Genomic DNA, 71,582 nt, shown 5'->3' on the forward strand with positions numbered 1-71,582 from the left:
GGCATGGATATACCACTGCTTATTTAACCATTCACTCCTTGAGGAACATTTTGGTTATTTCCAGATTTTTGGCTATTACATCTAAAGCTGCCATGAACAATTGTGTGTAAGATTTTGCGTGGACATATATTTTCCTCCCTCTGGGATAAATGCCAGGAGTACGATGCCGAGTCATATGGTAATTGCATACTTAACTTTTTAAGAAAGTGCCAAACCGTTTGCCAGAGTTAATCATTTATTTTAAAAAATAGCATGAATATATGCCATGCACATGCATAGGAAAACATAAAAATGCAAGAATTACCGAAAAATCTAAAATCTCCTTGTGCACTGCCCAGTCCCAGACTTCCTCCTCCTAGATCTTTAGTCAGGTGTACATCCCATTATTCCTACATTATTATTCCAAAACTCACCTTTGGAATTTTACACAAAGGTGTATTCCAAAACACACCTTTGTTGTGGGCATCTTTCTATGGAGCAGCTATAAATGTTTGTCACTCATTTTTAACTGATGAGTAGGTATACGGTAGTTTATGTAAGCATTCCTCATATTTAAAGACTGGTTATTTCCAATTTTCACCATCATTAAGAAATGATGAAACAAGTCTCTCTGAGATGCTTCTGTGTTTACATTTGTGTGTCTCAAAAACAGCTAGGGGTGAAATTGTGACACATTTCTGATATTTATGGACACTTCCAAATTGCCTTCCTACAGAATATACCAATCAATACTCCTGCCAACAATGTATGTTTCTTCACACCCACATCCACACTGGATATCAACTTTATTAATTTTTATTAATTTTATTGATTTCTCAGAGTGCAGAATATTTTATTGTTACTTGTATTTCCCTGATTAACAATGAGGCTGGGGCGCCTGGGTGGCTCAGCTGGTTAAGCATCTCTTCATTTCAGCTCAGGTCATGATCTCATGATTCATGAGTTCAAACCCCACATCAGGCTCTGCTCTGACAGTGCGGAGCCTGCTTGAGATATTCTCTCTCCCACTCTCTCTGTTCCTCCTCTGCTCACTCTCTCTCTCAGCAAAACAAAACAAAACAATGAGGTTGCACATTTCCTCTTCATGATTTAACCATTTTATTTAGTTATTTTTATTTTTATTATTTATTTATATATTTTAAAATTTACATCCAAGTTAGCATATGGTGCAACAATAATTTACCCAATAACCCATCCCCCTCCCACAACCCCTCCAGTAACCCTCTGTTTGTCCTCCATATTTAAGAGTCTCTTCTGTTTTGTCCCCCTCCCTGTTTTTATATTATTTTTGCTTCCCTTCCCTTGTGTTCATCTGTCCTGTGTCTTAAAGTCCTCATATGAGTGAAGTCATATGATATTTGTCTTTCTCTGACTAATTTCACTTAGCATAATACCCTCCAGTTCCATCCATGTAGTTGCAAATGGCAAGATTACCGAGTAATTGGTTACCGAGTAATACTCCATAATACTCCATATATATATATATATATATATATATATATATATATATATACCACATCTTCTTTATCCATTCATCCATCGATGGACATTTGGGCTCTTTCCATACTTTGACTATTGTTGATAGTTCTGCTATAAACATTGGGGTGCATGTGCCCCTTTGAAACAGCGCACCTGTATCCCGTGGATAAATACCTAGTAGTGCAATTGCTGAGTCATAGGGTAGTTCTATTTTTAGTTTTTGAGGAACCTCCATACTGTTTTCCAGAGTGGCTGCACCCGTTTGCATTCCCACCAACAATGCAAAAGAGATCCTCTTTCTCCGCATCCTCGCCAACATCTGTTGTTGCCTGAGTTGTTAATGTTACCATTCTGACAGGTATGAGGTGGTATCTTATTGTGGTTTTGATTTGTATTTCCCTGATGATGAGTGATATAGAGCATTTTTTCATGTGTCAGTTGGCGATCTGGATGTCTTCTTTGGAGAAGTGTCTATTCATGGTTTTTGCCCACTTCTTCACTGGATTATTTGTTTTTTGGATGTTGAGTTTGATAAGTTCTTTATACATTTTGGATACTACCCCTTTATCTGATATGTCGTTTGCAAATATCTTCTCCCATTCCATCAGTTTCCTTTTAGTTTTGCTGATTGTTTCCTTCTCTGTGCAGAAGGTTTTTATTTTGATGAGGTCCCAAAGGTTCACTTTTATTTTTGTTACCTTTGCCTCTGGAGACATGTTGAATAAGAAGTTTCTGCGGCCAAGATCAAAGAGGTTTTTGCCTGATTTCTCCTCGAGGATTTTGATGGCTTCCTGCCTTACATCTAGGTCTTTCATCCATTTTGAGTCTATTTTTGTGTATGGTGTAAGGAAGTGGTTCAGGTTCATTCTTCTGCATGTCGCTGTCCAGTTTTCCCAGCACCATTTTCTGAAGAAACTGTCTTTATTCCATTGGATATTCTTTCCTGCTTTGTCAAAGATTAGTTGGCCATACGTTTGTCCATTTCTGGGTTCTCTATTCTGTTCTGTTGATCTGAGTGTCTGTTTTTGTGCCATAATTAACCATTTTAATGTTACTTCTGTGAATATTTGTATTCTTAGACCATTATTTTTTCTCTTTTACTGTCTTTTCCATATTGGACTTTTAAAAAGTAGGCTTCACATCCAATGTGGAGCCCAACGTGGGGCCTGAACTCACAACCCTGAGATCAAGACCTGAGTTGAGATCAAGACTCAGACGTTTAACTGACTAAGCCACTCAGGTCCCCCTCTTATCAATTTTTAGTAGCTTTTTATTTCTTTTGGGTATTAGCCCTTTGGAAATTTTATATACATTGCAAATATTTCCCCAGATCTGTCACTCATGTAGTGAAATTTTTTTGGTGTGTGTGTGTGTGTCTGTGTGTGTACACATGTGCATGTGTATGTATGTGTATTACACAGCTAGCCTCAACTAGTTTAGCCTTGTTTTGCATAGTCACATTGATTAATCTTTCATTTTATTTCTCTTAGATTTTATTCTTGCCTAAGTAGCCCTCCTTATTTCAAATTATGGAAAAACTCCTTTATATCTTCTCTAATGTTTCTGGTCTGCAAACTACTGGAAAGAATACCAAGTTTTTCAGCTGGCACATTGTATCTGGAATTTTGGATTAGAGCACCCGTCTCCACAAATTGGACCTGATCCAACACTGTTTCATCTTCTTGGGCCTAGCATCATTACAATTCATTCCTAAATTAATCCCTAGATTTCTGCTGATATGTTACAAAATCTTGAAATTCTTTTCATGTGTAAGCTCTTTCCCAGACAAATTTCTTACTTTTCCCCTTGAGACATGCTGTAATCTACTCTAGGCATATCTGGGTACAACATGAGGAAGTAGGGGGTATTGTCTTAGGAGTCCTATCATCCCCTTTTAAGGTAAGATGAGGTCATGAAAAGTCTTCAAGCAAGGGAAAGTATGTTGTTTTTGTTTTTGTTTTCCAAAAAGGGAGAAAGGGGATGCTTCTTTTGGCCAAGGAGGTTCAGAGGTTTTGGGGGTTACAGATATTCAGATTCATTTGAATCTATAACTATAACTATAGGTGGTTATAGTTTCCATCTTATTTCTCAGGAGTCAACTCTTTCCCACCCATTCTGTAATTTATATTTAAGAGGCATGGCTAGGCTGAGAATTCAATCTAGGATGTAACTCTTAACCCACAGGCTCAAATTTTGAGTTTGCTTGTCCGTGGTATCAGCCTTGCCTCTACAAAACTCAAGAATGTCTTTTAGGGCCATTATAAGGAGCTCCCAATTTCTCTGACAATGCCTCAACTTGATATTTGAAAGCCTAAGGTTCTTATTTTCTTTTTGTAATTTCTCCAGTGGAGTCAGAATCAATCAACTCTACTCCAGAAATTCTGTGGTTATAGCTTCCACTGCAGTGATCAAATTCAACAGTCCCTTGACCTCCCAAAGTCTTGTTTTAAATAGGTACTTCATTTCAGGTAGTTGCAGCTTAAGTTTAAGGAACTGTTTTGCAACTGTCATAAGTAGATACTATCAGTATCCCACTTTTTTCTGACAACAGTGCCATCAATGCATTTAATCCCAAACATATCATTTAACAAATTGCAGATTTTCCTATCTGGGCATCTATGTCCTGGGTGTGGTCTACTCATGGTCCCAAGTAGAATATTAATTTGTGTTTAATCAGCAAAACAGAAACCGCTGCAGGTATTTCAAAGAGAAGGAATTTAATACAGGCACTCGTTTACAAAATTGTTGAACAAATGGGAGAAAGGTATGCTAGAGAGAGAAAAGGGTGTTGATGTAAGACCAGCAAACAGTGATTGCTTCTGGCTGGGGCCTGAGATCCTGTTCTTGCTGGAAGTCAGTGAGGCACTTCTGCTGCTGCTGCTGCTGCTGCTGCTGCTGTTGCCGTTAAAACTGCACCTGTGCCATCGAGAAGTGATCAGGAGCCTCATTCCTTTGGTTGAGGTCGCCAGCAGCTCTTACTGCAGCTGCCCAAGATTCCTTCATGGTACAGGGGAAAATGGCTTCTCTCTTGCTCTTATCTTCCTATCTGGCCAATGCTACCCATTGGGAGAGGCTTATAAGAAGCCAGGTGGCACAGGGCCAGGAACATGTCATGTGTTAGTGTCAACTCTTGATGTGACAGGAGAATTTAGAAGGACACGTGTGTGCTCTTTCTCAGGACAATACTGGGAGATGTGCTTCTTCAAAACGAGGGAGAAAACCAAGGATCAGGAAGACTTCGGATCTAGCAGACAGAGGTACACAAAACAGAGGCACTGGACATGCTCAGGAGGTGGGGAAAGGAGAGCCCAGGGCAACAGCTGTGCAGTAGGGCTCAATGGCAGCCAGACTCATTGGACCAGGGGAACTGAAGGCTCCAGGTGGGAATGCTCTCTGGAAAAAGGAGCTGTGTTTGAAAGCACTGAGATATTTATAGTTTTATCAAAGAGTTGGGGGGGGGGAGGAAATTAATGGTGAATATATAGAAAACAGCAACAAAAACCAAGGCTCAACAGGAACAAAATGCTGTGAAAAGAGTGGAAGAGTGATCATAGTACCCTATGTGGCTCAGCTGTTAGTAATAGTTACACAGCCCAAATTATGCAAATGTTAACTATTTATTGAATAAAAATGTGATAACACAGAGTTTGAAGAGAAAAACTGTGTGTTGGATTGAGGACAGAGATGAAGAGAGCTAAATCTTCATATTTTATACCAGAAAGTCAATAGGTAATGTAGTATTTATTAAAAAAAAAATTTTTTTTACTTTATTTTTGAGAGAGTGAGTGAGCAAGAGAGAGCAGGGGAGGGGCAGAGAGAGAAAGGGAGACACAGAATCCGAAGCAGACTCCAGGCTCTGAGCTGTTAGCACAGAGCCCAATGCAGGGCTCAAACTCATGAACCACGAGATCATGACCTGAGCAGAAGTCAGATGCTTAACTGACTGAGCGACCCAGGCACCCCAGTAATGTAATATTTAAAGTTAAAAAGGCAAGAGATATCAATATAAAGCAGGTTATTTAGATATATAAATATAAATCACAAGAGAAAGAAACAGCTGAAATAGTTGAAAATTATTCTGGAGGCATTGGTAGAGGTGGAATGGGGCAAGGAACTTTTGTTTTCATTATAGGTCTTGAAGTATGTAGCTTCTAAATATTAATTTACTATATTACCATGGTAAAATATTAATATAATTTTTTTAAACCACAAATTTAGAGAAATTTTTATCAGGGTGAGACATTACCACATCGGTTTAGTAGGCCAAATTCAACACTGCTCCCTATCAAACTCTTCTCCAGATTTTTTTGTGGAAAGCACACATTTGTATTCAACTCGTCTAAATGGAGAAGACTTACTGATTACTCATGTTGTATTTCTGATTCTTTATTTTAGTTTCCTTTAAAAATCTAACCCAGATAATAATGTATTTTAAAATTTTGTCACCCATGTCACTTGAAAGGCCAATTTAAATTTCTTGGCATACATTCTGGACAACTTGATATTACTTTACATGTATCATTTCTTTAAGAAAACAGGCTCTCTGCTCTACTTAATAGTTTTTCAGATCTTCTCTGTTCTGTTTCCCTGGCCCACGATTCTCCTATGTGTTTTGGTGTGATATCATTGTGGAGAAAAGAATAAAATGCAATAAGATAAAGACAATTCCAGCACACCAATAGGATTGTCCTAGGAATGCTGGGAATGGAATGAGCTGGTGGGGCTTGATAGGATTTGGTCCCCTGGGTAGATTTTAATAAGTAGGACAACAAACTCTATTTGGCTATAGATTTAGGTTCGTAGGGTTCAAAAGGAGGTAAGGTTGAATTATATGGGTGTTGTGGTGGATGGAGAAATCTCTGGTCTGGACTTGTATCATCACAGCAAGGCCATAGCAAGAGTGGTCTCTCTTCTTAGTTTAGCGGATTGTCTACTTTCTTGACTTGGAGGTAAATCATCTTTTCTTTATTTTTTCTTGGTCTGCAGTAATAAAGAAAATGGAGAGGAGATAAAGAAATAATAAGGAAGCTATAAACCAAAATAAAGTGGGTAGTAAATGAATGGGACAAAAAATTGATGTAAGTTTTGTCCAGGATTAGTTTTGCAGTGTGTTCTGAGTGGTGATTCCTGAAAAGAAAATTGACAGAGCTTGGTGAACAACTAATGTGGTGGGGTGGTTCCAAAAATGCTCTTCTGGGACTGGCCTATGTTCACTTTTCTATGTAATGGAGGATGTGGGTGATGACTTATTTAATCTTACATTGGTAAAAAATGATTACTGCAAAATCTAGACAGCTATCATTTCTTGCAAATACAATTTTAGAAACTTTTTACCAAAGCTCATTTATTTTTCAACAGTTGCACAAGTGAAAAATCAACTAGAAATTTGTTCGAATTGCACATTTTCTCAGTCATCTTATCTTCATGAATACCAGGATGTTGCTGACACTCATTGTAGAGATGCTGGTTTCTTCGTTCTGCTGCTCCCAGACGTGCCCTTTGACAGTAAGGCTGAGATCTGCAGTGGGGCGACCCCTGGGTCCCCCAGCTCCTTGCGGGATTTGCCCTGCTCGGGGATGCCTAGTCTTGCCTCAGCTTCTGGGCCAGTCTGAGACAGGGAGGGTAGCAGAAGCTCACCCGAATCCCCTGGCAGTGTTGGAGTTCCCTCGGACCCCAGGCGTTGGGGCCCAAGGAAGTCAGCTGCACTCCCGGGGTCTCTGTGCCAACAACAGTAATGGCAAAAGCAGCGGCAACAACAACAGAAACAACAGTACCATCAGGAGCGGGAACACCAGCAACAACAACAGCAACACTAGCAACAACAGCAGTGACAACAGTGACAACGGCAACAACAGGAACAACAGCAACAGCAAAAGCAACAGCAGTAACAATAGCAACAGCAGCAATAGGAACCACCACGGTAGCAACAGGAACCACAGCAGCAATAATAGCAACAACAGCAACAACAGGAAGCACAGCAGCAACAACAGCAGCCATGACAGCAGCATCAGTAGCAGCCGTGGCAACGACAGGAACGACAGCGGCAACAATGGCAGCAATGATAGTAACAATGGCAGCAACGGCAACAGTAGGAACAACAACAATAATAGGAGCCACAGCAGCAACAATAGTAACAACAGCAACAACAGCAGCAAGAGTAACTATGGCAACAGCAGTAATAATAATGGCAAGAACAGCAGGAACAGCAGCAACGATAGTAACAATGGCAACAACAGGAACCACAGCAGCAACAATAGTAACAGTAGTAACAATGGCAACAACAGCAGCCGTGACAGCAGCATCAGTAGTAGCAGTGGCAACAACAGGAACCACAGCAGCAATAATAGTAACAACAGCAACAACCACAGCGGCAACAATAGTGGCCACAACAATAATAGGAACCACAGCAACAACGATAGTAGCCGCAGGAACCACTGCAGCAACAGTAATAATGGCAACAGCAGCAGCGATGATAGTAACAATGGCAACAACAGGAACAACAGCAGCAACAATATTAACAGCAACGGCAACAACAACAGTCGTAGTAACAATGGCAACAACAGCAGCAGCAACAGTAGTAACAAAAACAATAACAGGAACCACAGCAGCAACAACAGCAACAGTAGTAACAATGGCAACGACAGCCATGACAGCAGCATCAGTAGTAGCAGTGGCAACAACAGGAACAATGGCAGCAACAATATTAACAGCAACAGCAACAACAAGAGCAATAATGGTAACAACAGCAACAACAGCAGCAGCAAGAGTAACTATGGCAACAGCAGTAGTAATAACGTCAAGAACAGCAAGAACGGCAGCAACGATAGTAACAATGGCAACGACCACCGAAGCAACAGTAGTAGCAACAACAACAATAGGAACCACAGTGACAACAGCAGCAACAGCAACCACAGCAGCACCAACAGCAACAGTGGTAATAATGGCAACAACAGCAGCATTGACAGCAGCATCAATAGTAACAGCGGCAACAACAGGAACCACAGCAGCAACAATATTAACAACAATGGCAGCAATAACAGTAACAACGACAGCAACCGCAGCAGCAGCAGTAGTAACAACAACAATAACAGGAACCACAGCAGCAACAATAGCAACAACAATGAAAACCACAACATCAGCAATAGTAACAACGGCAACAACAGCAGCAGCAAGAGTAACGATGGCAATGACAGTAGTAATAATGGCAAGAACAGCAACAGCAGCAGCAACGATAGTAACAACGGCGACAACCACAGCAGCAACAATAGTAGCAACAACAATAATAGGAACCACAGCAACAACAATAGTAACCGCAGGAACCACTGTAGCAACAGTAATAATGGCAACAGCCGCAGCAATGATAGTAACAATGGCAACAACAGGAACCACAGCAGCAACAATATTAACAGCAACGGCAACAACAACAATCATAGTAACAATGGCAACAACAGCAGCAGCAACAGTAGTAACAACAACAATAACAGGAACCACAGCAGCACCAACAGCAACAGTGGTAATAATGGCAACAATAGCAGCATTGACAGCAGCATCAATAGTAACAGCGGCAACAACAGGAATCACAGCAGCAACAATGTTAACAACAATGGCAGCAATAACAGTAACAACGACAGCAACCGCAGCAGCAGCAGTAGTAACAACAACAATAACAGGAACCACAGCAGCAACAATAGTAACAATGAAAACCTCAGCATCAGCAATATAAACAACAGCAACAACAGCAGCAAGAGTAACCACGGCAGCAGCAACAGTAACAATGGCAAGAACAGCAACAGCAGCAGCAATGACAGTAACGGTGGCGACAACAGGAACCACAGCAGCAACAGCGGCAGCAACAATACTAACAACAACAATAGGAACCACAGCAGCAACAATAGTAACGAGAACAGCAACCATAGCGGCAGCAATAGTAACCACAGCAACAAGAGCCACAACAGTAACCATAGCAACAACAACAGCAACAGCAGTAACAATGGCAACAAAGACAACAACAGCAGCAGCAACAGCAGCCACAAGAGTAACCACGGCAACAACAACAGCAACAACAGTGACCACGGCAACAACAGCAGGTACAGCAGCGGCGGCGGCACAGCTATGCCGACTGAATGGTGAGGAGCCCCAGCCCGCTCTGGACCCTCACTGCGTTCTTCCGCTTGTGAGCCCGGCCGTCTGGGACCTGGGCGCCAGGACTAGCCTGGCTTTGTCACTTACTGGCCTCATGGACGAATCCTTCCATCTGTCTTGCCTTCATTTTTTTCAGTTGTCCAATGGGGCTAATAATAATAATAATACCTGTTCCATAGGGTTGGTGCCAGGATTAAATGAGGCAACACACGGGAAGGGCTTGGAAAGTACTAGCTAAAAGCTCTGAGTAAACGTTAGCCACTGTTACCCAATTTTACAGGAAAGGAAACAAGGGTCAGGGATGAAATAAGGTGTACGTTAGGAAATCCCTAGGGCCGTCTTTGTAACCAGGATGGGCTCAGGGCCCTCGGGAGCCCAGTGACTCGATGGGGGTGGAGGGAGTCCCGCCCTACCCTGTTTGTGCGCCTCTCCCGCAGTGTCTGGGACACCGGACCTGGGTCAGCTCTCCTGACGGAGGCAGCCTGCCTGCCCCCCCGGGCCAGCGTGGGGTGCCCCTGCTCCCGGCCATCTACGCGTCCTGTGGGCTGCCCCTGCTTGTCTTTCCCCACAGGGGGGGCCCTTTGCCCGGCCCTGCCTCGGCGTCCACGTCCTCACTCCCTTGTGCAGCCCTCAAGCCTCACACAGGTCTGCCTTCCTTCTTCGAAAGGTGAGCCAGAGGATGTAATACAGACAGCAGAAAAGCGCAAACCTTCGCAGACGTATTTGTGGGTCACGTGAAGAGAAGGCGTGTAAAGCAACAGCAGGAATGGTCTCCGCGATCCCCCTTTAGCCTGACGACCCAGCCTGACGAAAACGAAAGCCTCCTGCGAGGGGATGTGGAGGTGTACGTCCCTGGGCTGAACTTCCCTGTCTCAACACCGTTCCGAATAGATTTTAAAATTTGATCCCCAGTCAGTGATCTAGGTACATATTTACCTATTTTACAGAAGAGCCATGAAAACTTCTGTGAACAATATCGGTGGTTATTGGGCATCCACAAAGGGCCAGGCTCTTTACATGCATATAGCTCGTCACAAAAATCCAATGAGTAGAAACTGTTGTCCCCATTTACAGATGAAGACACTGAGGCTTAGAAGAGTTAAGGCCACACGACAGGAAATGTCAAGACCTCGCCTATCAGACTCCACAGGCCCTGTCCTCCCCCACCACATATCCTTCCCACCTCTGGAGCTGGCTGGGAGAGCCTGGAGAAACCACAGTCGGAGATGCTCTAGAAGGAACTCAGCATGGGTCCCACAGCTATTTGGCGGGCACCCGCTCTGTGTGTGTGCCAGGTACCGTGCTAAGCTCTAGGGCTGTGGCAGTAAATGGGGTACGATCTGTCTTCAAGATGACAGACGTCTTCAAGGGGACAGTCGTGTGCATGGGAAGCTTCACTGAGACGGGGGTACAGAGGGGACAGTTGCTCTAGATCAAGGACCTCGACTCAAATGTCTGCATGTACCAGGCAGAAGATACAAATGTACCGGGCACAAGACAGTCGGGCCTGGTGGCACCGCGGCCTACACCAGCAGGCGTGCCCTTCAAAATGCCGAGCTGTCTCTCAGCTCCGACGAATCACCGACAAGAGGAAATGCCTGCTCTGTGTTACCAAATCCTTTGAATTTGTTTTCTTTAACAGATCCTGGGAATCCAGTTAATGTGGAATTTCCCACTTAAAAAATACCCACGTGGGCCAAGCAAAGCGCTCGAGACCCTAGTGTCCTGTTGGCTGCCAGTGTGTGACCTCTGCTGAATTCAAAGGCCTCTTCTAATGCTGGCCTTCAAGCTCGGGGGAAAGCCTCCGACCACGGTGATTTCTTCTGCAGCAACATCTGCATAAGTACTGAACGTGTTAAAAGGGAACATCGTGCAGAATGGATAATATTCTGTTCAGTCCTCGGCATCAGCGGGCCAAAACTGTACTACAAATAAAATGCGTAAGAGCATCTAAGCACACTGCATAAACAAACCTGTGGGGAGTGTGTCCTATGTTTATCTTTATTAGATTTTCTTGGGTTTTTTTTTTTAAGTTTATTTATTTTTCTTGAGAGAGATAGAGAGCGAGTAGAGGAGGGGCAGAGAGAGAGAGAGGGAGGCAGAAGCCCAAGCAGGCTCTGTGCTGTGGGCACAGAACCCAAGGTGGGGCTTGAACTCACGAACCGTGAGATCGTGACCTGAGCCAAAATCAAGAGTCAGATGCTTAACCAATGGAGCCACCCAGGCGCCCCTCTTTATTAGATTTTCTTAAGTTTACTTTTTGAATAGGTTCATATAGTTCAAAATTCAGAAAGTACAAAAAGGTATGCGTTGAAAATCCCTCCCGGGGCTCCTGGGTGGCTCGGTTGGTTAAGTGCTCAATTCTTGATTTCAGCTCAGGTCATGATCTTGTGGTTCATGAGTTCGAGCCCCGTGTCAGGCTGTGTTGACCGTGTAGAGCCTGCTTGGGATTCTCTCTCTCCCCTCTCTGTTCCTACCCTCTGCTCACACTCTCTCTCTCTCTCTGTCTCTCAGAATGGGTACATACAAACTTAAAAAAAAAAAGAAAATCTCTCCCACCTACGTTCTCCACCCACCAATTCCACAGATGGCCAATGTTACAGCTTTTCCATCTTCTTTCAGAGATATAGTAAGTACACATATATATGTATATGTATATAGATATTTAACACGGATATGTATTTATTCATTCTTTTTTTTAAATGTGTATTTATTTTTGAAAGAGAGAGAGACAGAGCACGAGAGGGGGAGAGGCAGAGAGAGAGGGAGACACAGAATCCTAAGCAGGTTCTGGGTGCTGAGCTGTCAGCACAGAGCCCGACGTGGGACTCGAACTCATGAACCGTGAGATCATGACCTGAGCCAAAGTCGGACACTTAACCCACTGAGCCGCCTGGGTGCCCCTCTTTGTTCATTCTTTTTACAGAAATGGTAGAATATTTACTTTCTATATTTCCCTTTTTAAAATTAATAATATATCTTAGAGAACTTTCCTTATCAGTGCATGTAAAGCTGCCTCATTCTTTTTATTTTTATTTTTTAATTTTTTTTTTAATTTTTTAATCTTTATTTATTTTTGAGAGAGAGAGAGAGGGAGGGAGAGAGAGAAGCAGAGCTCCAGCGGGGGTGGAACGGAGAGAGAGGGAGACACAGAATCCGAAGCAGGCTCCAGGCTCCGAGGTGTCAGCACAGAGCCTGACGCGGGGCTCGAACTCACGAGCTGTGAGTTCATGACCTGAGCGGAAGTCAGACACCTGAACGACTGAGCCATCCAGGTGCCCCTGCCTCGTTCTTTTTAATGGCTGCAGAGTATTTTATCGAATGACCTACCATAATTTATATAATCAGTGGGCATTTAGGCTGTTTCCCATCTTTTCTTACATAAAACACGGTCTTAAATAGTAATCCTGTGCCCCCCTAATCTTGTACACGTATGCTCCTAGAAGGGTGGAAATTTCCGGGTAAAAAGAAATGCACAATTTTGATACTATTGCCATCACAGAGAGTTCAGGTTTCTACTCCCACTGACAACACAGGGCGCCGTTTCCCCACGGTCCTTCCCCACATGATACATTAACGAGCAGTTTAATCTTCGACAACCTCAGCTGTGAGTCGTGTGGGGTTCCTTTATACCTGTCTTCCTATGGGAGATCTGAGCATATTTTCATACCTTTAAGAGCTGTTTTTCTTTTCTTTTCCCTGAACTACCTATTCAAGTCCTTAGCCCATTTTTTCCTTTTGGGTCGTTCCTCTAATGGATTTGTCAGAGCCCTTTATATAGTGGGAAAACCAGCCCCTTGTCGAGGAGTAAATATTTTCTCCACATTTGTTATTATTAGTTTTTAGACGATGTTGGTTTTTCAGTGCAGAATTCTTTATTCAGAAAGGCACACTTACTGATCTTCTTTTCAAAAGAATCTGGATTTTTTGCCCTACTTACACAGACCTTCCCCATTCTGAAAGTATCAGGGTATCTCCCAGCGTGTGTTCATTATTTTACTGTTTCTTTGTGTTTTGTTTTGTTTTGCTTTGCTTTGTTTTGTTTTTACTCTTCAGTCTTTGATTTCGTGTGACTCGATCTCAACGTACGGCATGAGCTACAGATTCAACCTCCTCTTTTTTTCCACCTGGCCTCAGAACTGGCCCAGACACGCACGCACAGAGGAATTTCAGCTCCTTCCTTACCTCTGCATGTTCTCGGCTTCATCTATAGTCTCAGGCAAAGCCTTCCCTTTGGTCTCCGGAAGCAGCAACACCAGTACCCCAGCAACCAAGCCAATCACAGCTGAAGGTCAAACAGATGCAAATCACATTAAGAACTAAAATGCGCAGGTTGGTTGTTTTTGCTGTTGGCCCGGAGCCTGACGTGGGGCTCGATCCCACGAACCGTGAGATCATGACCTGAGCTGAAATCGAGAGTCAGATGCTCAACCAACTAAACTCCCCAGGGGCCCCAAACATTCAAGTTTTATAATTAGAACTCCACTAATTTCTTCAAAAAAACGTTGGTGTGTGATTTTCTATAGTTACGGGTTTCTTTGCTCTCTCTGACTGTCCTATAAATATTTTGCTGATTCCAAACTCCGTTGGATTGCAATTCCTTATAGGGAGATGAAATACTTAACATTTTGAGTCAAGGTTATTCTAGGCTAGAGAACATTGCCACGATATTAAGATACATGGGAGTTAGAAAATAACTCTGAAAAAAAAATCAACTCCGAGGAAAGGAAGAACATAACCCTGCCAACATAAAGCACTTAGTAATGAAAATGAGTCAGAAACTTGGACCACTGTGAGCAAACAGAGGTAATGAATCATGTGTTACTGCATCGCAGTATGAAAAAGTATGGCCAGGCCTATGCTTTAATTTTAATTTGGGGGTTGATAGAGTCTTTTTGTTGTTCCTTTTTCCCTTGTCTCCAGCTCTAATTTTTTGCACACGCTAGGGGGTAATCGTAAACATTAGGGTGTTTATGCTTCCTTAAATCCCCGCTAACATTTTGGGATTCTAAGGTCACATTTTATGCTTTGCTACGGTAGAATGCAGGAAGTAGGTGGGGGTTCTTCGCTGGTTTGGAGTTTCAAAAGAAGGGCACACTGGACTCCGTTTTGACATCTTTGCAAAATGGCAGGAGTAGAGGCCACCACGGTTCAGGACGCCAGCTGTAGCTCCGGGTCCCTGGGCTCCACTTCGGAGCCTCCACTCACTGGTCTCAGAGCCCTGGGAAGTTCTGTTCTGAACCTCAGCCATGAAGTGGGGTGACATCTCCACATCACATGCTTGTTGTGTGACTCAAGTGGCTTCCTGCCTGTTAAGTGGCCGTGCCCGCCACAGCGTATGAACGAGGTAGCTCTCCCCTCGGAGTCTCACCAAACCACGAACGATTCACTTGGTTGTGACTTGGGCAAACAATAAACATATTCCGCGGGCTTTGATCCTCTGAAGTAAGTGAATTATGTAGAGAATATAATAGATGGCTCAAATTGTCATCCCTTTAGCATTTTATATTTGCAAAGATAGGCCTAATGAACCAGATTATTGCTTTTCTTTTTTTTTAAGTTTTTTATTTATTTTTGAGAGGGGGGAATGAGAGAGAGAGGGAGTGAGAGAAAATCCCAAGCAGGCTCTAAACTGCCAGCACAGAGCCCGGTGTGGGGATCGAACTCACAAACCATGAGCTCATGACCTGAGCTGAAATCAAGAGTTGTGTGCTTAACCGACTGAGCCACCCAGGCGCCCCTGAACCGGGTTATTTCTTAAATCAGTTTTTTTTTTTTTCAGTGCTCTTCCAATTGGGGTTTTCTCAGCTTTGGATGTGTTGATTTTCAGGCTTCTGGAGAACCGCTTCAGGCGATTTCAAGACCACAATTGGCGCACCATTATTGTGTGCAAAAGAAACGCAAAGGAATAAAAATGTCAAAGTGTTAGTTTCGCTTCCCAATAAAAATGGGAGTTGTCTTCGAGTTTACTTGAAATGGTGAAATGCAGCTAAAATCCTTTATCTTTTCAAGGGGAAGGTGAATCCTGAGGGAGGGTTAACAGAGGCTCCTCTAGGTCTGGACCTTACGTTGCTCTGGTAAATGAAGTCTCTGTTCTTGACCCACAAATGTCTCGCTGACCCATAATCACTCACTGCCCACCTAAGGGAGGGGCCGAGATTGAGGCGGTTCCACCTTCCTCCCTGGAAGGAAGGAGTCCACAGGGGCTTGTGGGACTCCTCCAAGTTGGAAAGTAGGCTCCGTGCGGATCCCTCAACCGGTGTGGGGAGAGGAAGGCGCCTGGGCCATGTAGGCCCCATAGGTAAGTGGCACCAGCCACTCTGTGGCCAAATCATGCGTATCTCAGGGTAAAGAGCTCGTGTTCTCGCAACTTTGGCCATCTTGCTGTTATTACGTTGCAACATAGAAGACTTCTTTGGGTCTATTCCCCAAAGAACTCTTTGGGGGAGTTCTTTTGGCGGCGTGGAGCATTTGCTGGCAGATGCACAGCAGTGGAAAACCCCCCTCTCCCCTTCCCGAATCCCTTGAGAAGAGGAAGGAGCGGAGATGTTTGTGTGCGACAATGCGCAGCATTAGGGGAAAAGCCATTTGGGTGTTCGTCCAATGTGCAGAGGGGCTTGTCCTCCCTCCCTCCAGTTAAGTGAGTGTTGGAGGCCCAGGGGGGAAAATGTTACATTTTTTGTCAGATTAAAAGTGGTTCCCAATGGATCTAAAAGAAGATGAAAATGAATGCATTGAGGCCTCCTGGCTAACGTGAGAAGGTGAATGCTGTGTGCGTGAATCTGGACACCTCTCTGCGTGGTGCCCAGGAGAGGGTCGGTCTCACAGTCCCCAGCTGCGGGGAAGGGCAATGGCCATGAGTGAATGGAAGTGCCCAGGATTCCCAGACCCTTTGATAGCCTGCAGACCTTCAACACTGGCCTCTGGGTGCGAATTGCTGATAATTAGATTTGTCTCTGTCACTTTCCAGGCTGCAGGCTGGTCGGGGAGGGGAGGGCTCAGCACTGGTGCATTCCTTCAGTGTTGGAAGGAAGCACTGAGCCAATCCTCCTTAACTCTAACTGCCCAAGGAATCCGAGGAAGGGGTGCCTGACACCAGCACACGGGTACTGTTAAGCCAACGCATTTCCTTAATGGTGGTCTTTGCTTCCCCTGGATTTTGAAAACGCTCTTTGCAAAACCATAACTGCCTTTCTTTGAAGTAATGTAGCGAAGAGTTGTGTATTTTCTCACGTCTGGCCACAGAGGAGGCAGAGTGAGCTCTTTGACAAAGAGACCCAAGGAGGGGCGGACATCGGTGAGGAGAGTTAGGGGTTTTCTTCAGGCAAATGTCTTTCCAACTTACTCCCTCTTGAACTTTGTACCACAAAGGCCGTGACTCCTAGTGGGCTCCCATGCCTGGGTCTTAGTAGCTACTAATAGTATCACCAATACTAGTCTTACTAACGCTAAGAGTAGTTCTAATTACTAGCTGTATTTAGTAGTTGCTGGTAGGCATGATACCTATTTTGAGATAGAAAAATGGCGGATGCTAGGAAAATAGGGTTTCATTCAAAGATATGTCTGAGGATCTCTTACCAAAAACCACCAGTGGGAGCTCATGCCAGACGCCGGTGAGCCGGTAGACCAGGAATGGTGTGATAATGCCACCGATGTCGCACATGGAGGAGCAGACAAGGACCCCGAGATTCCTGAAATGCAGGAAACGGTTTGAACTTTTAGCTTCTCGCCGGATGGTAGTTATCCCCCACCACCTCCACATAAATACTTCCCTACATCACTAAAATGTCTGCGAACTGGAAAAAAAAAAAAGGTTCACATTATTTTCAACACACACAAATGGTGTGATACACAGTTCCATCCCTATTCTGTTGTGCTTATTTCGTGTTAGCTTTTTTGAAGATTTTTAATGGGGGGGGGGCGGTGATTTTACTCTTATCACCTGTCTTCTCTATGCTGTTCTGTGGTCCTGTGTGTGCTGTTTCTGACCACGCTCTCCCAGGGCCATTTAGTCATTGCTGTCTTGCAGTCAATACCCTGTATTTCACCCTAGCCGTAAGTGTGAGATGTGGCCTCGTCACTGCCTTCACATGTTCTAATCTTCTCTTACCCGTGTTTTGGAAAGGAAGGCGTCCTCTGAAAAGGTGTCCTCCACTGGCACTTGTGGTAGTTGTAGCCAACAACCAAATGTCCCGACCACCCTCTTCACGTTGAGGAAAGCGTGCTAACCTGATGAATGTGGGGTACAGTTCCGCGTTGACCAGGCAAACCATTTCGTAGGCCATCGTAATCCCCATCCTACCCAAGCACGCGACTGTAACTCTCAGCCACTGCAGATCTGAGGGGCGAACACACACCAGTTACCCATGCGGCACTGGGTAACGGCCTCCAAACCCTGGTCTGCAAACAGTGCTCCAGAGGCATGCAAAGGGAAAGTCCGCGTTCCAGAATGGATTGAGAACGCAAAATGCTTCTTCTATAGACTCCAAGTCTTGAGCAAGATTCCCCACATCTGTTAGTTGTAACTTGGACACAGTTCTAACAGTCTCTTTAGACCCCAGTCATTAATGATGACAGAATTATACCAGTTTTCAAAGCTGGGCCAACTCTAGTCTATAGAGGTCGCCCGCAAGGAACAGTAAAATATGGGAATATTTTAAGTAATTGCTAATAACTGAAGGATGCAAACAAAGCTCCTAGTTGCTAAGAGGATTCTATCGTATAGGTTCTTACTCTCCTTCGTTGAGAACGCATTTTAAAAAGAAGGAAAGGAACTGAATAAGTGTTCATTTGTTGCATTTACCTAAACTTCCTTATTTGCTCTGCAGAATGATGCAGGGAGGCCAAGGGAGTTGTCTAGATAGTGTCTGGGAAACACTAAAATAAGACTTTAACCCTGGGCCTGCTCTACCCCTGCAAAGCCCACGCTTTCTTTTCTGGGCCAGGCCAATGGTCTGTAGCACGAGTCCCTTTAGCCTTTCTTGTTCTAGTACATTAGAGAACAATCAAGTGTGATTGTATTATGTCAGGCAACCTTTGGGTACAATTGTTCGTAAAGACAGGGTGGCTAGATGGTTTGCTCAGAGAGGTCCCAGACACTGTGTTCACTCTTTCCAAATTGATTTGGATGACAGATTACATAGTCCTACTCTCAGAGGGCTATGACCTCCCTCTTCTCAGGGCCTTAGAAGACAAGACCCCAGCTTGGCCTGACACTTACCATCAGGGATAAAAACCGAGGCTAGGCAGGCTACCCCTGCCACCATATTTGATGCAGCCCATGGATAGCGGCGACCTAAACGGTCAATGGTGAGGATGATGAGGAGGGCAGCTGGAAACTCCACCAGGGCAGAGTAGAAGAAATCCAAGTAGAAATTGCTCCCTGCAAGGCCCATGTGCATGATGAGGCCCTGGTAGAGAACAGAGCTCGTGAACCTGAGCAAAGAGGAGAGCTCAGGTCAAGCCAAGCACCAAAAGCAAATCATCGAGAAAGAGCGGCTTCTGGAAATGACAGTAGATTGTGGGTCACCTTTCTTTGTCATCTCAGTGCTATTCCCTCTCTTCCACTGCTTTTGCATCATCTGACCCACTGTGGTGGCTGGTTGTGACCCCAGAACCAGGAAAGCAGAAGAAATTAAGATAACATGCCCTGGCCAAACTGAAAGGCAAGAAGAAATTTATTTCTAGAGTGATTTCTTTGGTAAAACTGTATCAGTTTATTAGTGGCTGTTAATTATTATCTCTTTGTGGTTTTCTGATGGAATCGGGATCAAAAGGCTTGGCTGCTTTATTCAAATTTTAGGAGACCAGAGACCCAAATGGGTACCAAATTCCCAAATGGATACGGCCTCACTTCTTGAGGATTTCTCTTCTGACACCATCCAGATAGCATTTTGATGATGTTTTTTTTTGGCTTTGTTTTGTCGACTGAAAGTGTTTGTTATCTGTAATGGAAACTAGGAAGACCCCTGGCAAGAGCCACAATTATTCAGAAAAGGAAAGAAGGCTAAAGAAGCCACATTTCACAACCAATTGAATCAGTATTTTCAGGGGGGCAGTGTGGGAGTCTCGGCTTGGTATTTTATAACCTCCTTTGGCAATGCCAAAGTCGAGAATGTGCTTATCTATGCTTTGGGACTGTAAGCCGATTTCAATATCTGCCCCCCCCCCTCCCCAAAATGATATCAGGAAAACCTGCAATAAGTGAGTCCCCTCACCATCCACGGTCAATACCGATACTGGAACTAGGCTATGTAACGGTGCTCTTGGTCCCTCCCTTAATGTGGATGATGGGGATTTAAAAAAATGTGGAGAGGTTTTGAAGTGAAAAACATTCCTTACCAGTTGTACATCAGGATCAAAGTGTGTTTCCTGATCTGAGGGGTTCTGACCAAATCAAGAAATGAAGGATTCAGCTTCTCGTCAGCTTCCTCATCAGGTCTGAGGCTCTAGGAATAGAAATCGTAGGAACAGCTTTGTGGGGTTAAAGACAGTGTCCCTGTATGTATGGAAACCAATTTGACAATAAATCTCATATGTCAAAAAAAAAAAAAAAAAAAAAAAAAAAAAAGCCAGGGGAACAAAGGCATTGTCAGACCTGCAAGTCAAAAAAGAAAAAGAAAAAAAAAAAAAAAAGACAGTGTCCCCGTGTAGTACAGGGAATCACAACAGTAGGTGACACTTGCTGGGGGCTCATAGTGAGCCTTTCATATGTACTAGCTCGGCTAATCTGGACTATCCTGGAAGTTAGTGTCCACCTTTTTTCACCCCTTTCACAGAAGAGGAAGCTGGGATTTGGGGGAGTTGGGTAACTCATGTGCCTCTGTCAAGGGGCCCTTGGAGGTAAAGCACAGGGGGGCAGGAGGAGGCCTGGCTCAGCGGCCCTGTGGGCTGAGGGCACGGGGCGCCCTCTCTGCAGGTCCGGCTGGGACCCCGCAGTCAGGAAGCTCTGCTCTGGGACCCTTGCGCTGGGAGCAGCTCTTTATCGCCTAGAGCTTGTTAGAATGAAAGACCTGGGCCCCCATCCAGACAGACTGAATCGGAATCTGCATTTCCGCAAGGTCCCCAGGTACACCCTGTGCACAAGTGTTAATGCTCCAGAAGCTCTGCTCTAGAAGAAAATAGTAGGTGGTGGAGTTGAGACCCAATCTCCAGGGTTCAGGAAGCAGAATGTTCTCAAAAACCACTCCTTCCGGAAGCAACACTGGATGGGTGCTAAAAGCCCGAGGACAAGAGGAAGAACTTCCAGCGGACTTACCGCTCTGTCCATTCTTTCTGAACTTTGGCCAGAGTGACTCGTGTGCTTTAATCCCTGACCAATTTCTGAAATGGCCTAAAACTTAATCAGTGCTTGGCTGGTCATCAGTGGAAAAGACTCTCTACCCAACCACCAGAAACCAGAGAAGAAGTGAAAAAAAAAAGGGCTCTCAGGGGCGCCCGGGTGATTCAATCAGTTAAGCGTCTGACTCTTGATTTTGGCTGAGGTCATGGTCTCATGGTTCATGAGTTTGAGCCCCGTGACAGGTTCTGCGAGACAGCACGGAACCTGCTTGTGATTCTCTCTCTCCCTCTCTCTCTGCCCCTCCCTCACACACTCTCAAAATAATACATAAAGAAACTTAAAAAAAAAAAAAAAGCCTCTGAGTCCTCAAATGCTCAACTCTAAAGTCATATAAATCGCAAATATTACAGGGAACCTATCTTAGATCCTCACACAGAGATGAATTACTCTTATTTTGACAGAGTTTTCCAATCAGCTTGATTTTCTCTGTTCTGTCCACCAGGTAAAAAGGCTTAAGTTAAAGGTGATGAGGTCTCCTAGAGGCAAAACACGAAATGCAGAGAAAATGGGCAACCCAGCCACTTGTTTTGTTTTGTTTTGTTTTGTTTTCCAGAAGGCAGGAGAGAGCTCACGATGTTTTGGGACATTTTCTATCCAAAATGTTTAAAATTCTAAGAAATTATTTGTATTTGAAGACTCTTGCCTCTGTGAGCCCCTCCCCCCTCCCCGATCTGGTAAGGAAGACATTGGGTAGTTGGGTACCAGTGGCCCACACAGCCTTGGGTGGCACATGATAGAAACTCCTCATTTGCCTTTCAGTGATTTTCAGTTTCCTTTTCCTTTTCTGCTTTGGATCTATTTAGAATCCAATATATTACTGGGGACCATGAATCCGAGTACAACGGAAACATCCTGTTGCATATGGTGGGCCCCTTCTATGACTCCCCATTGAGAACACACAGGCTTTACCAGATTCTCCTTCGTCACCGTTCCATCATTTGATAGTTCAGCCGCTGGCTCACCTGAAGGGAGGTTGGCAGAGATTTTCCATTTTTCTTTGCGATGTGCTTAATGATCCTCATGGCTTTAGCATTTTTGTTCTGGGAGATCAGCCACCTTGGAGACTCAGGGATGCACCTAGGGAATAGCATAAGTGTTATCAGAGCTGTTCAGTGGGGGGTGGGTGGAGGTCTTACTGAACCTTCTTCCCGCAGTGGTCATAGTCAAGTGTCTGCAAGTGAGGTTGGGTTGGATCTACAAAGGAAATAAAACTGTGCAGGGGCGGCACAGCAAAGGAAATCGACAAAAACAGAAAGCAGCCTACTGAATGGGAGAAAGCATTTGCAAATCATGTGCCAGGTTAAGAGGTTCATACCCCAAATATATAAAGAACTCATACAACTCAATAGCAAAAAACCAAAAAATCTGATTTGGAAAATGGGCAGAGGATCCTAATAGACATTTTTCCAGAGAAGACATACAAATGGCCAACAGGTACATGAAAAGATGCTCAACGTCACTAATCACCAGGGAAATAGAAATCAAAACCACGAGGGGATATCACTTCACATCTGTTAGGATGGCTAGTCTCAAAAAGACAAGCAATAAACACTGACAAGGGTGTGGAGAAAGGGAAACCCTTATGCACTGTTGGTAGGAACATAAACTGGAACAGCCACTATGGAAAAGAGTGTGGAGTTCCTCAAAAAATTAAAAATAGAAAGCACAACATGGTCTAGCCATTCCACTTCTGGGTATTTATTAGAAGGAAACAAAAATACTAATTCAAAAAGATATATGCACTCCTGTGTTTACTTCAGCAAGTCATGGAAACACCCTAAGTGCCCGGGGATGGATGAATGAATGGCTGAAGAAGATGTGGTGTATATTACACAATGAAATAGTATTCAGCCATAAATAAGAATGAAGTCTTGCCATCTGACAACATGGGTGGGCCTAGAGGGTATTACGCTAAGTGAAATAAGTCAGAGAAAGACAAACACCACATGATCTCACTTATGTGTAGAATCCAAAACAAACAGACCGAGCTCATAGATACAGAGCACAGATGGGTGGTTGCTGGCGGAGGAAGTGGACAACATGGGGGCAGGGGGTCAGAAGGCACAAACTTCCAGTTACAAAAGAATTAGAAGCCCTGAGAATGTGACGTATGGCGCGGTGACTACAGTTAATAGAACTGTATTGCATATTTGAAAGTTGCTGAGACAAGCAGTCTTCAAAGTTCTCTCACAAGAAAAGAATTTTTTAAAATTTTGCAGAGGCTACGTGGGTTTTTCCTCCCCCACATGCTGTTCAGCCTTGTGCAGGAGACTTTTGGGGCATCCTCTTCAGAGTCCCCGGTGGTCAACCGGATGCCCAGGCAGCCCTGTGCTAGAGGGAGGAGAGGCAGGTCAGCTGGGCTTTGCAAGTGCTGAGATCTGCGGGGTATGGGGACAGCAGAATGCAGTTCCCTCACGGGGGAAACCAAGTATTTTACGTATATTATTCTGAGAGCTGATTTCTCAAAGGAAGGAGGTAAGAGTTTGAGATAAGACGGTAGCAGAGCTTAAAAGCCAGATTGCTGGATCTGGCAGGACAAGGGGTGGGTGGCCCTGTACCTCCTGGAGCAGGACTCTAGCCACCTGGATCTGTGTTTGGAGAGTATTCTTGGATTAGCTGGTTCAAGGTCGATGGGAGGAAGAAGGACTGGCAGGAAGGAGGTACAAGGACCGCCCTGGTGGGAGTTCTGGCATAGAGTCCGGAAGGCCCCATGTTGGGGCCTCACCCTGGGGGAGAAAGTTGCTCTGAGAGGGCCCAAAAGGAACTCGGGATGGATGTTTGTGGGAGTGCCATGGAGAGAGGAATCAAGTCCAATTCCTCAGCTAAGGCTCAACATCAGGAACAGAAATGTGGTGCTCGGCCGCGGCCAATCCACAGCTCACGGTGAGCATCCTTTCTGCCGTGATGCCGTAGCATGATTTTCCTAGATCACATTTGACGCACAGGTTCAGCCCAGTCGCTCACACCCCCAGAAGCAGCGTCAGCCGAGCCAGGTGTCAAGCGAGCTGAAGGGTCAAGGAGGACCTGGGAGCCACGTCAGAGAAGACAGGAGCCAGAAATGGCTAGCCTCCCAGTGGAACGTCTGGATGGATCCTCGGAGGCATATCCAGATAGGTACAGAGCTGTCCAGTAGAATAGAAATTAATTTTTTGAAGCTCTCAGTGCAGAATTAGGAACCCTGGGTAAACATGCCGGGAAGGTAAATTCCAGGTCAATGAGAAGTCTCTTGAAGACGAGCTTTGGGTTCTGCAATGAAGTCACTTGCTTGATGACAGAGTAAGAGCGAGAACAGTTTTCAAGCAGAGGCTGAATAATGATTCTCTGGGGGCATTGCTCTGGGGCTCCAGCCCTGGGCAGGAAGCTGTGCCAGAGGGCTTCTAATGTCACCTCACCTCTAAGAGCTGACAGCTACTGGGACACACATGCCAGTCTCACAGTGTCAGGTCAACAGCTGATCCCAACAAGCAGTGAAACGTGAAGGTTACAGAGACATGAGAGTTATGCCACTGGGCAGGGGACAGGGCCCCCCACTGGCCTTGGTCAGCCTGCATGGAGTCCCTCCTCTGGTGACCATTGCATCCCCTCCGCCCCTGTAGCCCACCCCCTACCCCTTCTAGCCATGGCACCGCCTCTGTCTTCTGTCCTGGCTCCTTGTCCTCAGCTAGGCTTTCAGAATTTAGTATATATTTTTTTGTGTTCTGCCCCATTCGCTTCCTCTCCGGGCTCTGCTCCTTTCCTCCTTGCTTCTATCCCCTACCCACCAACAGGGGGATTTTTCTTGAATTCCTGATCCTCAGGTTCAACCGCCCCTGGCCGTGTACACGTTGATGTCCTTTCCAGATGGATCTCAGATTCAGCGTGTCCAAAGCTCGCCCTCATCATCCCTCCTTTCAAACCCACCCCTCCTCCTGTGCTCCTTATCTCAGCACGTGCAGACACAGAAGCCTCCACTCCACCCACGAGGCACCTCCTCTCTCTAAACCTTCCCATTTGGTCTCCACCAGGCTCTGTCCCTGCTCGCTGATGAAACTTATTTCCAGTTTTCTCCTCTTCATAGGCCACCACTTGTCTTAACTCAGGCTCTGTCTCTCTTGCAAAGATGATGACGATAGTCCCTTACCTAACCTCTTTGCCTCCACTCTTCCCCCTAAACACCTGTTTTCTACTCTATATCTCCACTGATTTTCGATGATGTAGTCCCATCACGGAGGTCGCAGAATTGGAAGTAAATGAAATTTGATTCTATTGAGTAAAAATGGCAAGAAGCAACACATCAGAGGTGATCAGAACTTGGATGAGAGGTGCACCTTTTCTGTGATGCTAAAGCATCAGGAAAACAAAACGGTTGAAAGATTTTTAGGCTAATTTTAGAAACGGTGGAGCTAATTTTAGAAATGGAGTGTGAAACATGCATTGGAGGATATGGAAGAGCGAATGTCAAAGAAACCAGGGTGAGTCTATCGTGGGGGTGGCTTCAGAGATGTGAAGGAGATAGAATGGATATGGGAGGGAGGTAAGGGTCCCTCTCAGAGTTTGACTGGACTTTGGAGGAGAGCCAGGCTTTCTGGAAAGGGTTGAGATGCTTAATTCTTAGGATGACTCTAGGAGGAACAGGTGACTATGTCCAGAAAGTGGTTTGTTGCTTGAGAGAGGGATTTGCACGATAACCTAACATCCCTCTTGTTTTATTTCACGTAAACTCGCATTAGGAATTTCTGATAGTTTCTGCTGTTTCCACGGTTTCCCCGGCAGGTGTGACAAACAAGTTTCACATGTCCTGGCGACTCTGACTGACATGGTCTGCCTGATCTGGGATAAAGACTGCTGGATTGATTGGAGATGTGTGCCTTGGGCAGGGATGTGGGAAGTGGTAACACTTGCACGCTAAAGTCTCCTCTGAGCAGGGATGGAATGAGAATAGTAATATTGTCAACCTCTGCCAAGGGCATTACAGCCACTAAAAGTTAATTTAAACACCACATTAATAATGTAAAAAGATGTGAGTTATAAAACTCTTAAGCCCAAAGCAAAAGGACATTTGATTTCCAGAGGGCAAGACACGTTGAAGTTCATGGGTTTTTTTTTGTCGTTGTTTTTGTTTTGTTTTGTTTTTATCCCTGAAACCCTGACCTGGGCTTTCCATGAAGGGAAAGAGTGAAGGACACCTTGGAATACAGAAGGATGGTGTGCATTAAGGAGAGGTAGCCTTTTCAGGAAAACAAAATAGTTCAAGTTATTTCCTTTTTTGTTCCAAATGGACTTACCAGTAATAGAGCAAGAAGAAGACGTTGGGCAGGGAAACAGTGAGCTGGAGCCACCTCCAGTGAGGAAGCACGTATGCCACCCCCACCAGCGCCAGGAGCCCAACGGTGAAGGCCATTTGGTAAACGATGCCCACTGTTCTCCGATAGCTCAGCCCGACAAACTCTGTAACTGCAGAGAGAATCCAAACGGTCAACGCAAGTCAGTAGGACAGGGAGTTGGCCATCCAACTTCGGGGAAACTAGAGTGCCAGCCTCAAAAAAGAGTCCAAGCTCTAGAATGTTGTATACAACTTTCTGAATAATGTTAAGTGTTCTTTGGGACTGATTTTGTTATAATTTTGCTGTTGTATTAATATAAGATCTTGTAATTCCACATTGGGTGAGGGGGAAAGGCCTGCCAGTGTGAGCAAAATGTTTGATCGATAGAATAATTTCTGGGGAAAATGTGACTGGATTTCAGATACATGCAAAAAAAATGTTTTTTTGAAGCAATCCAAAGTTTTTATTTTTTTAAGTTGTGTTTGCTTTTTTTTAAAACATTTTTTTTAAGTTTATTTATTTTTTTTTTTAATTTTTTTTTTCAACGTTTATTTATTTTTGGGACAGAGAGAGACAGAGCATGAACGGGGGAGGGGCAGAGAGAGAGGGAGACACAGAATCGGAAACAGGCTCCAGGCTCTGAGCCATCAGCCCAGAGCCTGACGCGGGGCTCGAACTCACGGACCGCGAGATCGTGACCTGGCTGAAGTCGGACGCTCAACCGACTGTGCCACCCAGGCGCCCCCGTAAGTTTATTTATTTTTAAGAGAGAGACAGAACATGAGCTGGGGAGGGGCAGAGAGAGAGAGGGACACAGAATCCGAAGCAGGCTCCAGGCTGTGAGCCATCAGCACAGAGCCTGATGCGGGGCTGGAACTCACAAACCCCGAGATCATGACCTGAGCCGAAGTCAGATGCTTAACTGACTGAGCCACCCAGGTGCCCCATGTGATTGCTTTTTTTTTTTTTTAACCTAACCCAGTTGTTTCTAATTGCAAAAGTTTGATCTAGAGTAGTAAGGCAGGGGTAATTTAAGATGTGAATAAATGGATCAAGCACTGAATTGAGATTGTAAAGATTCTTATGTAAATGAACATCTCTTATATGAGTTAAGTATTTTCTTGCCAATCCTAATAATGCATGTAAATGTCTTGGAAACCTAGCAGTGGGTTTCCCAACTGATTGGAGTCTGCTAGCATTGGCTTGCACGAACCGCTTTATGAATTTTCAGGGATTCTGCAACTTGGTCATTAAACCCATTAACCTCAGTCATGGTGGGAGTATTTACAACTTAGGTAGCAGACAACTCCACAAATCAGGGCTCTTTATTTTCCGAGAGCCAGGTTGGCAGCGTAGCTCTGCATGTGGTATACGAATCAGCTTTACCCCATTCCATGGCTCCACCCTGACAGATGTATGACGTCTGCAGGACGCGGATTTAGGGGATAGTCATTTCGTTATCGCAAACACTCTGGAACTTCAATTCCAGATATTCCACGAGCCACAGACCTTTTGCTTTAAATGTTTAGTAATCGTGTTCAAGACGCCAACCATTTATAAACCAAATATAAATGCGCCCCCAAAATATTTCTAGGAATTACTGCAAATTCTCAAAAAGTATTTAAAACAGAGTTAAACAAAAGTCTGTGAGTGCTCAATAAATAGAAATATCTGCCTTTCAAAGTGGTTGCGGCCGCGGAGAGGTCTGAGGGTGGTGGGGAGGGAAGAGGTCAAGCAGCAAGGTGTACCTCAAGGACATTCAGAGGGACTGGAGAAGAGATCAATGGGCAGAAGGCTGAAGTTTAAATTTATACAATGAAATTACACATATTTCTACACATCATGTGTTCTAAAAACCAATTACTGATTGAATAACTGTACATTAATGAATTCCTTTGTTGCCTGGGAATACATTAGGGAGGTGCCTACCAAGACAGTAGCCTTCTGCATCTCACAGAGTTCCCCAAATGAACTTTACCAGGTGAAATTTGAAGCACACATATTCCAGCTCTTCATATTCTAGTTCTCATGGGGAATGAGAGTTTTATGATGGTGATGGTTTGGATTTCAAAGCTCCCGTTTCCCTTTGTATGGATGCTCTTTGAATGTAGCCAGGGGCAAGTAATGATGGCGTTAATCCCCCAGATCTAATCATGGTGCTAATTTTTCTCACTATGGCTTTAAAGGTGCTCTGCTATTTACTGGGATTCAAGTATTCTCCCGGACTCCGTGGAGTTTAAGCATAACTGGCTACCAGTGTGTGGGATGAAATGATATTCCTGGTCAGACAAATGGCTGTCGAATCTAGATTGCCCACGGGGCTTATATTCTCCGTTTTCTTGTATATAAATTGAGGAGAACAGTGGTTTGCAAGAATCCATTTATGCAAAACAGTGAAGTCCCTCATAAAGCTGATGTATGTCTCACCATTGAATTTTCTTTATGTATAGCCCTGGAGGGCTAGATTTTTCTCTGTATGTAACACCCCCGGGTATAGAAAGCTTTCTCCTAAAAAGTTATATTAGAATCTGGATGGTATGTTTACCCTCATTTCTGCCTTCATTGTTTTCTTTATAGAAAGAATGTAGACTGAGTTGCTGAAAAGATTTTAGAAATACTTTTGATAGAGAAAAAAAAAATCTCTCAACATTTTCTTGAAGCTGGGTCCGTTTTGGGGCCCAGCCCTTCCCTTCTCCTATGGATTTTGGCACAATGTCACTTAATTCTCCAAGCAGCAGCCACATTCTTACTCAGGATGTAGCCTATAAGCCAGCCTGCCTTGCTGACCAGCCCCTGGATCAAACGGAAAATTAACACCCAGGTATAGTTTGGGGAAACGGCCAGCAGGAGGCCTGATGCAGCATTTATGAGGATCGTAACCAGTAGGCAGAGCTTACGGCCAAACCTGCAAGGAGAGAAAATAGAATTAGATTAGATTCATGAAGGCTGTAGAAAATGCACAGAAGTTATGGAAGTCTCAAGAGGAGGTTGGCTCTGAATTAGGCAAACTCAGGAGACGCGGATTGATGCCCACCTAGGGAGAATCCCTGACTTTAGGTCAGTTCACTTTAGTACTTTTCCCCAGGGCACTCTGTGAAAATTCTATGCCTCATTCACCCCAGGGCCCCAGAACCTTCTCAGTCTCACACTGTGGAGGGTCTTCAGGCAGGGGGTGACTCTTCCAGGCCACCCAGGGGCCCATCTGGGCCTTCCATCATCGTATAAGCTGGGGCCTCTGCACCAACAGTCTCCACCAACTGCCCGCCCCAGAGAGTTTTTCTTTCGGAAAAACAAAAATTTCAGTACTGCCTTTGGACTTTGTGGTATTTGCATGTCTCCCCGGAAATGGTCTCTGGTGTCAGCTGCGGGGGCGGAGGGCCTTTGTCGTGGAGTACCCCAGGTTAGCTTCTTCACATTCTATCTGAGAGACTTGGGTTTTCATCAGCTTAGGGACCTGGAGGGGGTCCCAGGACACAGAGGAGGGGAAAACTTTGAAACCTGGTTGAATCTTGGCCTTACCAATTACTCCGATGTCTGTGTTAGTCAACCTTTCTCTTTCCTCAGCTGGAAAAGACCTGTCCTACCCAGTCGACAAGAGGGTTAAGTGAGATATTACACGGAAAGAGCTAGAGACACTGGCTTCCTTTCCCCCCATGTCTTTCCTTCTGTGTGTCAAGCAGGCTGTCTGAGAGTTGACTTGGGACAGAGCACTGCTAATTCATGTTGTCATCGCGTCCGCCTTGTTTGGTTCTAAGAATCGTCCTAGTTGGCTGTTAATGGGTATTTTAAAGATTCTTCATAGAAGGCAGTCTTTACTTATCCACTGCAAACTCAAGTCACGGACTGTTTTATGTCATTCCTTTGCACATTTGATGGTGGCTGAATATTTTTTAATAGTTACTCTGCTCCTAGGCTACTACGTCCTAGCGACCATTTCAATACCAGCTGACCGTTTGAAAAGAATCCACGACATCCTTAACAATTATCGGGGAATGTTAATGCTTTAAATCGGAAATTGAAAGATCAAGCATTCTCATGAGTGATACATGTAAACCGCTGAACTTCTTTCTTTTTTTTTTTTTTATGACTACTTATTTATTTTGAGAGTGACAGAGCACGATCATGCATGAGCTGGGGATGGGCAGAGAGGGAGAGAGGGTGAGAGAAAATCCCAAGCAGGCTCCATGCTGCCAGCGCAGAGCCCGACGTGGGGCTCAGTGTCACAAACGGTGAGATCATGACCTGAGCTGAAATCAAGAGTTGGACGCTTAACCGAATGAGCCACCCATGTGCCCCTAAACTGCTAAACTTCTTAAGACACTGTTTGGACCATTGATTTCTTAATTCTCAGTCAATCGTTCCCCAGTGTAAATATCTGCCTCTTTGGCCTTTTATTCAAAGTCTTCCAAAATCCCATCTTGACAAAATGTTTTAGCCTTTCTTCTCCCGTGTTCTCCTACCCACACCCCTTCCTTTACCCTGAAAGAGTCTTTAAACATTTGTTCAGGTGATAGCTCTTTAGCTTCCCAAGTTGACCTGGGCCTCCCATACTAGTCATGCTCCTGTAGATGGACAAAATCCTGTGGCTGATAAGAGGGAATATTTACCATTGGAAACTGAGAGCATGAAAACCTTCAGAAAATCAAATCTGTGATGCAGAAAAACTTCAGTGGGGGACACGTGCCAAATAAAGTCACGACGCCATTCCAAAACTATGGCATGGTTGGGAGAAGTTTTGGAGATCTGGGATAGTGGTTTGGGACTTTTTCTGCCTGCAACACAACCACGTAAGTGGTTAAATGAAAAACAAAGAGCTGAAACAGGACAGGGGGGTGGATTCCAGTATTTCTGGCTTCATACGTATTTGACTACTTGTCACTCAGAATGTGGGCAGGGTCATCCGCATCGTGTAGGAGGGGTTAGAAATGCAGGCTCGGGGCTCACTCTAGGCCTGCTGGATCCGAATCAGAGTTTTAACAAGATTCCCAGCTGGTTTACATGCACATTAATGTCTGGGGGGCACTGCTTTCATTTCACCGAGCCTCAGGTTCCTCATCTGCAAACTGGGAATAACAAAATCATGTTTAAAAGGCTGTGATGAGTCTAAATGACCTGTAACACATCAGTGTGCCCAGTACAGTGCCTGGCACATGGTCGGTAGTGGAGAACTTGTTTTGGAAGATTTCACATAGCTGGGTAAGTTTGACTATGACCCGTTGAGACTCCGATTCTGCTCGGATCTAGTTCCATCACGAAATATAGAGGAGTGGGGGCTGGCTCTTGTTAGTTGGTCATTAGGATCTCAGAAGATTTGCAAGCTAATTGTTAAACACAGCCACTGTTAGAAATTAAATCCTAAACTTAAAATTAAGGAAATTAGATTAAAAACAAGTGTAATAAATATGCAAAACATTGCTTCCTAATTACTCTTTCGTGTTCGGCCATTATCTATGCTCACGAGATTATTTACCTCTGTCTGCTGTATCCGTACAGTGGAAATACCATACAATGTTGCCTATTTCTGGTCAACCCTGTGTCCAGTGACCTCACTTTGGTAGCTTGAAATGGACCACCGTGGGAGTACTTACACCAGGGACATCAGCAAATTCTACACACCAGGCCTTTATCCCTCAGAAAGCCAGTCATTAAACATTTACAGGCATGCCACTAAATACAGAACTTACAATTACCCACCAGTAGAGTAAAAAATCTGGAATTGGTGAGAGATTACTCTTTTTTTTTTTTTTTTTTTTTTTTTTTTTTGCATCAGGTGATACTAAAAAATGTTCTTTAGGAGGTTTGAATGATGACATAAGTTAGACATATTATTAGGGGCTTGTTTTCAAATTCTCTAACACATGCCCTTCCTTCCTTCTTCCCTTCCATCAGCAAAGCTGACTTTCAGAAAGTTGACATGGTGTAAAACTCAGTATTCTTATTTGCAACCTTTTCATAATATCCTCCTGGTTTTCTTCTAAAAGATACCCTAATCAGCTGTTGGTTCATATCTTTAAAAAGCATCACAGAAAGCAATCGATTTTATTAATGTTAGTTTAATCCGTAGCACGAAATGATTTTCCGTGAGATTTTGTACCATTGTATAGAATCTGAATATTGTTCAGAAAAAAGCATTAATTATGCAAAAGATAACTTGCTTTTTCTTTTTAATCCAACGGCTGTTGTGCTATTGCAGACTCTCACCCGCATATGCAAGTAGAACAGAAGAAGGGGCAATAAACAACAGAAACTCAGACGATTTAAGAAACATAAATGGGGGCGCCCAGCGGCTCAGTCGATTGGGTGTCTGACTCTTGATTTCAGCTCAGGTCATGATCTCAGGGTCATGAGACTGAGCCCCGCGTCGTTGGGTTCTTCACTGAGCATGGAGCCTACTTCAGATCCTCTCCCTCTCTCTCCCTCTTGCCCTCCCCAGCTTGTACTCTCTCTCTCTCTCTCTCTTTCAAGAAAAAAAAGGAAAAGAAATGGAGATTTGTATATAGCTTTTTGGGGAAGAATAGTGAGTAATCAACTTTACATAGAAGATTTCAACAATAGGAGCAAAATAATGAGATGAGGTCATCCAAGAAGGTGGATAATTGACTCAGGATTATAAGTCAGGAATGCACTGTCAGTGGGGAATTATAACCTGTCTCCTTCTCTGTGAGTGGGGTGAGAATAATTAACTCATTTATTTAACCAGCCGAGACGTTCAGTCACCTATTTGCTCACTTCCATCCTGGCAGCTGAGTGTTAGTATTCCCACCTAATGGGAAGGAAGGAGTGGAGAGGGGGCAAGGAGGCAGGGGGCCGGACAGCCACACACTCTAGACCGTCCCTTGCCTGCAGCTCTCTTGACTTAAGGGCTCATCTCCAAACCATCGACCTATTGGTTGTGGGGCAATGAAAATAAAAGCAAATGACCTTCCTTTTTACCTCACAAGCCTCCCACACAAAATCCCAGGAAGAACCTTTGAAGGAGGGCGGAGCAGACAGTTGCTGAAGTGGAGCGATGGATGGACTGCCCTGTGGCTCAGCGGCCTCGACTGCCATCCCCTCTCCCTCCCGCCGCCACAGTGGGCCGGGGCTGTGAACACGCAGATGCCCCTGGGAGGGGATGGATTAACTATTGTTACCAATCTTTAACTCATTTGCAAGTTTCCATCCAGCCTGACCATATAGCATCATCAAAGAAAATATTCTGCTTACATTTAATATAATACAGGTTTGGGTTTATCTCTACCACAGATCTAGTTGGGGAAAGCAATAAGCATAAAGCGTGTTTACCTAGATTATATGTATTTATTATATAGTTACATAGCACTAGCTCTGGTTATTTGCGAGAATGATACTGTTCAAACACTGGAGCACAGTGCCTGGCACATGGAGAACACCCAATAAATAGTTGGTATTTCAAGTGCTCAAGTATCAAGTATAAAGCAAATTTTGCTGTTCCTTTCTCTTTTGAGGACTCCGAAAAATATCTCATTGTATTAGTACGACTCACTGAAAACTAGCTCCCTGAACCGGACCTCCTCAGAGGACCATCTGCTGTATGCTCCACACACAGAGGTCTTTCCTCGTCTCTCTCCGGGAACACTGACATTGTGATAGTGGATATTTACCTCTGTCAGGGTAGACGGCCCCTGTGTCCCTTTTACCAGATTATAACCTAGGTTCCGTACCTACAATTACATCTGTCCCCGGGATCCCTATCAGGAATTCTGTGACCCAATGGGCTAGGCAAGGACAGCTGCAGGGCAGGTCTACACTGGCTTTGGGTCTATGAGACGCAGGCAGAGGAGGGAGAGCTTAGGAGCCCTGATGGTTCATGAATGGGGACCTAGTGATGAGGCCAATGAACTGGGGATCACAAAAGGGATCAAATCATTTATTACTCTCCCTTCTAACCCTAGGCTTCTGGATAGTCCACGCGGAAAAACTGCTGCCCAATATAGAACATTCCTCTGTGACCCCAGGGAATTAGAAAACAGACACGTCGGCCATGGTTATCAAAGCAGTGGAAGACGTCTCAAATTGTCAAGATGGCTGCCATGAGGCCAGGAAACTGTGGTCTGTGTGCTTTGGGAAAGGATGCTATTCAAGCAGGGGCAGGTGAATCCTCGCGTTTTCCGGACCTGCGGGACTATTTAAATTCCACCACATTTGTGTGACACCCACCTGTCTGCTATGTAGCCGATGCCCACAGAACCGATAAAAAATCCTACATTCACAGCCGACTGAAACAGGTCCAGCATCCAGGAACTGGCACACACTAGGTTAAACTGCCGAGGGGCGAGAGGTTTCCCGGGTCAGGAGAGAAAACAAAATCCTGTTAGACACAGCTCAGCCCAGGGAACTCCTCGAATATTCCTTGCCTTGAGCTGATGTGGATGAAGGGCAATAAACCAACTGTTTTTTTTTGCTTATGTGAATTTTCCTTATACAACCAAAAGATTTGTCCCACGATCTATTTAGGCTTCCACCTAGAAGCATGTCATGAAGCCAAAATCTGTTGTTGGCGAAACCAGCTGAAATCAGGTAAGTACTCCATGTTGCTCCATTTTCCCTTTCTAATGTTAATACGAAAAAGCAAATGGGTGTGTAAGCTGGATGCCAACGCTGGCCCGAGGGAGCTGGGGTATTCCGCGTCTCTTTGCTGTCTCTTTAACAGTAGGGGAATCGGGGTCGGGGGGGTGTCTGAGTCAGTTAAGCTTCCGGCTCTTGATTTCAGCTCAGGTCATGATCTCGTGGCTCGTGAGATCGAGCCCCGCATCGGGCTCCTTCTGACAGTATGGAGCCTGCTTGGGATTCTCTCTCCCCTGCCCCTGCTCATGCTCTCTCCCTCTCTCTCACAAAAATAGATAAATACACATTTAAAAAAATAGTAAGGGAATCTGGAATGTTTTCACAGCCTGCTACATTCGCTCTCATTTGGAGCAAGAGGCAATGTTGAAGGAACAGGTGGAAATTTGGTTTCTAGAGTGAGCTGTTAACTCTGTGGCCTTGGGCAAAATTTTTCTCTGTTCTGGGCCTCAGTTTTCTCATCTCTGTATGAAGGGATGAGATTAGCGACGTTGTAAAGCCTCTTGAAATTGTATGATGTTATATCTGTGATCTCTATCTACGGTTTCATGTAAGCATCGGACCATTTAAGAAAAGCTCCTGTACCGGGGAGCCTGGGTGCCTCAGTCGGTTGGGCCTCTGACTTCAGCTCAGGTCATGATCTCTTGGTCTGTGAGTTCGAGCCCCGCGTCGGGCTCTGTGCTGACAGATGAGAGCCTGGAGCCTGCTTCGGATTCTGTGTCTCCCTCTCTCTCTCTCTCTGCCCCTCCCCTGGGTATGCCTCTGTCTCTGTCTCTGTCTCTCTCTCTCCCAAAAGCAAATAGACATTAAAGAAAATTTTTTTAATAAAAAAAAAAAAGAAAAGCCCCAGTACCTAAATGTCTGTTTATACAGAATGTCTTCACGTTACCCAAGCAGTGATTTTAAATTAAGCCAGGCAGCTGGCTTTCTCTGTATTTTCAGAATAAATGCACCCTCCCATTTTGGTTTGCCTCCAATAAAAGCAGGTCCCCATTTTTTTTTTTGTTTTCTCTGTATTTATTAAAAGGAGGCTTCACAATTAGATATTAATGTTGACTGTAGTTTTTAATAAAACAATAGCGCCATAGCAGAAACTTCAACCCCAGATGGTTTTTATGCAAACATTTTGAGCAAATCCAAGAGAAAAAAGTAGCTATCAAGAGAAAAATGTATCGTATCATGGTAAGGCACCGTTCAGGTGAGTTCCATGAACTTTCAGGCTCCAGAAAAAAGAGGCTTAAAAATTTTCCTTTTCCTGGAATTATGTCCAAGAATTCGGCTATGCTTTTCCTTGTTTCTTACCCCTGAAACTTACATAAACTGGAATCATTATTGCCAGAATTTGACGAAGTTTTAACTAATTCACTCATCCTCCAGACAAATAAGAGGCTCCATGTTCTTGTCGGAAATGAGGATTTTATAAGATCCTTTGAGCCCCCAAATCACGTCCAGACAGCGTAAGAACCAGGCCTTACTGGCTTCTCCCTTAAGAAAAGCCAGTGTATTGGCTCTCGCCTGCCCTGAGTCCTGCACTCACTCACCTCGGTCACGATGGACGAGCCGGGCGTTTCGTACACCCAGCCGTGCCGACAGGGGCCCAGCGGCAGGTGGCTCCTGTTGGCCGCCAGGCCGGCCAGGGGGTCCGCGCAGCTGAGGGCGCTCTGGTTCCAGTCCACCTCGTAGCGGCGGCACTGGTGAGGGGACGCCTCGCCCGCGGCCCCCGGGCCCGGCGCTGTGTAGTTCAGCTCCTCTGCCAGGCTCCAGCCGCATCTCCGGCTCAGCTCGGCCACCCCGGGGCTCAGGCAGCGGTGATCCGGGGTGAAGGCCAGGAAGACGATGCCCACGTAGATGGGGGTGAACGCGGCCGAGAGCAGAGCTAAGAGAAAGAACGTCTGCTTCTGGAAGAAGTTAAATTCCCCTATGTGCTCTAGGATGTCATCCACAGTTGGCATTATTATCGGAGGCAGGAGTCCTGATGCTCTTCCCCGGGCTGGTGCGAGTGGCCCCGAGTGAGGCCGTGGCCGGCTCAGTTCAGCTCTTATCCAAAAGTCAGAGGGTTGGAGGGAGTTTACTTTAGAATGAGACCAACCTTTGATCCAGCCTTTTACTTGGCCAGGCTAATTTCCAACTGTGCCCTCCTCCAGCGGACATGTGTCCTGCCGCTCTCCCGAGGTGCCCTGAGCAAGAAACAGGGCCAGATGTCGTGTGTGTGGTAAGATCACTCCCCAAGAGCTTGCCTTACCTCACCCCAACCCCACAATCAAGCCCTCCTCTGTATCACCCAGGGAGAAATCGGAGAGCGTTCACGTATCACGGGCCTGTTAATCTTTCCCCGGTAGGCTAAGCGTCCAGGAAATTAATATATTCGTATCTCACCCACGCAGCCAACCTCCTCTCTAAGGTGCTACAGAGAACGCACACGCATTTGGCTTTGCTCGCCAGTGTGATGTGAATCATGGTCTTGGGTCAGAGCTCTTGTCTGGATTCAGAGCGGTTTGCGGTTTCTACCACCGGCCTCAGTCTACAAACAACAGCGAGCACACTGGGGATACACGCTTGTTTTGATTCCCCCACCCCCCCCCCCCCCCCCAGATTTTATAATTCTGCTTTTCAAAGAATGCCAACCTGGCATTCTTGTGTTTCAACCCTGAAGTGTCCTTCCCTTGACCCGTTTGTGGGGAAAGAATAAAATGTTCACCACACATACAGGTCACGTGTAAATGCAGGCAGGCAAGAATGTTTTTATTTTTCTTCTTTCGTCCGAGAGATTTCCGCCCGCGGTCAAGGATGCCTCTTTAGGTTGGTGTTGGGTGCATCCAAACACCAGACAAACAGTCAGTCCGTCTTTCCTGGTGTGCAAAAGGATCCTTCCTACAGCGGGAAGCTGCCCCATGGAGAAGGTGGCCTGTGGATATATCTGCATATGAAAACACCAGAAATTTAATCTCGCTTTCTTTCTTCCTTTTCTTCTGTTGACTAGTCAGTGGGTATGATAATGGTCCTAAAAGTAGTGGCTCATGAGGATCGTCCTCTCTCCTGCAGTTTTGAGCTTCTTGTTTTCTTGAAAAAGCAAGACGCGGGTGCCTGTTGGGACCCTATCAGCCTCTGCTGCGCCGGGGTTGGCTCACAGGGGTGCTCTGCTTGGCGCAGGGGTGCATCAGGCCGGGCGGGTCCCTACCGCTGTCCTCCTCAGTTTGCCATTGGCCGCGTGAGTGGGTTCAGACCCTGCGGGACCAAGAGTTTGGGGGAGAATTTCTGGCACTAAAGTTATAATGACAAAGCCCATCGCAATTATCCCCACTGACTAGTCAATAGAAAACAAAACAAAAAAACCCAACGAGAAATGGATTACATTTGGGGTTGCATCATGACTATCCGAGGCCAGAGGTAGGCGGTGGCGAGCGGGGATCTCACCTCCTGGAAAGCTGTGGCTCATTCTGCAGCCACCGTGGGTGCTGGGAAGCATTTATGAGAGACGAGGCTGTGGGCCCACGAATCCGAGACACGTTCCAGTTCATGCATCAGGAGCTCCTGAGATGGAGAGAGTTTTCAAATACAAATGAAAAGTCGTTCATAAAATCAAGGTCAGATAAGTAATGCCAACCAGCAAAAAGATGAGAGTGTCGAACAAGAAAAATATACTTTCAACTTTTGCTTCCAGGAAATATGGAGTAGATGTACTTTGCTTTTTTCTTCCCACTCAGTACAACTAAGGCCCCTGGATGCTATTTATAAAACAATTCTAAGAGACCGAACCGTGGAAATAAAGTCAGACTGGCTTGGGACATCCGGGCCCAGAGACACGGTGGGTGAGTTTCCTTCCGGGTTTTCTTTCCGCTTCACGTAAACCAGACTGGGTGCTGGAGAAGCCCGCCAGCCAAAAATACCAATAGAGGCAGGCACCCTGAGCCCCAGCAAAAGCCTGCTCTCTCTAGATTCCCAGGAATAAGTCAAAACTTTTTTTTATGAGCCCTGTGGACATCTCGTTCCTCTTTCATGTGTTTTGGTCGGTATCTTACTGACTTCAAATCATCTTTGTCTCTCCAAATGGTCTTGGAAGAATGTCCGAACGCCATGTGATGTAGCCTTCCTTTCAGAGTTGCTGTCTGCAATTCTGCAGGGTGATTTAGTCACCTGAACAAGTGTGCTGAGCACCTTGGACATTATTCCCTAGCTGGGAACAACTCGCAGGGACCAGCTGTCACCTAGACCAGCCTCGGACAAATGTGTGGATCCCTCAACAAGATCCTCAACCTCGGAGGCTTCCAGCTTCGCTGCCTGAAATTTCTAGTTACGGAAAGGTGCCATCTTATGTAATTCTGGTGCCTGTCCCTGTCCAACCTCTACCTACTGGACCTCGTTCTCCTCTCCGGATGACCAGAATGAGGACTTCTTCCTCTTTGAGGGGACACTCGTCACACGGTAGAGGCCTGCACCACTGCTGAGGCCGACGTGAAGAGACTCAGGTGGTCTGTGCTTTCTCCTCAGAGTCAAACATGGCCAGCTGTGGCTTTGGTCTTAGCACCGCGCCCTCCCCCTCCAGCCTCTTCTCCCAGGTGCCGATGACAGAAACCGGAGGTGGACTTACAGGGCGCCGCAGCCTGGGACCGAGAGCATGGCACGGAACGGAGGAAGGAATGGAAGGGACGTTGTCTGCACGGAATCTGCCCCAGGTAGCCCTCGAGGGGCTGTGTTCGTGCGACTTCTCTCCCGTCATCTGAACAACACCCCTGTGCGGTGGATGTGAATGCTTCTTTTTCACAGACGGGGATGCCGAGGATCAGAGCAGTTTAGGGACTTCCTCAGGGTCAGCTAGCCGGTAAGGATGGGTCAGAACCGGAGGCGAGGGTGTCCCTCGCTTCCCCTGCCTCCCGTCATTCACCAGAAATGCTGTGAGAGTGGGCTCCTTAAAAAGTGACCGAGGTCGTGAATCTTGACTCCAGTCCCAAGAACCCAGAGGTGGTCCTGACTGCCTCTTACTAGGACACCAGATCTTCATACCGGGAACAAGAGGGCACCGGGTGAGAAGCAAGATGAGTGTTGTTTGCCAAGGAGAAATGATGTTGAAATGCACCATGAATTACTTAGAGTAAACAATCAGATAAGGAGAAGGTAAGACCTCAGATCACTTACAGCAACTGGTTGCCTGTCGTCCACACTTTCCCATGGGCTAGGAGCACAGGCACAAAGCCCACAGCACGGCTGCCGTAACACCCACCCTTGGCAGATGACAGACCAGACTCCACAGCAAAGCCACAGGCAGCTGAGCCACTGGACAAGAGAAACCACAGAGGGAGATGCGGGACCCATATCACTTCCCGTGGTGTTGGGGGGTTGCTTATACACTCACAAGTATGATAAGGGGCAAATCTGATCCTATGGTGAATGATCATTTAATCCACATCATCTGATGATGATTATAATTAATATCAGCACTATTTCTCAATCTGTTAGCAGGTTCTTTTGCAATGTAAATAATTATTGTCCCCAGGCTGCTAACTTCTGGAGGCACGGAGGAAGGCTGGTTGTGTCTACACGAACTTTCCCAGCTCTCCCCACGGGAGGACGGGGACTGGTTCAGGTGGGCAGTTCGACTCCTACTCGGCAACAAGCCAGGCATTGGGTCCTTGAAGGACGACAGGGCAGAGCCAGGTGACCCATCAGCAAGGGAGAGGAGGGTCTCTGGTCTTGTGTCGTGCAAGATGGCTTTAACACTAGATGTCCGATACCGTGAAAAAGCAAGATGTGGCCCTGGGTCAGTGCTGCCCCTCGGGTAAGTTGAAGTGTACTCGAGACAAGGATGACTGAAGACAGATTATCTCGCGGCGATGCACGTTTTGTTTTCTCTCCGTGACTCACAGGGATGACGGCGGGAGGCCAGGTGGGGCCAGGAGGGGCGGGGCCACATAGACCATGGTCCGGCCTTGCCCCAGGGCATCTGTGTCATCCGGGAAGGCTCCTAACTCGTGAACTGGCTACTGTACCCAAGTCGGAGAGCTGATGTGCAGGAACACACGGGACTACCCTGTGTGGTTCACACTGGTCCGTGGTGATTCACGAGACCTTCCTCACTCCGTCCCTCGCTTCTCCCTGTTCCCCTCCTCCTTGTCCCCCAACCTTATCTTGCACTTGCCGGGGTCTTCTGCAATTCCCTGCTGCCCATGTGCATTGCTGCCAGCTGGTTAGGCATCGGGTCCTGTGGCCAGCCATGGTGGCAAGAGATCCGCTTGACCAGAACATCGGATGGAAAGGACCTCAGGCGACATCGGAATAGCACCGCGCTTAAATTCCCCGCAGACATCTGTCCCAGATAGTCACACACAAATGCTTCCTAGGTCAGGTGAGCACAGTCCGTTGTTGGATGTTACAGATTGCTGGAAAGATCTCCCGCCTATTGGATCAGAACTTGTCTTCCAAAATCTCCCACACACTTGGACGTGGTTCTCCTTTTTTGGGGTCAGGTAGGTTAAGTTAAAACTTTCCTACACAGAACTTTAGATGTTGGAAGATGACTTTCTTTGACCTTGGCCTCTCTTCAGGAGTAGACCCTCCCATTCCGCCGGCACAGGCGTTCAGTTGTCCCCACCCCCGGGGACAGCCCTGACGTGCAAGATGGCTTCTTTCTTCCCTTAACGGGCTGCATCCAGAACCCCACACAGCACGCGGGTGGGGTGGTATATGTGTGCCACACAGCCAGCTGGTTGCTTTCCAAGCACGGTTGGGGCCACGGCAGAGGAGGCCACTGCTTAATCAGCCCACTGTATTTACCTTCCTGCTGAGGCTGGAGGCCCAAGGGCTCGTGGCAGCTCCCTTGGAGCTCCCTTCAATAACGACATCTTTTCCTTTGTTCACTGGTTCTCTTTTCCCTACGAAAGGATGGCTCTGTGCTTATTCCTTTTAAGCATGGAAGTCAGAGTCAGATGGGTGTGAGATCAGGAGGTCTTTGCCGGGAGGGGGAGGCTTGAGCGTCACGTTGCTGGTTCTAAGTCCCCTCCCTCCGGTAGCACCTTCTCTCTCCCATAATGTGTCCGCCTCCACACCCAGGCTGGTAGCTGTCGGCCTGGACTCTGCACTTTAAAATACAAGACACCCCGGGGGGCCTGGGTGGCTCAGTCGGTTAAGAGTCCGACTCTTGGGGCGCCCGGGTGGCTCAGTCGGTTAAGCGTCCGACTTCAGCCAGGTCACGATCTCGCGGTCCGTGAGTTCGAGCCCCGCGTCGGGCTCTGGGCTGATGGCTCGGAGCCTGGAGCCTGTTTCCGATTCTGTGTCTCCCTCTCTCTCTGCCCCTCCCCCATTCATGCTCTGTCTCTCTCTGTCCCCAAAATAAATAAACGTTGAAAAAAAAAATTAAAAAAAAAAAAAAGAGTCCGACTCTTCATTTCAGTTCAGGTCGTGATCTCACGGTTCATGAGTTCAAGCCCCAGGTCGGGCTCTGGACAGTGCAGATCCTGCTTGGGATTCTCTCTCTCCCCTCTCTCTCTGCCCCTACTTTACTTGCTGTCTCTCTCTCTCAAAGTAAATAAGCTTAAAAACATGAAAATAACATACCATTTTATTTCTTATGTAAAATTAACTGCAGAGTATTGGGGCTTCAGTATCCAGAGCTCCTCGATTTAGCAGCTCAGCATGTCCAGTTCTGTTGGCCAAAGCAAACACCCGATTGATATCCAAACACCATTTAAACTGTCACGGGTGGTTAACCTCTCCAAGAGCCAGCAAAGAGTGAACTTGGTTGGATTGCTTTCTTCAGAGAGATAGTGAATCCAGGTGGCAGAGGAGGAACACCCTTTAAGTGTTACCTGGAGAACTATTGGAGACTGAGAAGAATCGTTGAGACTTTAATTTCTATGGGGCGCTTGGGTGGCTCAGTTGTGAAGCGTCTGACTTCGCCTCAGGTTTGTGAGTTCGAGCCCCGCGTCGGGCTCTGTGCTGACAGCTGGGAGCCTGGAGCCTGCTTTGGATTCTGTGTCTCCCTCTCTCTGCCCCTCCCTCTCTCTCTCTCTCTCTCTCTCAAATGAATAAATGTTAAGAAAAAATTTTTTAAAGATTTTCATTTCCATAAGTCTCAGCTTTTATTATTTTTTAAAATTTAGGATTAGTGACCAGTTTCTTCCTTGACCAAGTTATTGTTGCTTAAAACCATTTATCCAAAGCACAGAGGATAACAGTGTTTACAACCTCTCATCTGCTTATGATGTGGCACAGATGCACGAGGAAGGAGGGAAGGAGGGAAGGAAGGACAGAAGGAGGGAAGGAAGGAAGGAGGGAGGGAAGGAAGGAGAAAAGGAGGGAGGGAAGGAAAGAGGAAAGGAGAGAGGAAAAGAGGGAGGGAAGGAGGGAGGAAAGGAGGGAGGGAAGGAGGGAGAAGACGACTGACAACTGGTACACGTCTTTTCTGCTTCTTTGTCCTTTCTTGCTTCCTCTGCCTGCAGCATCCTGATGCTCTTGCCTCCACCGTGGACCATGAAATTGAAGGTGAGGATGCCTGACCCCAAACCAAAGGGGACAAATTCCATGGTGGCTTTGTGGCATAGAGCCTCCCTGCAGGTACTATGATGATTTCTTTTGGCTTTTTCATGAGAAAGTAACAAATGTCTATTTAAATCATTGTTAGTTCGGATCTGTGTTACCTTGCAGTGGAACCTAATATTTTTAAAAAACATTTATTTATTTTGAGAGAGAGAGGGGGGGACAGCACATGAGCAGGGGAGGGAGAAAGAGAGGAAGAGAGAGAATCCCAAGCAAGTTCCATGCTGTAAACCCTGAGCTCAACACAGGGCTCTATCCCAGAAACCATGAGATCATGACCTGAGGCAAAATCAAGAGTTGAACGCCTAACTGACAAGCCACCCAGGTGCCCTAGGAACCTAATCTTAACAGAAACTCCTATCACTTAGAAATTCCAGATGACTTGGCTACTCATTTATCATGTAAATACCAATTCAGCAGCCCACAGTACAAACGGCCATTTGAGAAAAAATTCTAAGCAGATATCAGAATAATTCATTATACAGTTTGGGCAATAAAATCAAATTCCACTGGATTTTGAAGTTATAGAAGTGATTTGCTGACCCCAAAATTAGAGATATAAAAGTCAGTGCCCAGCTTGGGGGCCAAAAGGAACCCAGTGATCATTGTGTGGTATAATGAAACATGTACTAGACTAGAAAAGAATCTGTACTTTGTCTTAGATGGGCTATCTCACCCAGTTACTTTAAGCTAGTCAGTTAATGAGTCTCAATTTCCTCTTCCATAAATAGAAGAGAATGACCCAGATTCTCTAGGGTTCCTTTCACATGCCATAATTTAAGGACTTTGAGATTTGCTGGTGGTAAATCCAGTCTGTTATGTCATGCACAGATAGACTCATAAAACTTATTATGCTAGAGATCTATCATCACAGCATAAATAGATGTAAACATTTCCCTCTTTCGCTCAGACTTCCACTTTAGCATAGGCAGAGCCAAGTTGGTTCGTGCGAGGCGTATGGTTTCTGAATCAACGGCCACCCACGTCCTCTTGGTTTCCTTGGATTATCGGCCTGTCTAATTAAGAGAAAAACTATCCAGCATATCACTGATATAACCACTTCCTCTAGAAATTCTTCATTTTTTTTTTAAATAAAGACAAATTCAACTGGAAGTCTAGGAAAGATCCGTGGACTTCCTGCTGAAACGAGCGACCATGGGAAGTTACCAAAGTGTTGGGTTTATATCTGAGATTCCCTCAAGATCAGCTCTCAGAGTTTTAGTTTCTTTGATTCAGGAACAGTGAGGACAGAGAGCCTAAGCTCATGGTTTTCATAGGATTGGAAGTCAATTAAGGGACCAGCAAGCTGTATTTCATTTACCCAGAGCAAGCAAAAAAGGAATACGATGTGAGGCGTGTAACTGAGATTTAAAGTTTTTAAAAATTTTACCTCTTTTCTTCATATTAATGGGTGACATAATTCATTCTTTAGGGAAAAGAGTGAATTTGTTCTAAAAGCTAAAATGAACAAGGGTGGAAATGAACAAAAACCACCCAAATGAGAAGAAGCAAATGCTGTTTATTTGGCGCTTGGTGGAACAAGGGAGTCAGGCACCATCACTTGTGTTTCGGCAGAGACTCAAAGGCAGGCAGGGTGGGAAGCTTCTCAGGGAAGAAAGGAATGTCTCTGGGTGCGTGGTGACGGAGGCTGTGGGCACGGGGCTGCTGGGGGCAGCCAACGAGGAGGGGGGCATCCATGGGATTGCTTAGGGGCACAGAGTTGGCTTTTCTTGGCTGCTTATAAATGGGAAACAGGGACAAAAATGAGGAAAAGCTGTCAATTATTAATCGGGTCCTGGCCATTTTAGTTTGATTGCTACAAGTGGTTATCTGGCTTTCCGGACTGATTGCTGCAGTCAGTCTGTTTGCGTGTTTACATCTTCTGTCTCTCACAAACTAGTCATTTGTTAGAATAAGCTTTAGCTGCTCTGTGCAAAGAAACCAAACTGGCATTGGCTGGGGAGACAGAACCATGTGATGGGTTGTAGTCACAGAAAATGATATGTGATATCATGTTTGGGGGTGTGATTCTCAGACCTCATCAGAAAAAAATCACCAGGAAAAATACAGATCTCAGAGCGGAGCAACTTTCTTCTAGACTCTCCTAGACTCTAGGGCTCTGAGATTGTAATGGTGCAATCAACAATCCAATTTTCCTATTTCATTGAAGAAAAACAGCTCTATCAAAGTGAGGGGAGAAGCCTGGTAGGGGTCCTTATTCTAGAAGATTCTCTAACCTTTTTTCCTTCAAATATTATTTCGTTTTTCTCCCCTTCAAACATTATTTCTGCTCCATTCTCCCAACTGGAGTCTTTTCATAAATAATTTGGAGTTTTTCATTCTTTCATTCGTTTAAAAAAAACTTTTGGTCTATTTTTTCCATCTCCTTATTTCTCTGTATTAAAGTCTGCTTTGTTCTCCGAGATATTTTCAACTGATGAGTTTCCTCTTCTGCTGTATTTAGCCTACAGTTCAACTTGTGTACAGAATTTGATTTTAATGGCTGTTTGGTACCTTTTCAATCTCTTTGTCGTTTTTAAGGTAATTCTGCATTCTTGCGTTACATATTCAACGATCCATATATTTACATATTCAAACTTTTAAAACCTACTCATTTGAAAATATTTTTCAGGTTCCCTTATTTTTGTGTTTTTGGGAGTGAGTTATCTCCCATCTTTAGCTTTATTTTGGGAACTCAGTTTCAGCTGCTCATCACAAGTAGGGCTTAAGTCCCTGACTTCTGTTTTTCCTTAGGCAGTAATCTCCAGTGACAAGGGGTGGATGGCACCCCATGGGCTCAACTCATGTTGAAACTCCAGAGCCATTGCTCTGACTTAGAATTCCTTCTGCGGACTCAAGCCTCTAGGGATAGCCTTCTCTTGCTTTTGAGCTTGGCTTTCTATCTAACAATGCTTCTGTCCAGCATTTCTCTGAGCAAGGAGCAGTGAGATCTGCTACCTCCACCATATTGACCAGTGGCAACCGATACTTACGATGTGTCTGCTGTGTATCTTCTGTAGCTAGGTGCAGAGAATGAGAAATAAAGCATGGGCTTCTTCCTCAGGGCAAGTAGAGTCCAGAGAGCCAGACAGACCAATGCAACATTTATAATAAATACAAGAGGTCTAGTGGTGCAAGTGTCCTGACGTATACCAGGGTGGGGGACATCCGACTCAGGCTTTAGGGGAAGGGTGCAGGTCAGCAAAGAAAACGCGTATTCTTCTAAACAAAGTCTCCATTGGCAAAGATGAATGTGAAAGGGAATTTGGTGGGGAAAACACTTTTGGCTTTACTTTATTTTAGAATCTATGTGTCGGCCCAACACCCACAATCACACACAGAAGGTCTTGCCTCCCTAGATCCCACAGCCTAGATTTTCACAAGCTTCCTGTTTCTTTCAGCACCAAAGATGTTATTTGATGAATCATTTATTTGGCAGACATCATCCCAACAACTATTAAGGTAACTTCCCCAAAGATTAATTTTACTGCTGGGACATAGATTATATCCTGGAAGATTTTGAATCATTGTCAGCAGTCATTGTAAATGTTTCTATTGGGAAGATATTCCCAATGACTAAGAAGCTCAATTCTGTTGTTGTTGTTGTTAAACATTAAAAAAGTGCTTATTAAGCACTCATTTTTGGTAATATGTGAAATTTATTACTTACATTGAAGATAATAATTTGGGACAATTTAAAAATAAGGGATCTGGAGTGGAAGAAATATATTGAACTATCTGCTGAACCACAGGATGTTTGCCCTGGATATTACGTTGTTGAAAATTCAGTCCAATCTAGTTGTTATCAGGGTTTCTTAATCTAGCAGCATCCCTGGCGTCTTACCCACTAGATGCTCTTAGCATCACCCCGACTGTAAGTCATGACAAAATGTTTCAGACAGTGCTGTATGTCTCCAGATGTCCCCAGAATCCCAATTCTTTTTTTTTAATTTTTAATGTTTTATTATTTTTGAGAGAGAGAGAGAGAGAGACATGGAATCTGAAGTAGGCTCCAGGCTCTGAGTTGTCAGCACAGAGTCGGACGCGGGGCTCGAACCCACAAACCGTGAGATCATAACCTGAGCCAGAGTCGGATGCTTAGCCAACTGAGCCACCCAGGCACCCCGAATCCCAATTCTTTATTTTGAGATAAGAAATGGAGACCAAGAGAGGGTAAGTGATGAGCCTTAGATTATGCAGCTAGTTGGAGACAGACTGGGCGATAGCCACCCTGGTCGTCCTTTGCCTGTCCTCCAGTGGTTTCCACAGAAATCACAAGAGCTGTTGGCCAGTATTAGTTAATCAAGCATCCTGTTTGTATCAGAGCTCTGGTTCAGACCCTCAAAATAGCATCGCTTCTACTGAAAAATTCAGGCTTGGCGAGCCATTTGAGTTGTCTACAATTCACTAAAGAACCAAGATTTTTGTGAAATTTCAATGGTGCTCATTGATGTGATTCTACGTAACCAAGACGTTCCTTTCAAGGTCACGTTTTCTTTTTGAGAAAATATCTCTTCCCGCCTCCTTGACTTGTGAAAAAAACAAAGGCCTTGAGCCAGTCTCCGAGGCTTTCTGTATAATCTGATCATTCTCTGGGGTACCGGTGCCTGGGTGACCAAGATGGTTACCAAATAGCAAATAAATCCTTACACAGCCTTTGTCCGTTTGATGATTGGTTGTAATATATGCAAAGTTAGAGTTTGCTTCATGAAAACACCTAGTTTTATTGGAGGTCATTTCTTCTCGTCAGTACATTCAGATGCCCAGGGGAAAAAGAAACCTAAATTCATATTTTGAAGCCCTACGGTCCTGTCATTCGCCTCTTACTACCATATTGACAAATCAGTAAAGGAGACAGCAAAGGGCGAATGAAAGCAGGCTCCAGAATGTTCTGCTTTATCCTTGGAGATTTGGATCTCTGTGAACCAGCCCTCCCTGGTGCGTGAGAAGCCCCCTCACTAATAGGTTGCTCAGGGTCACTCGGCAGGCCTAGCTTGGACTCTGACACTGCAGGCCCGTTGGCATCGACTCTAGAGGCCGGCGGCTGGAAACGACCACCAGCGATATTCTAGCTCCACTCCAATCTATGTCAGTGTGCCAGTGACAAAATTCACAACTTTTCCTCGGCGCTGCTGGGGATCTGTCTGGCAGGGCACATCCTCGCCGACAGCCAGTGCCAGTGGCCTCAGCAGCTGTTCCTTGCCCTTCGCTGAGATGGCCGGCAGCTCCGGGAGACAGCTCAGGAATGCCGCTGGCGTCATCAGGGGCTCAGCACCCTTACCTGCTTACGCTGCAATCTGCCAGCCGGTAAGAGGAACCGTGACTGTGGGACGGACTCACCGCACCCGGCGATGAATTCCGCGCTGGCTTTGCGCAGAACCCGGGAACACTCGCAGTCCACCTCAAGTCTGGGGGTGGAAACAAAATCAGGCCGATGCTGCGTAGTCAGGACATCCATCTGGAGGCCCCACAGAGCCCTCACTCCTTTGCCCTGAATTACCACCTCTTCTGCGCTGTTCCCAGAATCGTGTTGTGTCTCAGTCCAGGTAGACAAGGCCTATCTCCTGGTCTCTTTTCGCGCACAGCATATGTCCAACGTGGCAGCGTGGGAGAGCAGGAAGATCACCAGTCGAGTCTAAATGTCTGGATTCCATTCACGCTCTGACAGTGTTTACGAGCTGGCGTAAAAAGCTCGGTTGCTGGGGGCCGTGTTTCCTCTCAACTGGCTGCAGCTGTGGTCTCCCACTGCTTCGGAGAGTCGAGGGTGCTAGTTCACGGAGCTGTGCACGTCCCCCTGAGAATCTGGCCACAGGTAAAGTCACTGACTAGGCTTCTGAAAACGTGGTTAGCTCAGACACTCCGGTTCTTAAGATGGTACTTTGCTGCTTCCTTTGATGCCTGTTCGGGGTCACATCGCAAATTTCACGAAGAGCCCACACTGTTGTTCCACAGAGCCTTTCTGTTTGAACACGATATACGTATACGTATGTATATGTGTGTGTATATTGGCAGTGTAGAAACGTGAAAAATACGTTGTCATAACAACTTCATTGTGAACCAAGATGTAGAACACGCAGACGTTTGTGGCACAATGACGTATTTTCTGGGCACTCATGAGCAGGACCCCTTCCCTGATTTCTGGGAAGGCACGGTGAGGACAATGAGGCCCGACTGGTGACCTCTTTGAGACTCTGGAATTCTCCCTGCACGTCCATTGTGATGACGTGTCTTGGCTTGAACAGCACCTGATCAGATATCACTGAGGTCACTTAAAAATATTTGGAATCGGGCAGCCGGTCTCTGCCCCAGGAGAGAGGACAGCAGAGATCCAGAGACGTGCTGTGCGATGGCAATTTTCCCAAGGACTGAAGTGTTCTGTGCGTGTACAGTTCAGTCTGACAGCAAGTGGCCACGGGTAGCTCTTGAGCTTTGGGATGTGGCAAATGCAAGCGAGGTACCACACTTTAAATCTTACTTAAGTTTAGTTAATTTAAATTTAAAGTTACACAGACATGCGTGGTTAGCCACGAGCGTATTGGACGTCAGTTTGAAGAACCTCTCCCGTGGGCTTCCCCAGGGGCTGTGGTGGCCAGCTGCGGCAAGCCTGGAGCTCTTTTCTTCCCCCTGTCTTTTTTAAGTTTATTTATTTTGAGAGAGAGAGAGAGAGAGAGAGAGAGAGAGAGAGAGAGAGAATCCGAGCTGTCAGCCCGGAGCCAGATGCAGGGCTCCGACTCACAACCCTGAGATCGTGACCTGAGTCAAAACCAAGAGCTGGCTGCTTAACCGACTGAGCCACCCGGGCACCCCAAGCCTGGAGCTCTTAACTGAACACCCCAAGCCCTGGTCCTGCACTGAAGACAGCCGGCCGCTCCCGTGGATTGTGTGGGCTTCAGTCCGGGTGTCTGCTCACCCATCTGGGCTCCAATGTCTCACTCGCTAGGTCCCCCAGCGTCCATGCGCACACGCACACACACCATCCCGGTTACCGTGTGTGACCCCATGCATGTTGCGGGGTTGGTGGACCGCCGGCCTCACCACCGACTTTACTTTGACAGGAAGAGAATTTGCCTCGGCTCCCCTCTCCCCTCCACCCCCTGAAGAGAGCCCTTCAGTCTCCTCGAGGATCCGCAGCTCCACAGCACCTGCCAAGCAGCCTGAGTCTTTCAGCCCTTCCCCCTCGAAGGCAGCTGCTCTTACCTCCACGCTCCCTCTCTCAGCTGCTCCCATCCGGCCCCAGAGATGGTCTAGCTTATCTTTCTTTGCGGCTCCGCTTATCGGTTTTACGTGGCAGAAGCCACGCGCGAATGAAGATTAAATTATATAATGCAGGGCCTCTCCAAATATATTCCTGCAAAGTACTGTGTTGGCCCAAACTGGATTCAGTTCAGCTGCAGCTAAAACCAGATTCGGTCTCTCACCAGAAAAGAGCTTCTCAATGTCAGACTTTTTCTCTAGCACATTTTTCCCCCCTTGGGCTCATTTGGCTGCTACCCATTTTCAAGCAGGTAGCGAATCGAGTAGCAGATGAATTCGTTTTATTTTTGAGCTACAAATATTCCTATTAACAGCCTTTAAACAAAAAACCAAGTTCATATTTTCAACTTTTGGGGGAAAAAAATTGAAGTAGCCAAGCTTTGTAAGACGAGACACCTGAACCGTGGATTAACAGCAATCCCGTTCTTCCGGTGACTCAGGACAAAGACCTTGATTTCCAACCCAGCACACAAAGGGATCCCGTTTCTCCTCTGAAGCTCTCCTCACTGACTCTAGAGTAAGACCTCCACAATCTCCCCTGCTCCCTGACTCTGGCACACTGGCCTCTTGCCTAAAGTACAGCCTCTCCTGCAGGACCCGCCTCCTCATAACCCCTCCTCACCTCCTTCAGGACTCAGCAGTGCTCACCTCATCAGAGCAGACACCCCAGCGCAGGGTGCAGACACACAGCTCTTGCTTTAGTTTTCCTTTCCAGCATTTTGCTCTCGAAAGCACATTTTACATAGTTCCTGTGTTTCGTCTCTATCTCCCCCATCACACTGCAGGTTCCTCAGGTTGGGGATTTATGTCTCTCGTTCCCTGCTCTGTCACCTGCCCAGAGGAGCCTCCAGCACTGGCCCACACTCATGAATGAGTCTTCTCCAGTGTAGTACCCACATTCTGTACTTTGGTGTAGAAATTGGCTTGCTTTGAAATGACTGTCCCTAACATAGATACACAATTCAAACCTTGGTTCCAGCCCCCCCTCCCGACCCTACAACCATGGAAGGAGTTTCTCAAACTTAACATTGTAGAATCTTCTTTCCTCTCTTTTCTTTTCTTTTCTTTTCTTTTCTTTTCTTTCTTTTCTTTTCTTTTCTTTTCTTTTCTTTCCTCTTTTCTTTCCTCTTCTTTTTCTTTTCTTTCTTTCTTTCTTTTTCTTTCTTTCTAATTGGTGAACCATAAACTGCACATATCTCAAGTGTAAAATTTGATGTGTGCACCCATGAAACTATTACTACAGTCAAGATAATGAAAGCATCTCTCATCTTCCCAGATTTTCTCATGCCCTTTGTAATCGTCCCTAGTGGTCCAGCCCCAACCCACTCCACAGCGCCACCTATCTGCTGTCACTAGAGGTAGTCTACATTCTCTAGAGCTTTATGTAAATGAAATCACACATCCTGTTCTTTTTTCCAGCTTTGTTCACTCAGCATATTATTTTGAGAACCATCTATGTTGTGTACATCAATACTTCTTTCCTTTTTCCTGCTGTTGATGGACAGCAGTCTTGGGTGATTTCCAGTCTGGGGTTATGACTAAGAAAGCTGTCATAAACAGTCATGCATGAGTCTTTGTGTGAACACGTGGCTTCATTTCTTCTGGGTAAATACGTAGGAAGGAGGTGGCTGGGTCATATATGCTTAACTTTTTAGGCAATTGCCAAACTGTGTTTCAAAGTAGTCATGGATCGTTTGACATTCTCTCCGACAGTGAATGAGAGCTCCAGTTCCTCCACATCCTCACCCACACTTGGTGTGGTCAGGCTTCCTAATTTTAGTCATCTATGAGGATGTGTAGCGGTATCTTAATGTGTTGTAAATTTGTATTTCTCTAATGATTTGAGGCTCTCTGAGTTACAATTGAGATATAATAAATTGTACATTATTAAAGTGTACAGCTTAATCTTTTTGTTTATTTGCCACCTATCACCTCTTGTGAAGCGTCTGTTCACGTGTTTTGCCCATCTCTTATTTGTTGTTTTCTTATCATTAAGTTTTCAGAGTACTAGATGCAAGTCCTTCATCAGCTATGATTCACAAATACTTTCTCCCAGGATGTGATCCATCTTCTCATTCTCTTAATAAAGTCTTTCAAAGAGCAGACATTTTTTTATAAAGTCCAATTTATTAATGTATTCTTTTATAGATGGTGATTTTGATGTCATACCTAAGAAATATTTGCCCGACCCTAGATCATAAAGATTTTCTCTTATGATTTCCTTTATGAGTCTTATAGTTTTAGGTTTTGGTCATGCATATATCTATATACCATATGATAATGTATACATTGGATCTGTGATTCATTTTGAGCCAATTTTTTTTTTTTTTTAATTTTTTTTTTTTTTTCAATGTTTATTTATTTTTGGGACAGAGAGAGACAGAGCATGAATGGGGGAGGGGCAGAGAGAGAGGGAGACACAGAATCGGAAACAGGCTCCAGGCTCTGAGCCATCAGCCCAGAGCCCGACGCGGGGCTCGAACTCCCGGACCGCGAGATCGTGACCTGGCTGAAGTCGGACGCTTAACCGACTGCGCCACCCAGGCGCCCCATTGAGCCAATTTTTAAATCAGGCATGAGATATGTATCAGAGTTAATTTTTTGGCATATGGATCTATCCTGTTGTTCCAACATCATTTGTTGAAAGGCTGTGCTTTCTCCCTTTAAATGCCTTTATACCTTTTCAAAATTCCTTGTTCATATATGTATGGGTCTATTTCTGTATTCTCCCATTGATCTATTCATCTATCTTCATGCTGGGACCACACTGCCTTGATTACTGTAGCTTTATAATACATATTGAAATCAATATGTATTATATTATATTGTAATTATAATTATATTATAATTATATTAATTATATCAATATTAATTATATTATATTATGTAGTGTTAACTCTCCAACTTTGTTCTTTCTCAAAGTTGCTTTGCTTAATTCTAGGTCCTTTGAATTTTAGAATTATTTGCTTGTGGAATTCTACAGAAAAGACTTCTGGGATTTTGAATCTGTAGATCAGTTTAGCAAGAGTTAAATAACAGTATTGAACCTTCTGATATATGGAAATGGCATACCTCTTTTTTTATCTGGGTTTTCCTTAGTTTCTCGCAATCTTTTAATTTTTCAATATAAAGAGTTTGCATATCTTTTGTAAAAAATTTTCTAAGTGTTTTTCTTTCTAGTGTTATTCTTTTGGTGTTATTTTAAATGGTGTTTAACTTCAATTGTTGATTATTGCTAGTATATAAACACTTTTTGCATATTTAGCCTGTATCCTGCAACAGTGATAAACTCACATTAATTTTAGTAGCTTTTTGATTTTTGGAAACTCCTTCAGATATTCTACATAGATAATCAATTCTGCTGCGAATGAAAACAGTTTACTTTCTCCTTTTCAGCTTGAATGCCTTTTCTTTTTCTTGCTCAACTGAACTAGATAAAATCTACAGTACAATTTTGAATAGAAGTGGAGAGAGGGAATATCTTGTTACTAATCTTAGGGTTAAAGCAAGTAGTATTTCACCATTATTATTTTAACCATGGGTAATTCATAGATCCTCATTATTAGATTGAGGATGTTCCCTCTATTCCTAGTTTGCTGAGAGTTCTTGTTTTTTTTTTTTTTTTTTCAACGTTTATTTATTTTTGGGACAGAGAGAGACAGAGCATGAACGGGGGAGGGGCAGAGAGAGAGGGAGACACAGAATCGGAAACAGGCTCCAGGCTCTGAGCCATCAGCCCAGAGCCTGACGCGGGGCTCGAACTCACGGACCGCGAGGGCTCGAACTCACGGACCGCGAGATCGTGACCTGGCTGAAGTCGGACGCTTAACCGACTGCGCCACCCAGGCGCCCCAGAGTTCTTGTTTTTAATCACAAATGGGTGCTGGATTTTGTTAAATGATTTTCTGCTTCTATTGAGATGATAATACGGTTTTCCAATTTGAATTTGTGAAGATGGTAAATTACATTGAAAGCAAAATTAAACTTTTAGGACTACACCAAAATAAAATCTTTTGCACAGTGAAGGGAACCACCAACAAAACAAAAAGGCGATCTACTGAATGGGAGAAGATATGTGCAAATGATACAACAAATAAAGAGTTAATATTCAATTTATAAAGAATATATACAACTCAACACCAAAAAAACAATCTGATTTTAAAATGTACAGAGGACCTGAATAGATACTTTTTTTTCCCCAAAGGAATCATACAGATGGCCAACAGGCACTTGAAAGGATGCTCAACATCACTAATTATCAGAGAAATGCAAATTAAAGCCACAACAAGATATCATTTTACACTTGTCAGAGTGCCTAAAATAAAACACCCATGATTTTTGAATATTAAACCAACCAAGCATTCCTTGAGTAAGTCCTTCTTGGTCATGACTTATTACCTTTTTGCTATACAGTTGAATTTGGATTATTAAAATTTTGTTTAGAATTTTTGCATCTATGTTTTTGAGGTATATTAATCTGTAGTTTTCTTTTCTCGTGATATCATTGTGTGTGTTTAGTATTGGGGTAAAGCTGGTCCCATAGAATAGACTAGGAAGTACTGTTTTCCTTTCTCTTCAAAGTTCCGGAAGAATTTGTATAGAACTGATATTATTTCTTTCTTAAATATTCGGTAGAATTTTTCAATGAAGCCTTCTGGATCTGGAATTTTCTTATTGAGAAGGTTTTAACTACAAGTTCCATTTTCTTAATAGATGTAAGGCTATTCAATTATCTACATCTTCTTAAATGAGTTTTGGTTTTATGTCTTTCAAGGAATTTATCCATGTCATCTAAGTTGTAGGATTTATAGGCAGGAATTTGTTTATAATATTTTCTTATAATTTTTTTTTTTAATTTTTTTTTCAACGTTTATTTATTTTTGGGACAGAGAGAGACAGAGCATGAATGGGGGAGGCGCAGAGAGAGAGGGAGACACAGAATCGGAAACAGGCTCCAGGCTCTGAGCCATCAGCCCAGAGCCTGACGCGGGGCTCGAACTCACGGACCGCGAGATCGTGACCTGGCTGAAGTCGGACGCTTAACCGACTGCGCCACCCAGGCGCCCCTTATAATTTTTTTTTAATGTCTGTGGATTCTATAGTGGTGTCACCTCTCTCATTGCTGATATTGGTAATTTGTGAATTTTCTTTCTTTTCTAGTTTACTGATCAGTCTGGTTAGAGGTTTATCAATTTTATTGATTTTTTTTTTTTTTTTTTAAGAACCAGCTTTGGTTTCATTAATTTTCTATATTCTTTTCACTGTTTTCTATTTCATTGATTTTTCTGTCCTTATTAGCAGTATTTTCTTTCCTTGGCTTATTTTGGGTTTAGTTTGCTCTCCTTTCCCTACTCTCTTAAGATGATATCTGAGGTTTTTGACTTGGGACCTTTTGTCCTTTCAAATAATAGGAACTCAGTGTTATAAATTTCCTTTTAAATACAGCTTTGGTGTTATTCCACAGAATTTGGTTTGTGATGTTTTAATTTTTATTCAATTCAAAGTTGTTTCTAATTTTCCTTTCAAGTTCCTGGCTGATCCATGGATTATTCAAAAATATTTGAATAATATTTAATTTATATAATTTTAAGATTATATTTTTATTTTAATATTTTAATTTAAAACATTTTAATATTTTAATTTTAAATTTATTTAATTTAAAATACTACTTAATTTTCAAATATTTGAGGATTTTTCAGTGATGTCTCTGTTATTGATTTCCAATTTAATTTCACTGTGGTCAAAGAATATACTCTGTGTGACTTGACCCTTTTTAAATTTATTGAGACATATTTTATGGACTAGAATATGACTGTCTTGGTAAATGTTGTGTATACACTTGACAAGCATGTGTATTTTGCTGTTGGGTAGAGTGTTCAATAAATGGCAATTTGGTCAACTTGGCTGGTAGTGTTTTCATGTCTCATATAGCCTTTCTTTCCTGACTGCTTGTTTAATTGATTGCTGAGAGAGTGATATTTAAATCTCTGACTATAATTATCAATTCATCCATTTCTCCTTCTATAGCTATCAGGTTTTTATTCATGTTTTTCAAAGTTCTGTTGTCAGTTATATGACCTTTTAGGATTATTCTACCCTCTTGATAAATTAATCCTTTATCTTACTGAAATAACCTTTAATCTCTGGCAATATTATTTGCTCTATAGTTTACTTTGTTTGATATTAGTATCTACTCTAGCTTTCTTTTCACTAGGATTAGCAAGTCATATCATTTTCCATCCTTTTGTTTCACCTTCTTGTTTCTTTACGTACAAAGTGTGTTTCTTGTAAGCAGAATTTAGTTGGATATTGCTTCATTTATGCATTCTGACAACTTGTGCCTTTTAAAATTCTTAACTAAGATCTTTAGATCATTTATGTTTAATGTGATTATTTACATGGTTAGATTTAAGTCCATCATCTTGCTATTTACCTTTTTTGTTCTTTTTTTCCTATGTTCTTTCTTCTTTTGGATTGTTTATTATTATTCCATTTAATCTCTTTTGTTGCCTTCTTAGCTAAAACTTTTTGTTTTGCTATGTTAGTGGTTGCTTTAGAGTTTACAGTAAACATACTTCAAGAGATATTACGTGACTTCCATATAAGCATTTATATACAGTATTAGAACTCTATTTTCCTCTTCTTGCTTTCATGGTATTGTTTACATACATTTTTTCTAACCCCCTCCAAACATAAAATAACATAAAATAAAAAACGTAAAATAAAAAAAGTCTTTTTGGTTATTGTTAAAAAGCTTTAAAAGTTAAAAAGATTTTTTTGTTTTAAAAATTGAAAACTTAAGATTTAAAAAATTTTTTCCTAAAAAGTTAGATATTTTTTAGAATATTTTTTTCATTTTAAGTAATCTCTATGCCCAATGTCAGACTCAAACTCACACTCCAAGATCAAGAGTCACATGCTCTTCCAACAGAGCCAGCCAGGTACCCCCCAAAGTTAGCTATTTTTTGTTTATTTTTTACTTTGTAAAATATTTATTTATTTTGAGAGAGAGTGTGTGTATGCACAAGTAGGGAAGGGGCAGAGAGAGAGAGGGAGAGAGACAGAATCTTAAGAAGATTCTGCACTGTCAGCACAGAGCCTGGTGGGGGGCTCGAACTCACAAAGTGTGAGATCATAACCTGAGTTGAAATCAAGTGTTGGGGAAAAAAAAAAATCAAGTGTTGGATGCTCAAGCGACTGAGCCACCTGGGTGCCCCAGCTATCTTTTAAACAGATTTAAGTGATAAAAAAAAATCTGACATATTTACCAATGTAATAGCATTCTGGGTGCCTTTATTTCTTTCTGTAAATCAGTGGTTCTGGGCTGGATGTGATTCTCAACTGGGTGTGATTTTGCCCACTAGAGACATTTGGCAATCTCTGGATAAAGAATTGTCCAGTCCCAAACGTCACCAGTGCCAGGCTTAAAAAAATGCTGGTGTGAATCCCTATTTTCATTTGGTTTCACTTCCTTTATGGGGCTCTGCTGGCCTGGAATTCTTTCAACCTGGTTAGAATTTGGTTTTTATTTTGCCTTCAGTTTTGAAAAGTACTGGGTGTAGAGTTTTAGATTAAGGTTTTTGTTTTTTTTGTTTTGTTTTGTTTTTGTTTTTTTAGTACTTTAAAGATATATTCCACTATCTTATGTACATTGTTTCCAAAAAAAAAATCTGCCTGTCATCCTTATCTTTGCTCCTGTGTACTTAATGTGTCCTTTGGCTGCTCTTCAGATTTTATCAGTGGTTTGTGCAATTTGAATATGAAGTGACTCTGTATGATTTTTAAATATTTCTCATTCTCGGGGCACCTTTTGCTGTGGGGACAGGCACCTTTTCTGGTCCTGTGTGAGTGCTTGACCCTCTTCTCTCCAGCTATCTCAGACAGTTCCTTCTCCTGCCTCAGAGTTTCCTCGTGTGCGTGTGCCCTACCTGCATTCTGCTGGATTCTTGAGGGGTTCCCTCCACAGCTCTCAGAAATTCTCCCTCCATGCAGCTCTCTCCTCTCTGGTGCTTTATTCTGCAGACTTGAGGTACCTTGATCTCTTACACTTTCAGCTCTGTGTTTTCAGTAGAGCTCTGTTTACCCAGGGAGTCCACTGGGCACTACCTCGATTCCCCATCCCTGTACCATGGTCTGGAAACTCTCACGACTATGAGCTGGGGTGATCAGAGGACTCACCTTGTCTATTTCCCAACTCCCTGGATCGCTGTCTTTCATTGTCTGGTGTCCACTGCCTTGAAAACTGCTGATCGATACATTTCATTTGGTGTTTCTAATTGTTTCAGGAGGCAGTCTAGTCTCTGTTACTCCTTGTTTGTCAGAAGCAGAAGACGCAAATGAGCCAGTTTTTACTTTCTTACAAACATGTATGCATGTGGCTATGATTTTACACTGTATAGTATTTAATAGCTATCTGGTTAAGCAAAATTGATCCTAGTTTTATACTGGAACTGAACAGGAACTGAATAAATCATGGGTTTGTTTGCCAGGTAAATCACGCCTTGCAGGTACTGAATACCTTGGAGTCTTCCTGCCCTGGTAGATCTGCCTGTCACTGATTTGCATTCAGAACCCTCTTTTCCCCTGAAGGGAATTATTCCCTTCTCAGTGAAGGTCTTCAAGACGTTCCTATTAACTACCCACTTGAAGTCAGGTCAAATTCACTCTTTTCAAATCTCAGTTGTTTTTTGTTTTTTGTTTTTTTAACGTTTATTTATTTTTGAGATAGAGAGACAGAGCATGAATAGGGGAGGGTCAGAGAGAGGGAGACACAGAATCCGAATCAGGCTCCAGGCTCTGAGATGTCAGCACAGAGCCCAACGCGGGGCTCGAACTCACGGACCGCGAGATCATGACCTGAGCCGAAGTCGGCCGCCCAACCGACTGAGCCACCCAGGCGCCCCTCAAATCTCAGTTTTTGCTCCCTTGAGCATGTTACAAATTGACTTCTCCTAAAGGGATCAGAGCACATTTCTAATTTTAAAAATCTAAGCCTAAAGTAATACAAGTTCTAAAAATGTATTTACCATGATAAAATCCTCAGGTATGGAAATGCCTAGATATTATACATAAATGTTCCATAAGTAAATAGTTGGTAAGTAAATGGTAGGATCTCCACGCATGGTGCTTCTGTGTCTCCAGAGGGTACATGGGCACAGAGATCTTAAAAGCAGAAATAAGAGCAGGACAGTCTATCCCAACACAGAAATAGCCTGTTCTCCGCAGAAATGACGAGCAAGGCAGAGTCAGTACATTTTAGGAAGCTGCAAATTTGTGCCAATGATTTTTTTCCCCAGCTTATTTTTGGTCTTCTTATCTTAAGGAGTTTCAACTTACAAAGGCGATTAAAATTTAAGTAGATGTTTTTCTTTTATTTCTTCCATTGCTTTTATGTCTTATTGTTCTTGTGTTAGGGGTGTGCAATAAGAAAACAATATGATATTTTCCAAAATGTCAAGAAAGTTTCCCAGCACCATCGCTTTAGAGACTCGTCCTCACTGATTTCTGATGCCATTTTTGTACAATATAGACGTCTTATATATACTATGATCTGTTCATGGGCTCTCAGCTCTATTTCTTTTTCTGTCTTCTACGTCTATAATGCTACTCTAAATTCTAGAAAAGGTCTTCTGTAGAAAAGACCTGTACTATTCCTATTCACTGATTATTCTTACTCCTTCAGTCTATCTTCCACATACAATTTATGTTAGCTTTTTCAGGTTCAGGGCGGAGGAAGAAACATTAGTGACTTCCTTGTAACGAGCATCCAACACATCCTAGTGATGTTACACTTTTAACGTTACCTGTATTTTTCTCAGCAAGTGATTTCATCATAACCCCCTTTTGTCTCAAAATGATGCGCTTTATTTCAAGGCAGAAGTGGAAAGGAAGGTTCTACTAGCTCCGCCAAGCTGCTCTTCTAGGCTGTTTTCTAAGTGAGCAGCCTATTGCACTGGCCACATCTCAGGGAGTGTCTGTAACGGCCAATACAAACAAACTGTGAACCTTCAAGGAGAAACTCACTGCTCTGGAGTCGCATTTGTCTGGGGGGTTGAGGGGGGTGCTTGGAACTCAGGGCAGCTCCATAGGAATAGATACGCCGATGGACTCGTATCCTTAAAACCACTAAACATGCTTGAAACTAAACATGTCTGCAATCACACACCCTGAAAGACCTGGCTATTCAGATCCCCTGGAGCGAGCCAGCTATGCAAAGTGGATTGCAAATCTCTCCTCCTGTTGTGGCTTCAAAGCCCTCTGAAAAAAATTCCCTGGGGGAAGAAATGAGCTTGACCCCAAGGGTCAGGTGCAGCCAGGTTCCCCAGAGGCTGAGGACACTCAAGTTTTTGCAGCATAACCTCCAAAGTTCACAAAAAAAGGGCATGGGAACTGGATCTCTAGCTTCACAGAAAACATTCGTTAACTTCTTCAACAGATCCGGAGTGAGCTGGTATGTGCCCAAGACTTTGAGTTACAGAGAATGCAGAAGATCTGGTCCCAGGCATCAGGGAAATCAGTACCCAAGTGTGGGCAGGAAGTCGGGAGGGACCTCCACATTCAACTGCAGGGGCTTGTTACTTTCATCTGTAAGTGTCAGGGACCGAGCCAGATGCCCAGCGTGAGGAATAGTTAGAACGGAGTAGGTTGTCGGTGAGCACAGAGGCTCTTGCACATGCATATCACATGGGGAAGTTATGACGGGTGAAAAACAGTGAGCTATTTCAGAACACCAGAGCTCGAATCTGTGCCCTTATCTCCTCTGTGGTCTGGAACACCCCCAACGTCTCTTTCCCCACCTGAAAAATGGAAACAGTTGTATCTACGTCATAATGCTATGGAGACATTTATGGAGAAAACGTGTGTGTAAGATTTTTGTAAACAGAAAGCCCTCCACAAATAGAGCTCTGGGTGGTAGGTCCTGGTAAGAAAGTTCACTTCAAATTCACCAACATTTGCTGTCACCGTGCTAATCCCAGAGCGCAGCTAATGGAACTGTACAATGAGCAATTAGTATCGTGAACATGTGTGACAATTTGTCTTTCTAACCACAGGATAAGATTATGATTAAGTACATGTTTATTTCACAAGCCTGCAGGGCATGTATATATAACCTCTATTCTGCAGGCTAAATAAAAATCCCCCCCCCAAAGAGCCCACACCTGTGGGGTAAACCTTTGATTTGGGGGTTCAGAGGGAAAAGTGATTATGTTGGTGGTTGGTGGATGTCTGCAAAAGCATATACAAACCACCCGCATACGTGCCAAGAGGCTTCAAAGTGGGCATGTAAAGCAGGATGACTCAGGAAGACGTGCCCGGAGAGGTGGTTTTCTGGCATCGCTGAAAGGGGACAGAGCCAGGAGGAAGCCTGAGACACACACGCTCCCGTAGGAGCTTTTCTACTTTTTTCTTGGGGTAACAGAGCAAGCCCTGGGTACCCTAAGAAGGACTCAGTGCCCTGGTGATGGATTCCTTCCATGGACATTCGAAAAGCAGATTCTCCTTAAAGACACAGGTACGCAGCAATCCGGGCCGTCATTGTCCTCATTTAGGAAGCCGGAAAAAAAGTGTTTCTGATGAAAACAAGGACCCCGCAGCGTGATTATGAGTCACCGCTGGCACGGAGCGCTTCCTACTTGCAAGTCTGGAAACTTCACTAACTCGTTTCGTGGATTACCAGAGAGCTGGGCTTCAGGGTTCAAAATCAAGAATTGTCTCCTCATCTGGGGCCATGAGATCAGATTGTTCCACAGCCTGTACCTCAAAATATTTTTGATGAGCGTGTTAATATTCCACATCAATGCGCAGGAACATCTAAAGTGTGGGCAGTGATTTTATACTTGTACGCCCGTCAAGTGTTTGTCGAATGCCCACGCCTCCTGTCTGCTCACCTTTCCCTGGATCGTGAACCGCGCAGGGATGATGACATTCACGCCCGCGCGTGCTCTGTCGCTAACACTGTGCCTGGAATACAGTAGGTTTCCATAAAGGGATGAATGAGTGAACGGGCCCCCGAGCGTGAGAAGGATGGAGAAGAAACACAGGGCAAGTTCCCTGTCCGTCGTGAGCTGGTGAGGCCTGGGCGGGGTCTGTTAGGATAGCTTTGCGAGTGCGGTCCGGGCTGCTGGGTGGGCGGGGTGGGGCTCCCCAACCCCCCACTCTCCGCGGCGTGCTTGAGTGAGATGGTCACACTTGGCAGGGAGACTGCGCTCTGATCTGAAGCAGAGCTCCGAAGCTGTCCTCGTTCTGAGGGAGGCTGAGCCGTGGACTCCACCTTGTGGTGTTTGCAGAGTCGTCAGGAACGTGGCAGGAAGCAAGCAGAGGACAGCTGCCGAGCCCGCCGCACGGCACCAGGCCACTCAGGGACGCACTTCCCAGGGCCCGGGGGGGCTGAGGATCTGTTGCTCCCAGGAGCTGTGGGCTCTACTCCACCCATCTCCTGCTCACAGAGCGGTGTCCTTGGGGAGACGGTCAAACAGGACAGTGGCGCCTCCTGGGAAAATGCTGTCTGATGTCCTGGATGGTCCAGCTGTGGACCTGACAGCCGGGAGGGTGGCTCTTGTGTCCTTGCTTTCCCCATGAGTAATCTGAGGTTCAGAGGAAAGTGCCCAGGGAGAAACCCGCCCCCGGACCCCAGCCCCCCAGCCCGCCCTCCCAGCCCCACCACACTGACACCGCCTCTCGCCTCCCATTGGCATGGGGCTCTGCCATCGGCGGGCACATTCGGGTGTGATCCACAACCTAGCTGGCCGTCCAGTGGAGACATAAGCAGGAGTGTCCCTGTCCGCGACACCGGGGAGGGGCTGGTCAGGGGAGGTCATCCAGCTATTGAACCGCAGAGCTCTCTAGACCCGGCCAGGGCTCTCCGGCGTTTGGTTTGAAGAATAACACAACAGGTAAATGGTACAACTTGGTCCACTTAGCCGAGCTCTGCGGGGGAGTTCACTTCCGTCCACCTCAGGGTTTGCACATCCCATCAGAGTCTGGAAGAAGGAAAAGGGAAGATGTGCAGGTTTATTGGAGGCCCTTCTTCTCCCCAAACGAAGTGCTACGTTCACCCACGCCGAATGAACAGTCCAGCGCAACCCAAACAATGAAACTACACGGTTTCCAAAGCCTGGTTTATTAAAAACCAAAACCAAAACCAAAAACAAAAACCCACGTCTGTGTTTTCTTTGGGATGCTCCTTGCGGATTCAGTGTTACAGCATCTCAGTCCCCTGTTGCGTCATGCTCACAGAGATGTGGGAAGTGTTTGGCTTGCTGTGGAAGTGCCTCCAGTACTCAGATATCACCTCACGCCAGTCAGAGTGGCTCAAATGAACAAATCAGGAGACTGTAGATGCTGGAGAGGATGGAAGTGAATTCGATGGGACCAAAAAGTGCAGGGGCACGAAATCTCAGTTGGTGGAGGGGAGGGAGGATGAAGTTGTCTTGAAGATATCACAGAGCGATATACCGGACGAAGACACGATGGGAGCAAAGGTATAAACTTCAGGACAAGTGGAACCAGAATTGATGGCTGGATTGTGCTCTCCGGCCCTTCCACCCCAAAGAGAAGGGGACTCTCTGTGTCATTTCACAAACACCCTGTTACGAGAGAGGACTGCCCTACCCCTCATCATTTACCAAGTCCGGGTTGACCTAAAATGAAGCAAGAGTTACTGTGGCTTTCAGCTGGAATTAAGAAACTCAGGAAACACTCAACCCTATAAAAACATTTGTTTCAGAAGAGCAAAAGTCACCAAATCTTTTTTCAGGAGGAAGTGTGCAGAACAAGTCATAATGGATGTTTGCTTGGACCGGGAACACATGGGATGATCAGGGTGAAGGCTTTTGTGCGTGCATGTGCACACACACACGCACACTCACACATAGTCATACTGATTTGGGCGGGATCCTGTCCTTCTCAAATTTGTATGCGGAAGGTGCTAACTCTTAGTACCTCGGAATGATTGTCTTTGGAAGTACAGCCTTTATGTTATGTTATTTATTTTATGTTACTTTATTTATTCTATTTTATTTTTTTATGTTTATTTATTTTTGAGAGAGAGAGAGAGCACAAGCAGGGAGGGGCAGAGAGAGAGGGAGACACAGAATCCAAAGCAGGCTCCAGGCTCCGAGCTGTCGGCTCAGAGCCTGACACGGGACTCGAACCCACAGACTATGAGATCGTGACCTGAGCCAAAGTTGGATGCTTCACCAACTGAGCCAGCCACCCAGGAGCCCCGGAAGCAGAGCCTTTAAAGCAGTAATTATGTTAGAATGAGTTTGTTAGGGCGGACCCTCACCCAGTATGATCAGTTTTTTTATAAGGAGGAAATTTGGACACATACAGAGACGCTACGGATGCACACGTGTGTGAGGAGAGACCACGTGAGGGAGGACACGAAGGTGGCCACCCAAAAGTCCAGGAGAGCCCTCCGAGTGAAACCGACCCTCCCGACACCTTGATCTCGGACTTCTGACTTCCAGAGCTGTGAGAAAATAAGTCCACTGTTTAAGCCACCCAGCCTACGGGGTTCGGCAGCCCTTGGTGCTAATACACGCATTGTTTTACACGAAGTACAAGATAATGATGGCTTACAGTGCACATTAAAGTTTATTTATTTATTTTGAGAGAAAGAAAGAGAGAGAGAGAGAGGGAGGGGCACTGTCAGTGCAGAGTCCGACACGGGGCTGGAACCCACGATCCATGAGATCGTGACCTGCGCTGAAATCAAGAGTCAGACGCTCAACCGACTGAGCTGCCCAGGCACCCCGCACACTTAAAATTTTTAATGTAGTGGGGTACCTGGGTGGCTCAGTCGGTTGAGCGTCTGACTTCAGCTCAGGTCATGATCTCACGGTTTGCAGTTTCGAGCCCCCCATCAGGCTCTGTGCTGACAGCTCGGAGCCCGGAGTCCGCTTCGGATTCTGTGTCTCCCTCTCTCTCTGCCCCTCCCCCACTAGCGCTCTGTCAATCTCTCTCAAAAATAAATAAATATTAAAAAAAATTTTTTTAACCCTTCCCCCACTAGCGCTCTGTCAATCTCTCTCAAAAATAAATAAATATTAAAAAAAATTTTTTAATTTTTAATGTAGCCTTTCTCTTATTTTTATGCTTGACTCGTTCTTCTGCCTCTGCCCAAGGTCACCTGTGTACAACTCATCAGATTGGAGTCCACATTTCTCTATATCGTCATGTAATCAAAGAGGCATTTACCCGCCCCCCCCCCCAAACATGTATATATTATGTAAGGGCAGGTCATTGTTTCACACGATTAGGATCATATATCACACAGCTTTCAACATCTTGCTTTGCGTTACTCATTACGTATTTTACATTTTGAAACAATTTCAAACTTACAGAAAAGTTGCAAGTATAATACAAAGTACCTGTTTTTGTCGTTGTTTTTTTTGTCCTTGTTTTTAAGCCCTGATGCACGTGGACCAAGGTGTAGACATGATGCCTCATTACGTCTGGTTACTTTGGTCTGTATTTCCTACACACAGGTTGGCATCGTTAGCAGGAATATTACAGAAATGATGCTGGCTTTTCACGTGGAACCCCATAGGTGGTGCACAGTTTCATTTACCAATACTCGTGACATTCACCTTGACAGCTTGATCAAGATGGTGTCTGCCCGTATTTTTTTTTTGTTTGTTTGTTTTTTCATACGGTTACTCTTTTTCCCTTTGTAATCAACGGTTTGTGGGAAGGCATCGTCACTCTCTGCAAATATCTTGTTCCTTGGCCGAATTTTTGTTTACGCGTTTATGCATATCACATGGACTCATACTTGGTTTTTGTATTTAGTAGGTTATAATCTATTAACTATCGTTACGCATTTTGATGCCCATGTCCGTATCCTTTTGGTAAGTCCTATCACTATTCGAACACCTTCCTGCTTACCGACACAAGAAGTTTCAGGCCCGTCTTGCATTTTCCCTACCCCAGCATGGAATCTGCCATTTCTTCTTTTTTTTTTTAATATGAAATTTATTGTCAAATTGGTTTCCATACAACACCCAGCGCTCATCCCAACAGGTGCCCTCCTCAATGCCCATCAGCCACTTTCCCCTCCCTCCCACCCATCAACCCTCAGTTTATTCTCAGTTTTTAAGAGTCTCCTATGGTTTGCCTCCCTCCCTCTGTAACTTTTTTTCCCCTTCCCCTCCTCCATGGTCTTCTGTTAAGTTTCTCAGGATCCACATAAGAGTGAAAACATATGGTATCTGTCTTTCTCTGTATGACTTATTTCACTTAGCATAACACTCTCCGGTTCCATCCATGTGGCTGCAAAAGGCCACATTTCCTCTTTCTCATTGCCACGTAGTATTCCATTGTGTATATAAACCACATCTTCTTTATCCATTTGTCAGGTGATGGGCATTTAGGCTCTTTCCATAGTTTGGCTATTGTTGAAAGTGCTGCTATAAACATTGGGGTACAAGTGCCCCTATGCATCAGCACTCCTGTATTCCTTGGGTAAATTCCTAGCAGTGCTATTGCTGGGTCATAGGGTAGATCTGTTTTTCATTTTTTGAGGAACCTCCACACTGTTTTCCAGAGCAGCTGCACCAGTTTGCATTCCCACCAACCATGCAAGAGGGTTCCCTTTTCTCCACATCCTCTCCAGCATCTATAGTCTCCTGACTTGTTCATCTCAGCCACTCTGACTGGCATAAGGTGATACCTCAGTGTGGTTTTGATTTGTATTTCCCTGATGAGGAGTGACGTTGAGCATCTTTTCATGTGCCTGTTGGCCATCTGGATGTCTTCTTTAGAGAAGTGTCTATTCATGTGTTTTGCCCATTTCTTCACTGGATTATTTGTTTTTTGGGTGTGGAGTTTGGTGAGTTCTTTATAGATTTTGGATACTAGCCCTTTGTCCGATATGTCATTTGCGAATATCTTTTCCCATTCCGTTGGTTGCCTTTTAGTTTTGTTGATTGTTTCCTTTGCAGTGCAGACGCTTTTTATCTTCATGAGGTCCCAATAGTTCATTTTTACTTTTAATTCCTTTGCCTTTGGAGATGTGTCAAGTAAGAAATTGCTGTGGCTGAAGTCAGAGAGGTTTTTTTCCTGCTTTCTCCTCTAGGGTTTTGATGGTTTCCTATCTCACATTCAGGTCCTTCATCCATTTTGAGTTGATTTTTGTGAATGGTGTAAGAAAGCGGTCTAGTTTCATTCTTCTGCATGTTGCTGTCCAGTTTTCTCAGCATCATTTGTTAAAGAGACTGTCTTTTTCCATTGGATATTCTTTCCTGCTTTGCCAAAGGTTAGTTGGCCATACTTTTGTGGGTCCAATTCTGGAGTCTCTATTCTGTTCCATTGGTCTGTGTGTCTGTTTTTTGTGCCAATACCGTGCTGTCTTGATGATGACAGCTTTGTAGTAGAGGCTAAAGCCTGGGATTGTGATGCCTCCCGCTTCGGTCTTCTTCAATATTACTTTGGCTATTCGGGATCTTCTGTGGTTCCATACAAATTTTAGGATTGCTTGTTCTAGCTTCGAGAAGAATGCTGGTGCAGAATCTGCCACTTCTTAAGGACCCTCTCCCCCAGTCAGCAGAGTTCGAGATTTTATGTGCATGTTCACACACACACGTATATTCACGCATATGTGCACACACCCATATGTATCTACGCATACACACATTAGAATACGTATATCCGTTCTTATATATTACGTATTATATACATACTATAATTGCGTATATTGGCAACCATGAACTCACATTGATGCCCCTGCTTCCAATTTAAAACTGCTGGGTTTATCCCAATTTTGGAGTGTTCTTATCTGTCAATCCCCTCTCTCACAGGGAGGAATATGGCTCTATCATTCTTAACATGTCATGTGATGGATCCCCTGGCATACAAACAGCCTTCCATTGTGCCTTACATCCTCTCCTATGTGGATGCTCTCCTCACCTGCTGCCTGCACCCCACGTTATGCCCCTGCTCCCCCTCCCCCCTGCTGGGGCTCCAGCACCCACACGCTGGGCTGTTCCCCCAGGCAGAGTCTCTCTTAGCCCTCCTGGACCAGTCACCCCACGCTGGGACACCCCCCCCCCCCCCCCCCGTGAGCACCTTCTCGCCCTTCTGGGGCTCTGAGACCCCAGGCCAGGCTCCCACACTGCAGGACCTGTCTTCTCCGCTGAGCCTCTGACATCTTGCCAGGGCACCCCCTGGAAATGGACGCTCTTCTCACTCCCTCAGGCTCTGACACCTCCATTGGGCCACCCCCTTACGTTACGTTCTCACCCTCCTCTCTCTGCTCTGGGTTCCCTGTGCACGGACACTCTCCGTGCTCTGTTCAGAATCTGACTTGTCCTACAAGGATGCCGTCCTCCCCTGACCAGGCCCCAACATCCCATGTGTGACTGCCCACCCTGCTTAGCCCCACCAAAGACGTTAGGGCTGAGTTGTTCTGGAAAGGATGGGAAAGGCAAGGGAAGGGAGAGCCCCATCTTGCTACTCTCACTCAGCAAGACTTCCGGCAAATCATTCCCGGTCACGTCGCGGAGGTGGGCCGTCCCCCTTCCCAATAGCACACGCGTTCCACGGTGTGGGTACGTCACAACAGCTGCGTGTGTGCCCCTCGATGGCATTCTCGTCGTCTTCAGTGTGTTACCACCGTGAACAAAGCTGCAACAAACATCCTTGTATATGACTTAAGCGTTGGAATGTGCTTTTACTTCTATAGGACGAGATTTCTGGATCAAAGGTAAAGATTTTAATAATGTCTGGCGACCCTGTGACAGTGTCTGAGAAGCTGAGATTTGGTTCTTCATGTGGGGAAATGGCAGTGCTGGGAGGCATCTCGGATCCTTAGCGGCCATTGAGCCTGGGCAGGTGCATAAGCCTGGAGATGTTGAATCTTCTCCAGTAGCCATGCCAGCCAAGGAAGGCTCCCTCTAATCCTTGTAGGTCCCCATTAGGGGGCAGAGTGCACCCCCTGCCTCCCAACTCTCAGCAGACTGTGATTTGAATGCTGACTGAATGCTGGGCTTGGAGCCAGGTACTGGGTGCTCACCGCCTACTGGGGAGGTCGACCAGCAAGCCAGTCCTTGGCCCCACATGTGCAAGGCTATGGGGACACAGGACAGGGGTGGCTGGGATACAGTGCCAGCAGGGAGGCCCGCAAGGGCTTCCCAGAAGAGTGACGCGTGACCCTGGTCCTGAAGGTCGGGGAGGTACCAACTGGACAAAGGAGAGGCAGGGCGTGTCCCTCAGAGGAAACAACAACAGGGAGTGGTGTCCCACTCGGAGAACAGGTGCACACCCTCCGCTGAGGTTCCAGGGCCTCTGCCTCCTTCATATCTCGCTCCGGTTGGCCCCACTCCTCACCGACACTCAAATGGGTTCCGCCCAGCCTCACGTCCGCGCCCCCGCACCCTCCCAGCCTTTCTTCCCAAACCACACCACTTCCCAAAGACTCGGTTCCCAGCTCACAGGTGAAGCTTTTCCTGGCTGCCGCAGGTCACGCTCTGGACCCCGGAACAGCCAACCCCGTGCCAGGCACTTTATCAAATCCTTGCGGGACTTATCGACGGGAACACTCCTGTGCTGCGAGGGTGGGTTGGGGTTCCTGCTCCCCAACTAGACAGCTCAGTGAGAGGCCAGCCCTCACCTTGCACAGATGGGGCTCAGCTGGCCGGGTGCTGACGAGGAGCAGCCCAGGTCGGTAGTCCATAGAGGCTTCACCCGCTGAGAGCCCTCCGCACCAGTGGGAGGCTGGGCTGGGAGGCAGGTACACAGTACAGACCCTCCTCCGGCCTTTGTGGTTTGCAAAGCGGTCCAGCGTCCACCTTTCCATCTGAGGGCTGGGGGAGGGGTGCAATGGTGCAACCATGGAAAGAGGACAGCAGTTTTCCTTCACGGTTTCTCTTCCCACCACGGCCCTGGCGAGCCGAGTAACCCGGATCTCTCGTGAGCTAGGAGTTTAGCCTCAGGATTTGGCTCAGGGAACTTTCAGGTAGATCAGGAGCACGTTGTAAATACAGCTTGGAGAGATGGCTCCGAACGGCCGAGCGGGGGAGGCCAGGCTCCTCCGGGTTCCGGAACCTTCCCTGTGCGGTGCAGGCAGCCGCTGTGCTTCCAACATCTCATGGTCATCTGACCAGTCGCTGACCACCACTCACGCTGCCGAGACAGGGTCTCTCCGGCAGTTTTGAGGTCTCCCCTCTGAAAGAGTTACTAAACTTGTCAGTAGAGCTGATGGTTCGAGGCCACTTTCTATGGTCAGTATTTTATAGTCTAAACACAAGTTGCTCTTTGTCTCAAATTGAAATAACTAAAATAAAGTCCCGTTTGGTGGAAAAAGTCACAGTATATTAAGGAAGAAGCTGTTTATGCTAAGAAGTATGTGCACCAGGGGTCCTGTGGTTTGAAATAAGTGTGTTGGCCTGCTCCAGGGATTAATAGATGAGCTTCCTGAAATTATTAGACATCAAAGCCCTGTTCTGTCTAGAGGGCAGACCATTTGCAGATGCAAAGCGTGTGTGTGTGTGTGTGTGTGTGTGTGTGTTATGGAAGGGGCTGTGATTTCAAGGATCCTGTTGAGGCCTTGCCTTCGAAATGGCAAGCTCAGAGAAGATGGATCCATTCTGGGAAGAGGCAATTTGTAGGAAACTACTATGCCTGGTAGTCAATCTCTACAAGGACTATTAAACTTTATTTTTTTTAATGTGGGGGGAGGGGAGGAGAGAGAGAGAGAGAGAGAGAGAGAGAGAGAGGATCTTAAGCAGGTTTCATGCTCAGCGCAGAGCCTGAGGCAGGGTTTGATCCCACGACCCTGGGATCATGACCTGAGCCGAAATCAAGACTCAAAGGCTCGACCCACTGAGCCACCCAGGTGCCTGCCCCCTCCCCCCCTTTTTTCCCTGTGAGGACTCTATCGAAGAGGTATCACCTAGTTAGATTCTGAAAACACCCAGTAGGGTTAGGTTGGTGCATTGAAACCACTGATG

At 45.1% G+C, this 71,582-nt stretch overlaps 1 protein-coding gene and 1 long non-coding RNA gene across 3 annotated transcripts in view; one reads left to right on the plus strand and one right to left on the minus strand.

The window, feature by feature from the left end:
• Positions 1–5,479: 5,479 nt before the first annotated feature.
• Positions 5,480–37,122, minus strand: LOC123609258 (solute carrier family 22 member 2). 2 transcript variants are annotated; one of them, XM_045500206.1, is made up of 11 exons: positions 36,390–37,120; positions 34,444–34,547; positions 29,016–29,170; positions 26,227–26,395; positions 21,925–22,039; positions 19,963–20,069; positions 18,842–19,056; positions 17,851–17,959; positions 17,200–17,312; positions 13,807–13,906; positions 5,480–6,459 (listed from the first exon to the last, which is right to left on the minus strand). In XM_045500206.1, exons 1-11 carry the CDS (start codon positions 36,798–36,800, stop codon positions 6,393–6,395), a joined length of 1,665 nt encoding a protein of 554 aa, XP_045356162.1. In that variant the 5' UTR covers positions 36,801–37,120; the 3' UTR covers positions 5,480–6,392. The 2 variants fall into 2 exon arrangements, with proteins under 2 accessions (XP_045356162.1, XP_045356163.1); XM_045500207.1 differs by lacking the exons at positions 5,480–6,459; positions 13,807–13,906 and adding an exon at positions 15,348–15,469 and having other exon boundaries at positions 36,390–37,122.
• Positions 37,123–58,437: 21,315 nt separating this feature from the next.
• The window catches only part of LOC123609259, a 16,502-nt gene continuing 3,357 nt past the window's right edge, over positions 58,438–71,582 (plus strand). Inside the window, exon 1 of the long non-coding RNA XR_006717700.1 lies at positions 58,438–58,660. This is a non-coding gene — a long non-coding RNA (uncharacterized LOC123609259). The remainder of the gene's footprint in view (positions 58,661–71,582) is intronic.

This window comes from Leopardus geoffroyi, chromosome B2, assembly GCF_018350155.1.
Source record: "Leopardus geoffroyi isolate Oge1 chromosome B2, O.geoffroyi_Oge1_pat1.0, whole genome shotgun sequence".
NCBI classification, from domain to species: Eukaryota; Metazoa; Chordata; class Mammalia; order Carnivora; family Felidae; genus Leopardus; species Leopardus geoffroyi.

Bases quoted from the DNA above. Each gene is read 5' to 3' on its own strand.
- LOC123609258 (XM_045500206.1), bottom strand. From the start codon at position 36,800: ATGCCAACTGTGGATGACATCCTAGAGCACATAGGGGAATTTAACTTC. The intron at 29,171-34,443 runs GTGGGTGTCACA...CTCTCCTTGCAG, and splicing joins ATCGGCTACATAGCAGACAG to GTTTGGCCGTAAGCTCTGCC. The intron at 6,460-13,806 runs GTAAGGAAGGAG...TTATTACTGCAG, and splicing joins GAAGCCGAGAACATGCAGAG to ACCAAGAAAAAATAAAGAAA.